General features: G+C 48.5%; 3 protein-coding genes across 5 annotated transcripts in view; 1 reads left to right on the forward strand and 2 right to left on the reverse strand.

The window, feature by feature from the left end:
• Positions 1 to 3,323, reverse strand: part of RRM2 (ribonucleotide reductase regulatory subunit M2) — a 5,311-nt gene extending 1,988 nt beyond the window's left edge. The window contains exons 1-6 of one of the 2 annotated variants that reach the window (XM_074922146.1): positions 3,213 to 3,323; positions 3,059 to 3,136; positions 2,638 to 2,781; positions 2,392 to 2,508; positions 1,786 to 1,919; positions 615 to 709 (exon numbers count right to left, since the gene is read on the reverse strand). In XM_074922146.1, coding sequence (XP_074778247.1) covers positions 615 to 709; positions 1,786 to 1,919; positions 2,392 to 2,508; positions 2,638 to 2,781; positions 3,059 to 3,136; positions 3,213 to 3,323 — 679 coding nt within the window. Of the gene's footprint in view, positions 1 to 614; positions 710 to 1,785; positions 1,920 to 2,391; positions 2,509 to 2,637; positions 2,782 to 3,028; positions 3,137 to 3,212 lie in introns of both variants that reach the window. The other variant, XM_074922134.1, reaches the window with a different exon arrangement.
• Positions 3,324 to 26,388: 23,065 nt separating this feature from the next.
• On the forward strand, positions 26,389 to 42,940 carry CYS1 (cystin 1). Its single transcript, XM_074933514.1, has 4 exons — positions 26,389 to 26,514; positions 28,813 to 28,932; positions 37,476 to 37,525; positions 42,808 to 42,940. Exons 1-4 carry the CDS (start codon positions 26,389 to 26,391, stop codon positions 42,911 to 42,913), a joined length of 402 nt encoding a protein of 133 aa, XP_074789615.1. The 3' UTR covers positions 42,914 to 42,940.
• Positions 42,941 to 44,240: 1,300 nt separating this feature from the next.
• KLF11 (KLF transcription factor 11) lies at positions 44,241 to 59,620 on the reverse strand. 2 transcript variants are annotated; one of them, XM_074895650.1, is made up of 4 exons: positions 59,545 to 59,620; positions 55,824 to 56,078; positions 53,547 to 54,540; positions 44,241 to 51,577 (listed from the first exon to the last, which is right to left on the reverse strand). In XM_074895650.1, exons 1-4 carry the CDS (start codon positions 59,617 to 59,619, stop codon positions 51,273 to 51,275), a joined length of 1,629 nt encoding a protein of 542 aa, XP_074751751.1. In that variant the 5' UTR covers position 59,620; the 3' UTR covers positions 44,241 to 51,272. The 2 variants fall into 2 exon arrangements, with proteins under 2 accessions (XP_074751751.1, XP_074751752.1); XM_074895651.1 differs by lacking the exon at positions 59,545 to 59,620 and adding an exon at positions 58,285 to 58,457 and having other exon boundaries at positions 44,245 to 51,577.
• Between the last annotated feature and the right edge of the window lie 1,328 nt (positions 59,621 to 60,948).

Below are 60,948 nucleotides of genomic sequence, written 5' to 3' on the forward strand. Positions count from 1 at the left end.
TTCTAGTCATCAAGCAAAGCTTTTAAACATGAGAGAAAGTAAAAACTAATTACAGTAGCTACACTAAGTAGCTGAAGCCAAGGCTCCTTCCCCCAGGTTAACCATCCTTTTTCAAAGATCACACACTGAAAGAGAGCAGTCATTTTAGCAGCAGATTTTAGGTCAGTGTCTGCTCATCTTTTGATTAAGTACAAAACTTCAGCCATGAAGAATGCTTTAATACTAGCAAAATAAATGGCCTGTACCATCTCATCTCACCTTTGAAGCAAGATACCAAGAACCAGTAAGGGAGAAGAGCTACAGCCTGCAACTGTACAACTCTGCTGGAGATCAACAGCCAGTACAGTTCCAGATACATGACAGCAATTTAATCATATAGCCAGGTGTACAAAGATTGACACATGAGCTACCATTATTCAAAATGCCAGCAGTTTTACAAAAATTCATGTCAGTAGCTCATTTGCAAGATGAAAGTCATTTTCTCCATCTCCAGAATACCGGTGTCTTATACTGGAGAGCATACACTCACTCTCCCCAGGATAATGTCTGGAGAAGTGGTGGTTCCTCCATCTTTAGGGAAAGAATTTCACTTTGCTTCCAGTAGATGTACTCACCATACGTTGCTTTCTTGTCCCCAATCCAGCGCATGGCCCAGTCAGCCTTCTTTTTAACACATGGTAACGTTTCAATAGCATTAAAAAGAAATTCCCTGAGAAGGATGGAACTCGTTAAGATCAGACATCAGCACAACTAGTACAATAAACATTCACTGCCACAGATGCTCTGCACCTTCGCTCTGACAATTAAGTCTCCTTCCCCCTCTTTTTTTGCACCAAATTAGCTCTATTCGTACCCATCAACTACCTTTTCATCACCTACCCATCACAACACCAGTTCACATGAATTCCCATGACAGGATCAAAAGGAGCACTGTTTCAAATGTTGTACTTGAACAAGGCTTTCAAAAAATACACATCAACCAGCCTCCGCTTTCCAGCAGCAAGGCACCAGAGCTCTCGTGTAAGTATTCTTCCTTAAACACTTGCTGGAATTAACCATCCCAGTAGATACAACATGGTCAGCTCTACAAAGTAGCAACAATTAAATTTATCTAGACTTCAAATAGCACTGTAGTGCCATGACATTTTCCTGAACAGGGTGGTCTGACAAGACACCAGAATGACTCAGTCCAGACTGCTCAAAGCCCTGCATTTAGTTTTAAGATACCATTTTTGAATGAATCCACCTTATCATGAAGATTTTACCTTAGTTTTATTTTTAATCAAGACCAAAAGCCACTTTTTGGCAAATGCAATATGCTCCCCCCCCCCCCCCAAAGAAAAACAAGTCAAGTGAGTAAGGGCAGCACATGCTATATAGAAGTGCTAGCTATTAGCTAAATGCACTAGGTTTTAGAGATACTTTAATAAGCAGTGTTAAAGAGAAACTTTCCTACATATCCTTCTACCAGGTGCAGGGGTCCTCCATATGAGCATGCATTTATGTATTTAATGTACTTCCCTTATTTGACTGCTCCATCTTTTTCAGTTTCATTCCTTTCAGTATTAAGTAGCTTCAGTTTTGCCCTTCATCTAAACAAATCCTTGCTCATACACTTCAGAGGAGAAATATTCTGAAGTAAAGCTACTCTTAAGCAGCAGCAGTATTTTATATAAATGTAGTTAAAATCCTAAAATTAGCCTTAAAGTCAGAGCAACAGATAAGCATCATTTAAACCTCAACACTTAAAGAGTTTTGAACTTTTCATCACCAAGCAATACAAACCTCTCTTTAGAATCTTTAATGTAGGTGTCAATAAGAAGACTGTACATTTCTGAATGTATATTTTCCATGGCAATCTGGAAGCCATAGAAACAGCGAGCTTCTGTGATTTGTACTTCTTGACTGAACCGCTCCACCTAGAGGAAGAAAAAGGCTTTTGCAAAAGGCATTTACAACAAACTTACAGGTTAGAAGCATTGATGCTGCCTATAACAGCTCTTGCTCAGCCAACAGAATCCTCTCCATATTAATTCCAGACACATGGATTATTAATAGAAATATGGACAACAGTATGCCCTCACAGCTCCAAGTTGTGAGTTATTCTTTGGTCCCAAGAGAAATGGGAAAACTTCTTAGACTGATCTATCCCCCATTTGGGAGAAGAGCACTGAGAGGGCTCTGGACCAGCCAAGTGTTACTGTAAGGCAATGCTCAGTGCTCCATGGGGAGTGGGCAAACTTGGTGATTACAAAAGCAACCACAATTTGTTAATTAGCATAAGACACTACACAATCTAGCAAGCAGGCTAGATTAGCCAGCAAGCATGTCAAATGTGTAGTTATCTGTTATCTTCACAAAGTGATGTTTCTCACGACTGTTTGTACACACCAAATTTTCATTGACGATGCCATCGCTGGCAGCAAAGAAGGCAAGGATGTGAGAAATGAAATACTTCTCCTCAGGCTTCAGGGACTCCCAGTGCTGGATGTCTTTGGAAAGGTCCACCTAAAACATTGCAAAAACAAGCGACGAAATGAATAGAGACAGGAGCTTCAGGAACACGGCCCGTACGGAGCGGGGGGGCTGCCGGCAGGGAGGGCATAGGGAACTAGGGTCCGCCCGCCCCCTCCTCACCTCCTCCGCCGTCCAGAAGGAGGCCTCGGCCTTCTTGTACATCTGCCAAATGTCGTGGTACTGGATCGGGAAGACGACGAAGCGGCGGGGGTTGTCCCGCAGCAGCGGCTCCACCTCCTCCTCCTCCTCCTCGCCCCGCGGCACCTGGAGCGGCGCAGAGCGGCTCAGGCCCGGCTCGCCTCAGCGGCCGGGCCGGGCTCTGGCGGGAAGCTGAGGGGCTGGGGGAGCCCCAGGAGGGAGAGCGGCACGGGGACAGCACCCGGCGGGGACGAGCGGGCAGAGGCGGGCCCCGCGCCCACGGCGGGGGGAGAAGGGACAGAGCAGCCGTGGGGGAGAGGGCAGCGGGGCAGGGGTTACGTGAGCCGTGGGGAAAGGGAGGGGGCAGCAGGGCAGGCGCCGTGCCCGGGCGTTCCGCACTCACCGGCTTCCTATCGTCCTCCTGGAAGATCTTGCGGGCCGCCTTGCTGGCCAGGACGCGGGCGCTGCTGAGCGCGGGGGGCTGCGGGGACAGAGGGACAGTGTGAGCGCGCTGCGGCGCTCCCGGGCGAGGAGCGGGCGGCGGGGAGGACACTCACCGTGTTCTCCTTGTCGCCCAGCGCCAGGCTCTTCATGGGTGACAGCTTCTTCGTGGGCGACAGGCGAGGCTGGTCATGGCGGGCAGCGAGCGGGGCGCGGACGGGCAGCATGGCGGCAGCGGCCAGACGAGCGGCACTGAGCGGCGGGAGCGCAGAGACCCCGCGCCGCCGCTTTATATCCCCTTCGAACTTGGCGCCAGAACGCCCGGCTGACCACTCACAGCCCGCGCCGCGCCCGCCACCGCCCCCCCCTCGCCCCCATTGGCTGGGGCGCCGGCCGGAGCCCCGCCCTCCATTGTGGCGGCGGCGGCGGGAGGGAAAGGCCCGCCCTGCGCTTTGGCGCGGAGCGGGGCAAAAGGCGGGAGAGCGCGGAGGTCCCGCGCCGTGCGGAGCGGCGCGGAACGGAACGGGCCGGGCCGCGGGTCAGAGCGGTGCTGCAGGGCCCGGCAGCCGCGCGGGTCAGGGGAGAAACACCAGCGCGGCCGTCACCGCCTGCAGCATGGCGCGGCCGCCGGTGGAGAGAGGCTCAGCGGTGGGTCCCACGCGTAAAGATTCGGTATGCAACAGGAAAGTAGAAAACTTGCTTTTAGATACGGGAACGGCCCTAAACCTGAGTTTAAGGGACCGATCTGGAAATGCCACGTTGCCCTCATCCCTGTCATGCTCTCCCCCTCTCTTTTCTGATCCATCCTATCTACCGATTCATTTTCACTTTCAACACTGTTTCCAGCAGTTGGGGACAGATTGCACTTTCCTCCATTTGGACACAGAAATTGACTTCCCAGAGAAACGTGATTCCATGTGTCACCTGGTTCTACCTGTTTTAAATAAATAGCACAATAAAGGCAGAACACAGGTATGAAGAAAAAGAGGTGGATATTAATGTTCTTTAAAAAGTATATTAATTAACTGGCCTTTACTTGAACAACATCATTTCCCTCATCCAACTCCGCAAAGGATCGGCTCCTATCAACCAAAATGTTTTCCCTGAAGCAGTTTTAATGACTTGGAGGCTCTTCTGCTCCTGATCTGTCCCAGGAAGGCCGGTCCCATGGGCAGAACTGACAGGCAGCTCCCTGAAGGCTCAGCAGCGCCCCACTATCTCCCACCATCTCTACAGATGCCGGGGGGGGGGGGGGGGGACGGACTGGGGGACGGGGATGGACAGAGAGCTCCACCCCCAGCCAAACTCATTTACCCTCCCACCCCAACAAGGACCCCAAAGCCACCAGCTCACACGCCCTGGGCTGCTGCCAAGGGCCATCATGATGCAACAGCTGTGCTATCGCTGCAGCCCAGCCACTCTTCTCAGAAGCCCACGGCAGGGGACCAAAGCCCTGCCCCTGGGGACGACGGTTCTGCAGGGAGAGAAGATGGTGGGGAGAGCACAGAGAGGGCCTGTGAGGAAGCACATTGCACCTCTGTGCTGCTGTAGCTGCAGCAAAATGGTACTTGGGAATGAGTGTCCACGCTGAATTTTCCTATTTACAGCAGTTTAACAGAATTAAGATTGTTCCTCGAGGCACATCCCCAAGGTTTAGACACCGTGCACAGTATTTAGCCATGTCCCTACTAGTGGTGTCATGGAAGAAAGCAAGCATGAGGAGCCCTCCCCCCTTCACATACATCCTCCTCCATGATGCATCTGAATTTTGGTACCAGCATTTCCAAGCCAGGTCCTTTGCCAGAGCTGGGTTCAAGGCAGCAGGCTGCTGCCCTGCTTTGAGGTGCCAGCGCTCAGCGTCACACCAGGATGTCAGCTGGCTTGTGCCCTCTCTTTGGGTGTGCGAAAGGATGCTCTGCTCTTCTGACTTCTGGCCCGGAGTGGAGTACTGTGTGTTTAAAAAAAAAAACAAACCAAAAAAAAACAACCCAAAACTTGAATTAGTTTCACATCTTCTTTGTTTACAGGAATTTAGACACTCAGAAAGGTGGAAGTAAGAGCAGCCTGGGGCAGTTGGGTGAGGCAGGTGTGAGCTGTTGTGTAACTAAGCTGTTTGCACAGGTTCCCCTCCAGACTGCCCACCCTGGGGTTCCAGCCAGGGCAATGACCCCAGCACCCACTTCCACCCAGGTCCTGGCATGTCTCATCAGCTGCAGGTGGAGCTCAGCAGCATTCTCTGCCCCAGGCATTGCTGCTGTGGTATCCTTAGTGCCAGCAAGACAAAGCTCATTCCCACCAGGCACAGCTCACCATCCCCAAACCTCAGGCCCCATCACGCCTCTGCTTCTTCATCGTCATGGCTACTGCCTTGGCTCTCAGCTGACCTACCTGGTGGCATTGGATAACACTCAGGATGGGCTATTTCTGTCTCAGAGAATTGGTTTTCTTCCATTTTCATGCAGATTGACTACAGGACAGATAGACAGTGACTCCAGGTTGTCGACTGCCTCCCACCACTGCAGCAACTGATGAAAGTTGGTGAGGATAACTCCATGGGAGACATGGGCTGACTCATCACTAGCTGAGGACACAGCATTTGCTGATGGTTTTCCCCTGATTTGAGGAAGGTGATTTGTTTGCATGGCTTCATCCAGCCATATTCAAACATGCCAAATCCTGAAATCCTCACCCATTGCTCAGTCTGTCAGAATTGATATTTGTATAGAGGATCATGCTGAAGGGTCCCTACTGAGGCCTGCAAATCCCAAAGCCTGAGTTCCACATTCAGCAAAAAGAAATCTAAATACTCTAAATAGAAGATGAGACAGGGTAGGTGAGCAGCAGGACGCCATCAGTCAATACTGTCAAGAATACAAGCAGTGGTCTCTGGCCACCACTTTCTCCAACAGGTTTGAAGGAAGCCCTCAGGATTATCCTCGCACACTTACCCAGCTGTGCCGAGGAGAAGGATGCTCCATATCTCCCCAGAACCAATCCAAGCCATAAGGACTTAGACCAAAACTTCAATGGGTTGAATGAAAAATTTGCCCATGTAACTTGCCTCCCTGTTTAGAGGTGGTTGCCCTCCACTCGCCGCAGGGTTTATAACTCGAGGAAGGACTCTGCCAAAACTGAACTGCAGGGCTCTGCCTGTTGAGCCAAGGCACTTTAACAGACTGTCTTACTGAGAAATCTAAAGAACAAAACAAATCTTTATTAACTTTATTCTAGCTGGACATCACCTTTGCTGATGCAGCCCATTAAGTTGCAGGTCTGAGAGTACCGTCCTTAGCCGCCTGATGACCAGCCTCTTTGGAGTAATGGACAGCTGTTGAAAAGTAAAGACCTTGCATGCTTAGCATCCCCACTGTCTTTAATTTTTTTAACTGCTGTTTCTTGCCTATTCAAGCTCCTTACCCACCATTTACAACTCTCAGGACAAATTCTGCAGGTAATATATGACCACATATGGGGTTATAATGGTGTAACTGGGCGTGTTGTTTCTTTACTGTTTGAAGCTGGGCACAGTGCTGCAGACTCAGTCCCACGAGTGCCGGATAGGAGAATGAACATTAAAAGACTTTCAAGAGCTGGAAAAATGAAGCTTTCCAATCAGCTGGTCATCAGCAGTGAGTAATATGCAAGAGCACCACTGATTTTGGTGGCTTCCTCAGGATCTGTGAACACATTGTGGAGCTGAAGTAGGGAGACCCAGCATTGCATTCATATGTGTGCTCAAGAAGGTGGTCACTCCTCCTTTCTGGTAGCACCACCTTCTTGTTTCCTTCAGCAGAAGGTGGCAATGGCACCAGCAGAAGACTTTTGACCTACCATTGACTTGCCTCAAGAGGTTTTGGTCTCAGCTCCTGTGCTCTGATCATGGAGGCTGTGGCTGATCTCTTGCCACACATGGAAAATTACAGGTCATTCCTGCTGTAGCAGCCTGTCAGTCACCATGGAAGAACAGTGAACTTTCCTCAGGGTTACATTCCTCAGCACTTACTCATTCAGAACTGCGTATGGGAGGAAGGCAGCCCCAGGTCCCTCATTTCTGGACAGGCTCATGTTGTTTATGTTGATCTGGGTTCTTGTGCAGCAGCATTTCTGATGCATCTCACTCACTGCTACTGCTTACACCAAGCAGTCTGAGCTACCCTTTTCCTCTTGTTCCAGAAAACAAGAGCAGCCAGGAGCCCCCCTGTACTTCTGAATGGTTTCAAAGAAAATTAACCTCAAACCATGTCAGGCAATAACTGTGGAGACAAAGGCAGGACTGCAAATCATTTTTCCTAACCAGGTCAGTGTCAGGCAGCTTGGTTATCACCAAAGCCTTACTCATCTGCAGGAAAGTCCTGTGTCCTAGGTACCCCTCATCCCTGATCTGTCTGCTCCCAATGACCTGTTCTTCCCCGGCAGAGATTTTTTTTCTTGGGAGATGCAGATTATATTCAACAAAGTGGACACCTCATACCACCAGATTTTTCTGGCATATGCTGGCATCCCTACCCCAAGAAATCACCTAGTCAAGATTGGCATGAGTGGACTGAGAAAGGATCTTGCCTCTTTGTCTTTGGGATAGTACATTTTGGACCTGTTCTGCTCCAGATGTCCATGACATCTGCACTCTTCCAGAAGGGCAGAGAAAACAGGGAGACTTAATGCACATTTTTCTGGTGTCATCTGCCAGACACTTCCCTGCAGAGCGTGAGAAGGCTGAGTATTTTTCAGAGTTCAACTGCAATTACGACAAAAAAGGGACTGGGAAAAGCAGGTTCCTTCCATGCCATGTTCTGTTGCTCTGCCAGGGCAAATTTATTTGTGGGGTCTAGCAGTGACCCCATGGTGACAGGACAAGGTGCAAAGACTGTTTAGCTAGTCAATCCCTGTGCACAAACAGGCAGCAGTAGGAAAGATCCCAGATACATTCAGATAAGTGAAAAATGAGATAGGCATACACCTACATATGAAGGCAGTAATTGACCCTAGGAATTCTAACTGGGGAAAAAAAAAAAGGTAAAATGGAAATTAGAGAGACAGATGCAAGTGCCAGCAGCACTCAGGGGACCATGAAAACACAGAAAAGTGGTTTTATATTGCACTTGCAATCAAAGGGATAACCACAGGTGGATAAATTGATGCAGGTATGACATTAAATGACATAGAGGCCTGTATGGGGATGTAGGAGACAAATAAAGATTGGCATCAATTATCCTTTCGGCAGTACGGTCACGCTGATCAAACAAAATCCCTTGCTCTATAAGGGTGCATTTCATTTACTGCTTTGTGACACTGAGAGGATTAAAACTAGTTAAGTGATAGTCATTGTAGAGGCGTATCTTTACCAGCTCAGTGTCCTGAGATTGTCTGCAAAGTTTTCATGTGGTAGATGTGGCGAATGGTGAATAATGAGTGTAAAAGCAGCCTGTCTCACTCTGTCCTTGGTGTTAATGAGCCTAAATGCAAGATCATGCACTAGGGAAGAAAACTGAAGATCACACTTATGAAATGCTGGACTGAACCTGCAGAGAGGGCCTCCTGGGTGATGATGTGCTCCACCAGCAGCCTCCCAGGCTAACCCATGGTCAGAGGGCAAACCAGGTCCTCGGCTCCATAGGCAGAGGAATCGAAGCTGGAGGCAGTACTGTTTCCCTCCTGCACTGCATGGGAGAGCACCCATGGGGCAGCCCTGCAGGGCGAGCTCAGTTCAGGATTCAGCCACCCAAAGGCAGGCGTCTACCCGTGGGTGGGGTGTGTAGACACTGAGGGTACCCAAGACATCCTAAAGCATGCTGCCTGCCCTCACTGATCCCTAAAGGTCCTTCATACCTCCCATGTCATCCCTGCCAGCCACACATCTCGGCCTCCCTGGAGCCTCTCAAATGGCACCGATGTCCGTATTTAGACAACTGAGTCAAGCCATCTGATATGAGAGATAGACCTGCATCCGGATATCTGAATGCATTGTCATTATCTCAAACTGAACCCACTCACTGTGACCTGTTGATAACGTAGGAGCAGTTCAGAAGACAGCTCCAGGGCAGACTGGAGTCTTAAAAGCCTGCCCTGGAGGAAGATGCTGGAGAAAGCTGCCCTATTCAGTGCTACTGAGAGAAAGCTGAGAAGCCATTGCATAACCACCCTGACCAAGTGTTGCTGTAATCAACTGATGACGAAAAAAAAGGCATAAAATCTTACAGTTTTGAACAGTAACCAGAACATGGGTTTCAGAAAGGAAGTATTTCTCATCAGTGGTAATTATGCACTGAACCAGCCTTCCTGGGGACACGGTAGATTCCTCAATTCCCAGTCATGATTTCAAGACTTCGTGTGACAGTTTTATTCAGTCACATTATGATTTGCTCAGCAGTTACTCGCAAGTTTCTCTGAGGGTAAAAGGATTAGGGTAGATTATTTTATTAGTCCTTTTGTCTGGCATCCATCAAGATGCTTTTTCATTGCACAGCAAGCTCAAGGGCACGCCAGGAGCTTACTTCCCCCCAGCTGTGCTTTGGCACACCCAGCTGAAGAAAGAGGGGAAAAACTCTTCAGGATAAAGTTTTAACAATGACAACATCAATAAATCAGTCACTGACATTTTGTTTCAGCAGAACAAGCTGATCTCATGTAACTTCAGCAGAAAAAAATATAAAACAGGAGACAACTCTTAGCCAACAGAGACCCACTGTACCTGCTCCACCACATATTGCCACATCTCCCATTTTGGGGTTCAGTGACCTCTAGCATTTTCAGTGAAGCTGAGACACAAATAATTCCTTTAAAGGTTACAGCGTTTCCCATACTCCCTTCCTTCCAAAACCCTTAAACTGATCCACTCTCTCCTCCTTTCCCACACCAGTCCTTGGGGAAGAAGAGGGATTATTTTGTTTTGTTAACAGATAGGTTTCTGAAGCTGAATTACTACTGGTGTTCCCTTCCTAGCAGGAGTTGGGAAAGCTTCCACTATGTAAGCACACTAGATCAATCACAGATGGATACAGCAAGGCATTATATCACCATTCTTTGCCTACACTGCATTAAAGAATTGCACCATTTCCTCTACAGTTTTCTACAATAGTTGCCTTCCCTGTGGCTGTCCCCATCTCTTCTCTACTTTTTTCCAGTGTTTTTCAGCGTTAGTTTTAAGTTCCCATCTATTTATTCCCTTTTCTCCAGTGCTGTGACATGAATTCCTCATGACAAGGCAATTTGCACCCTTTTTCCCCTAGGATCTTGCTCCCTCACCACCCTAGGGCTCAGGTCTGAGCTGGTCCCACTGAGCAAGGCTCCCTCAGCTGCTGCCAGCCTCATTTTCCATGACTGCCCCAAATCCAGAACCCTGTGCCTCAGCTCCCATCCCATCGCAGATCCCAGCTCAAAAGCAGCTTTGGAAAGCGGGATGTGCCCTATATGTGACGCATCCCTTCCCTGGCCATAGTCCTGACATCCCAGGTACGCATGCCTTATTATAAGACCTGGTGTCTCCGGCTCCATGCAGTGAGACACAGGTACATGACAGCCTGGGCTTGAAGTGGTTTCTTAATGTCACAGTCAAAAAAAGGGATGAGACTGCTCTGCAACTACTGACCTGTCTATCTTCTCTGCAGAGCTCAGATATGTTCAGCTGCAAATCTAATGAGCACAGGCACAAACCTCAGAGCAGCAAAGCTGCACAGGGGAGAGGAGAGAGGGTGCAGAGGATCTGCGCTGTTTGGATTTCATAATCCAGTCCAATAAGGCCATAATCCTTCTGGGCAATCTCTGGGCACTGCCTGGAGGGTTAACAAGATTTCAGATGGGTTAGCAGACCAGATGTGCAGGAGGTGGGGAGCAGGAGTAAGAAGAGACCAGGGCACAGGGATCAGACCCTTTGTTGGAGGGCAGCAAGGACAGGCAGCAAGCAATCACAGCCCCGGATCTCAGCTCAGGGCTCTGAGGAGTCCAGGGTAATGTCCCAGGAGATGCACGGATGAAGGAATTTTGGTCTTCCAGGTCCCAGACAGCATGTGCAGTAACTGCTCTTTTAACAAGCAAAACAACCCAGAGTTGTTTCTCCTAGTTCAGATCATCCGTTTTTAAACTCAGCCACCTGAATGCAGTATAAAAAAAACAGAAATGAAAAAGCAGTAATAAGACAGAGGGCTGGAACACCTCTCCTATGAGAAGAGACTGAGAGAGTTGAGGTCACTCAGTCTGGGGAAGAGAAGGCTCCAGGGAGACCTTACTGCAGCCTTTCAAAACTTAAAGGTGGCTATAGGAAAGATGGAGAGAGACTTTTTACCAGGGCCTGTGGTGACAGGACAAGGGGTAGTGGTTTTACACTGAAAGAGGGTAGATTTAGATTAGATATAAGGCAGATTCTCACTATGAGGGTGGTAAGACACTGGCACAGGTTGCCCAGAGAGTGGTAGATGCCCCCTCCCTGGCAGTGTTCCAGGCCAGGTTGGACGGGGCTTTGAGCAACCTGATCTAGTGGAAGGTGTCCCTGCCCATGTCAGGGGGGTTGAAACAGGATGATCTTTAAAGGTCCCTTCCAACCCAAACCATTCTGGGATTCTATGACAGAGACAAGTGTTCCCCAGGAGGCTTCCAGCGCTCCTGCAGGGACGTGCACGTGGGAAGAGCATTCCCCCAGTGCCTGTCCCCAGAACAGGGACTCACTAGGCAGAGATGGGAGTGGGATCTCACAGGCCTTCGGCTGCTTCTGCCACGAGGAAGGCACCCAAGGAGGCTGTCACCCCTCGCCTCTCCGCAGCACCCCTTGTGTCTGGGGCACAGCTGCCCATGCATGTCACACGTGCCCCGGGGAGGAGATGGATGAACACTCTGCACAGCCCCGTGTCGCCCAGGAGAGGATGCTGCAATCCCCACAGAGTCCCCGCAAACATCAGCAGTGCCAACATCAGCATCAGGCTTGAATATCTCTGCTGGAGCCTCTGTGCTGAGGACACAGAGTCTCAAGAACCAGAGACGGTATTTTTGCTTATCACTCCAGGCCCTTCTTAGGCAGCACTCGGCCCAGAAATCTCTCCAGAGCTCAGTGTCAGTGGCTTTGCAGGCTGCTTGCGACTGCCTTGGACCACTACTAATGGATGAACACATGTGTGCACACACGTAGACAGCTTCAGTGAAGATTTGCACAGCTCATGGCCGCGTTTTGTAAGGGCTGTGTCCAGTTACATAGCACAGAGAACAAGGAAAAGCAAATAATTAAAAATCCTTCATCCTCTGGACAAAAAAAAGCGCATTTTGCCCAAAGTTATAAAAGCTCCTCTCCTTTCTTCTGGTCTCCCAGAAATTCATGCACCCTGGTGCCTTTTTTTTTAGAAATAATATTGAAATGGCATAAGCTCCTGCCAGCAGCTGCACTGGCCCTAAGCAGAAAGCAGTCTACCCATCTCCTGCTGTCAATTATCAAAACACTTGGCAAAGGAAATACCTGAGATGGAGATAAGCACTGGAATAAATTCACATACCCTTGCACTCAGGTTTCCATTCTCCATATCACCTCCTCCCCTTTCCCCAGCTGATGGGCCAAAGGGGTGCAAGCTGCCTTGCTAGCCAAGCTCACCACAAGCAACACCAGCTGCAGACAGGCACTACATGGCTGCTCCTGTTGCAGCACTTCCCACCCCTCTGGAACATCAGAATACTAACATTTATTAAAACATGATGGTTTGTAGTGTCTCAGCTGGTTCTTTCACAGGTGACACCATTTGCAGCTACTGGGAAAGAAGGATATATTCCCTGTTATCACACTTATCGCTATGTGGGAGGTAATAAGACCAAGAAGGAAAACGAGAAACTGGTAATGTAGCTAAAATATCCTTGGAGCCAGAGCTCAGCCAGTTCTCTTGTGAGGTTGAACCACCAGGGAGAAGGGCCCTGCATCAGCGAGGCCAGAACAAATGTGGAGACGCACACCCTTCACAGCTACAGAGGTCAGACACAGGGCATGGAACTGCTGAGTGTGAGGGTCCCTCTATCCCACCCCTGCTCTGGGCCTGTCATGATGCTGTACCTCAGCACAAACGCCACCCACCCTGAGCCTGGTTATAAATATCTTGTATATTCAAAGTCATTCGTTTGACACATGTGGAGAACAAGGTGCTGGTCATGCCCTTGCGTCCCATCACACTGCTTCTACAAAACACCTTTCAATACTCTGTAAATAATCTAGAGCAATAACTCCAAAACCCAGAGAAAAATGTGCTATGGGAACAAGAAAGAGGCAATTAAGGCCATCACCAGTTTCCCAAGTCCCTGACATCACAAGGAATTAGTAAGCCATCAAACAAATGCATATACATACAGACAGTTTAAATGCCGAGAGGAATGATCCTTGACAGATGAGAGCAAAGAGCAGGCCCTTGTCTCCCACAGTAGTGCCAGTGATTAGGGAAAATATACATTAACTTCTGGCCAAGCCTTTCCCACTCCCACCACTGCTGGGAGGAAAACGTGCCTTTTCCTAATGTGCTCACACTGCCTTCATATATGGAAGCACTAATAAAAACACAATGTCAGTCCAGTATGTCCTTTATTGCAGTGCTAGAGGGGAATCAGCTTTTCTTGTCCAACTATTTGGCAATTTGGACATCTCCACTCTGTTCCTGGAAGCAGAGCTTGGGTTTGTGCTGGTGGCAGCAGCTCTCTGACGATCTACATCTGCACCACAGCATGCACCAGTGGGCTTTGGGAGGTGGCTCACAGCAGCTGGCAGGAGTCTGCTGCTGAGTCTCTTCTCAGCCTCTATTTGTCAATTGGCTCAACATTTAAAAAGACATCTTCAATTTGTATCACCCAAAAATGCATGAGGCCAGCATCTTCTCCAGTGCTGTACCTCCAGGGGAAGTCAGGGATTGTGTGGAACATAGTCCATAACTTCACAAGACCCACAACTGCTTCATTTTTCAAGTCAGTCCAACTGACTGCAGCCACAAATCATGCAAAGTTTTGTTAATCAGGAAGAAAGCTGTATTGAGCTTGCCTGGCAAGCACAGGAGGAACAACCAGAGCTCGGGAGGAGTTTGTTACCTCTCTAGTGGTGCTAAGCTGGCCCTGCTCCCATTTACTGCAGAGAGAGGTAAGCAGCTATCATCTGCTCTGATGAGGCAGGACAGAAATATAGCAAACCCAGACATATTTAGCAGCTGGGCATTTATATAAGTACCTGAGGATGTAAAGATTCACCACCATCCTACTGTCACCAAAAAAACCATCTGGCCTTGACCATGATCCAGGCCTTGAGGAGCACAGCGCAGCCACTGACACCTCCCTCCACCAGCTCTTACTCAGCCTCTGGAGTCAGCTGGGGCTTTTGATCCTAATTTCATGGGGTGAGCCCAGATTTCAGTGGATGACTTGCAGTCCCCCTGCAAGCTACAGCTCAGCAAGTCAAGGTGAGATCTGAGAACAAAGCATCGCTAACTTCCAGAGGCAATGAGGTGAATGTGGTCGTCTCTAGAAAATGCTGCAAAGCGTTTTCAGGGCTCTTTGAAAAGCCTCCCACAATAGCAGAACCTCAAGCCAACATGAAAAAAAACCAACCTTGGTACAGCACAATGTTGGACACTCTGGGCAGGAGAGCAAAGAAACTTCCCACATCAGGTATTCTTGAGATGGTTTTGACTCTCTGTCCTCGTCTCCATGAAGTGGCAGGAGTGCCATACACCAACTAAGGACTTAGCTGCCACCTTTGCTGCTTCATGGGGGTGTTATACCCAGCCCAGTGGGAGTCCGGAGAACCAACATCTAGCAAGTATCTCAGTCCCTTATTCCTCATTAGACCTCCTGCAGGCTCACCTATGTGCGTTCAGAGACATGAGGGACACCATGTCCCTGCAGAAGCCAGGCAGCGCCCATGCAAGCGCTTGGCCAAACGCTGGCCTCCCTCCTCTGATTTCACAGAGATGGCTTTATTTGAACAAGGACTGCAGGACTCAGCTAGAGCCTGCTCGCAACCCCGGGGAAAGCCTTTCACAGCTGTTGTGAGATGTGGGTACATCACCCCCCTGGCTATTAATTACTCTAAGCCAGCTAAATTTAGGGCAGGGGCTAAATCCAGGCCTGGCTGTTGCTGCTGAGGCAGGAGGAGGCATGTCCCTGCTGGGTCAGGTGTACAGCGATGCAATGCTTGCATGCAGCATGTGTGTGCACACAAAACCCACACTGGGAGCAGCCGGCAGGCTGCAAACCTCTGAACTACTTCTGAAGTCTCAGGCAATGGCATGTCCCACGAGCAGGGGATTTTGTACCCAGTGCAGAGGTGGTGGCTGTCCCCTCCAGGGCTCTGGCACAGCCCACCGGTTGGCAGGCTGGCGAGAGACCTTGCAAGCTGAAAGCCTGATCCTCCATCTCCTGCTGCTTCCCAGGCTGCAGCCACAGAGTCCTCGAGGGATTACAAGAAGCACGGCAGGGGGACAGCCTTCAAAACTCCATGGCCACAGCCAAACACCCAACAAAAGCAGTCAGCAGTGTGTTAACTCCCAGGGGACCAGGACCTGGCGGGAGGGCAGAGTTGTACGGAAGAAGGTGCCACTGACCTGGGCATCCCTCTCCATCCCTTCTTTTGAACTCCTGGGTCTGATCCAGGTTCTTTGTCAGGGATAGTGTGGACCAGTGGCCACCCTGAGAACCCCAGAGCATCGATGACATGTCCTGGTGATAAATACAGGGTTTCCCATACACACATCACTGTTACAGTCAGGTTTTCACTCTCCCTCAGTGCCTCCCGTTGGCTGAAGCAGTTGCCAATTTCCATGTACCTCTGTGTTTCAAACTGTGTAGTGTCAGAGATGCAAGCATTGATGGCTGCACCCCTGGGATCTACTCCTGAGTCCAAAAGGTAACACACTGCAGATGTTTGCTGTTTGAGAGGTGCTCATAAAAATCACCATATACTGAAGTGACAGAAAACAAAGACTTCTGTCACCAAACGGACAAATGTTTCCCTGTTCATTGTTATCTCCTTTTCACAGGCTTACAGTGGTGACATTTTATGAGTATATTTTTAGACAGCTTTTTCTCACTGTTTGCTCAAGCCAGTTCAATCTGTTATAACATTGTACAACTGGTTATGGTTGATTTATATTTAGCATTGTAAAAAAAAAGGACTTTGAAAGTTTGGGTTTAGACAGAGAAAAAACATAGTGAAGTTGGGGGTTTTTTGTTGGGGTTTTTTTGGACCTAAAGCCAAATTAGCCTCTAGGCAGTAAGCTAGAAAAAACAAGTTTCTAATCCAGAAAAGCTCACTGATCTCTACTAAGCATTAAATAGATTAAATCACCAGGGGAAGGGCGGAGGGTCCTCTACTCACAATCCTTTCAAGATTATTATTTTTCTACTTAAAATGCCTTCAAAAAGTCTGCTTTTGAGTCTCATGTGTTAAACAAGAGCTGGGAGAAAGCTTTGACTGGTGAGCTAACAGAAGCCTTGTTTCAAACTTAAATAACCTCTTTATGGGAAGTTCTGGAATCAGTGTAAGAACAAACTTTAAAAAAAAAAACAAACAGGAAGAGAAGAAGAAATCATATCCTACTTCTTCCCAAAGCAGACCCATGCTGCCACGGTTACCCTCCATGTTGTGAAGAGTAGTCCTTTGTATTCCCCCTTGCTTGGAACATGTGCAAATCCCAAACCTATTTATTAGCAGACTCAGGTCTGTAAGGGTTAAAAGACTCATTTAGTATAACATGAAAATTAAGTAATTTAGACTCAAAGAGAGCAAGAACTTTCTTACAGATGCCCTTACCCAATAATCATAACTAAAAGGAATAAACCATCATACAACTGTTTTAAAAGGTCAGACTTTTCCTTTTGTTTTCCCGTTTTTTAAATAAAGCTGGATGAAAAGCAATAGAAATCTTCAGTAAGATGCCTGACAACACCAGCCTGTCTTTGTAGCACAATGTTCCTATGGCATTGTTTCAGCATGATTGAAAATGTTCAAAATAAGGACTACTAAATAGCTGTGTCTGAAATTCATATAGACATAAGAATATTACAAAAAAGCTAAAGAAAGCAATGTAGTTAAGTAACAAATGAAAGCGATGAGAAGTTCTCGTGTCTCTCCAGATGATATACATTTCTTTCTCCTTTATAGGAAGTTACTGAATCTAAAGAGGTCTTTGTTCCCCTGATGTCTTAAAATGACAGTTTAAGGATACACCTGCAACAGCAGCACACTCTGAAAGTCATTGCAGCATTCTTATGGCTAATAAAATCAAGGTAACTTTGATACAATATTAAAGAACTCAGTGTTAATGGATTACAGGATTTGTAAGCAATCCTGCTGCAGAGGCATCCAAAGCACTGCAGAAATGTGGTGGTGTTCCCCAGCATGGACCTGCAGTCTTGGTCTAAGACTTCTCCATCTCAGGAGGTGGTAGGTCATTCAGATTACAGCTTCATTTGGTTTGCTCTTGCAGTGGAGAGCTAGAAACACTGCAAAAAGCAGGCAGAGACGGTGACTGAGACTGGAAGCATATCTCATAGCCCAGACATCCAGCTGCCGTGCTGGGACAGGGCAGTCCATGCCGGTCACACCACAGAGTAACCTGGGAATGAGAAAGTTACTGTCCGATGGGTGGAGGAGGTATCACCACTCAGACATGTAGAGATGGACACGCACAGCAGGGCCCAGTGCTTGCCATATTCTGCCTGTACTTTGGGCAGTGTGGTTGAGCACGTGTGAGTCCTCCAGGCACCAACATCAGGGTGTGGACATTTCTCGGGTCACTGCATGACCAAGAGCTGCATGGCTCAAACCACATCTTCAGTGGGCACAGCAGGACCCACTCTGCCAGGTGCTGTACATGGAGCACGTACCTGAAAGAAAGAAAGATAAATTGAGTCACAGAGCAGGTCAACAGCAGAATGAAGAATAAAACCCAGTCCGCTCACCCCAAGGCCAGAGACCCACCACCAGGGTTGTCACTGCCTGTTTTCTGGAGACCTCAAGAGTCTTTGGACTATTTCAATAGGTCTTCAAAAGTTAACTAAACCTACTGCCACAACAGGCTGAGGCCCACACCTCTAAGATAAACATTTTTTGGGGACCCTTCAGATCAAAAGGGAGCATGAAGATGTGCTGCATCCAACCAAACAGCTTCTGAAATGCTGCCAACTGTTGAGCAAAGGCTTTTGCCAGTGCTGTGGACTGACTCAGCTAAAAGCAGCATGGCATTAGGCTGCCTTATGGGAAATGTGCCTCCATCAGCACAAAGTGAGTCCATGCACAAGGTTTTATAGCACACAATTTATTATTTCCATCCTTATTACACTGAGGTGTCAAACAAGATCCTGAAGATGAAACAGCAACAGTTAGCATGCTAATAGCTTACTCATTTTCAGCCCCGCACCCTACTCCACCGCATACAAACCACTCAGACTTGGAAAAAAATAGCAGCCTGCCTCAGCGTTAGCACTTTGCAATTAAATCCTCACCTTCTCATCTCTTGCTCGGAGCACAGTGTTGCTAGAAATAGTGCAGCCCTGCCCTGGCTGACCACTTTTCTCACATTTTCACTCTTCCAGGAGACGGAGACCACTTGGTTTGTGAGGGCCAGTGGTTAATAAATCCTCTCCTTGCTCTGCTGGAAGCCATATCATGATAGCACAAACCCCACATTGACACTGCTCTATACACACAGGCTTTGAAAGCTTTGCAGTTAAATCCATTAACCATGAGCATTTAGAGGAGACGCAATTACTCTGCCTGTAACTACACCAAAGTGAGATCCTGCAGAAATGCTGTGGATATTCACTAACAACCAGTGGTCTAGACCTCTGCAAAGTGAAAACTTGCTGTCTAGGTGTTAAGTTGTACAGAACATTACCAGCTAAGAGCAGTGAAGGCAGCGTGTTCTACTTCTCTTTGTAACTGTGGTTTTAAAGGAAAAAAACACAAAAACTTTTAATTAAATAAGTCTATGCTTACTTCGAAACCAAAGCCTACACACATTATCAGGAGATTTAGCATTAAGTTCTTCTGGGGATGTGGGAAGCGTTTATACCAACCAACAAACCATCTCTGTGCTCTCTGTTTTGCCCTTTGCAGAGCAGAGGTGACCACATCCACCCCAACAGGGGCAGGGAAGCCTAATTAACTGACAGTTACTCAATGCTTTCTCAGGGAAACCACGTGTTTACAACTTCATTTTGTAATAATTGGTGTCATATACTACAGCACTGTCTCCAGGACTTTAATACCCCATCAGTGTAAGGGGTATTTCACAAAGCTCATTAAAAAAAATCCTTGTTATTAAGCAAGCTATTATTCCCATATAAGTATGCTCTCCTCTTATAGATGCCCTAACATGTCCCAGAAGAAGCAAGTAGTAGGCAAAAGTTTGACTTGCTGATGACTCAGTGACATTAAATCAACTTGCTTTAACTGTCTCTGATGCAGTGAGCACTATTTACCCCACTATTAAGTACAAAAAAAAAAAAAAAAAATGTTCTACCTTAATTGGAAACAAGCCTGTTTCAGATGGCTATCTGAACATAGGAGCGGAAGAACGACAAATGATTTGGTGCCTTCTGGGCTAAAACCAATACATTTTTCAGGACTGGTCAACAGAGATGTGCAAAGCTGTGTTCATGTGAGACCTAAGTTGTAACTGCAATTCTCTTTCATTGCAATGCTTCACTGACCCCAGGTCTGGGCATTGGTCTCTGGCAACTGATCAAAAGAGCAGATGTGACAACGAGCTTCCATACGGTCTGCCGATGAAGATCACTAAAGGCCTTCAGCAGCTGTATCTCTTTATATCTCCTGGACAAAACTATGTTTCCTTTTGATTACTGTCAGATGTCATTTGAGTACTAATCCCTAGAAATACCTGAGGCACTTGACCTTCTTCTTCTGGGAACCTCTTCCCATGTTTTGGAAACACAGGCTTGACTGCAAGCACTACTGAAGTGTTGCTGACATTTCATACCATCCTGGATCTTGCTAAACAGGGACAAGAGCCCTAGAGGAAGAGAAAGAATGATTTTTGCAGAGATAATGTCCAGGTGGTATCATACACAGATTTTTAAAATTAAGGGTGAAGAGGGTTATTTAAGGTCATCTAAATGTTTCTATGTTCCCATGTGGGGATTCAGTTGAGCCGTAGTTTGCTGGAGTCTCTGCTCCTCTGTAAGCTGGAAAAGCAAAAATCTTCCTGCCAGCAGTACCGATTTGCCCATCTCTGTGCCCAGTCAAGCTACTCTGTGTTTCCAGATGTGCCTCTCAGAGAAGATGCAGTCACAATGTTTATGAGAGCCAAACCCTTGGATCTGTGACCCATATTTCTGGAGAGATCAAGGGAGCAATCCTGGCTCTCCTCCTTCCCTTTTGTAACTTTCCAGCTGCACAGAGGCAACATCCATCCCCATGCTTCCAAACCTCAGACCTGCCTTCTGGAATAGCACAGCTTGACATCGTTAACTACACGCTGAAAGCTATGAAAGGTATAATGTACTTTAGCTACATGCTGTAGGGGTTGACCTTTTTATAAAGGAAATGGTTTTAAAAACTTCTCTGCCATTAGTTTCTTCAAATGTGAAATACCAAAAACCGTACAAGTCTTTTCAACTAGAAGAATGCAAAGGCTTCCCCTCGAGGAAAAAGCACATGATTTTGCACATTAAAGCCGAGGTAGATGAAAGGAAGGTCTTTTCACAACTGTTACTGCCAGCACAAGCGATCTGATCCAGTTCACACCACCCTTACAGATAAAGCCCTGGAAAGTCCTGCCCTGCCTCTCCCTCAGGCCACCCAGCTGGTGGTCCCCCTCCACCCCACCCTGGAAGTGGATATGCTCTATCACAGGACAGCGTCAGAGATCTTTGTTATAAACGTGCCTCATCTCTGGGGCTCATCAGGAGACACAGATTTGCTAGCACCAGAATAGATCATGCATGCCATAGGCAGGATCCCGTTACAGCCACTCAGCAAGTTATTCCATGGCCTGAGCCATAAAACCCGACATCACCCAAGTGTTTGTTTTTAATCTGGCTCATCTGTGAATTTAGCTCAAGTCTGAAGTGGGCTAAAGGCACAGAAGGACAGCTAGCACAGCCCTGCTGCCAGGGGACAACCCTCTGTCAGCTCCCATAACTCAGATATGTGTCTGAATACCAGTTTTATTGCTTGCTATAGCCTTAGCTATTTTATTCCTCTGTGCAAGTCGAACCAGTTCAATTGCATCTCTCTTTGGGGTTCTCTCTCTCTCTCAGGCTTCCCTGCACAAATAGGGCTTGGCCCTGGCTCCGCAGAGCTGAATAGCAAAATATTTATTTAATAACATGAGTCCCAGTTCGGTGGAGATAAAAGCCACAAGGCTGGAGGCCAACAAACCTAACAGTGTCTCAAGTCACAGTAGTTTACGTTTGGCCTTGATCCCTCCACCCCCCATGTGCAGGGCTCCAGGCTATCAGGTTGGACAGAAAGCAGAGGTGGAGGTGTAAGGGGAGAGATGTGCCTGGTCAGAGACCTTTGCAATAGCTCAGCTTGGTGAAGGCAACCAACAGCAATCCCTGATGTCACAGCTGCCTTTTGCTCTCTGGACAAAGCATCACCAGGCTGCAGCATGTCTGTGCTGAGCAGACAGCCAGGGAAGTGCTCCAGTAGCCCATTGCGTTCTTCCAGGCTGGGACAGGGCAAAAGTCGCAAGAGAATTGGGTGCTGCCCAGGCTGCAAAGCAGCTTCTGCCACAGGAAGCCAGGCCTGGTGTCACCTGCCTGCTCACCTACACCCTGCCTGGTGTCACCCCAGGTTTGTGCAAGTCTGCTGAGGTCCAAGCCCAGCAACCCTACAGCACATTTGACTCTGCTGAAGTCTGGGATAGCATCTTGCTTAGCTCAAATCCCATAGCCTGCTGGACACTGGGGATGTTGGGCTTTCTGAGGTCAGCCAGTCTTCACAGACTTCAACATTGTCCACACTGAGGATGAGAAACATTTGCACAAAACTGGAACAAGAACAAAGTTTCTGCTGGGAAGGGGATGCTCATCTCTTGCCAATTAGCTTCATACACCCACAAGAACTCTGCAGAGCTGTTCTGCTTCCGTGTGTACCCAACAGAATTAGAAGCAATCATCTCTAAAGGCCACCACAAAGTCCTACCTCGAGTACCAGGACAAAGAGACAAGAAGGACACAGCTGGGGAGCCACAGCAGGAAGCCCAGCAGGGCTCTGCAGAAGGGCATCTGGCCCGGGATGGGGCAGGGGTGCGAGGTCCACAGGGCATTCCTGTTCAGAGAGACAGGAGGGTCCGGAGTCATGGTGGGAAGGACCAGGGGAAGCCAGGCTTGAAACAAGGCAGCTGGGCCAAACTTGGAGCCAAGTGGGGCCAGGGATGGCATTTATGCTACTGATGAGGCGTGAATGCCACGCAGACAGCTTGACTCATCTCCCCACCTTGATAACTACATCCATACTCTGTTCACTGACTTGAAGCTATAGTTTGAGTTGTAAGTCATACTGGGAATGCAGCACTACCAGGGGGACGCCAACTCACCTGCATGGTGCTGTGCCTCACCTGTGGGATGCCTGAGAGCATCCCTCCCCTACTGCAGGCGACAGTGGGATTTTGGCCTTTTTCGTTGTCTGGCCGTAGTTTGAGCCTCACACGGGGACTTGACAGAGAGGGTTTGTCTTGTCAGCGTGCAAGCTGCTCGTACGGGACATACCATCATGTTCCAGCTGTGTCACAGCTGCCTCTCCAGCACGCAGCAATGCTCAGGCAAGAGCTGGCTGCAGCTGCCGCTGGTGGAAGCACTCCCACTGCACAAGCCCTCTGCACTCCCAGAGGAAAGGCCACAGAAAGAGAGTGTGGTGAGACACACAAAATGTAACTCTTCGCTGGGCTGGGTCTTTGTTCTCATGTTTTTGAACAAAACAGAGACCTTCCCTTAAAATGTGGGAAGAAAGGAGAAAAAAAGTGTTTACTGACAATGCTTAGCGTGCAGTAAAATCCAAGATGTCTTGAAAGGACACTCCTAAAAAAGATGCTTTTATATTTAAACATCTGTTCTCAGCAGTTTTTTTGCAAATTAGATGAGTCAAACTCCAGCCCTGGGCCAAAGCACAGCTCTGCTAATTACACACGGACAACCTCTAACCCTCCTCTAGCTGTGGTTTCCCCGCTGCCCTGTTCTGCTGTAGGATGGCTCTTCTGCAAGGGAACTGGTCTCCCCTGCTGTGAAGCACCCACCAGTCCAGCTCATCTCAGCCAGTGAAAGGGATGTTCAGCACACAGCAGCACCCTGAGCAGCAGCAGAGATGGAGCAGGCTTAGGAACATGAGGCTCCTAACCATCACCTTCCAGCTCAGCCTCTCGGACCTTTCCCCTCTGTGTCTCACTGGCGTCTCTCTTGCAGTTATTTTTCTCAGGACAGCTTGTGATAGCAAAGCCAATTCCTTCCTCCCACTCCACCTTTGGGTCCCCAGACAAGGTTCTCAAGCCCAGCTTTTTCCATTCGCTGTATTTCACAGCACATCAGGTCAGAACATGGCTCAGACTCACAGAACATGAGGTCTCTGCATCAAAAGCAAAGGCTTGAAGAACTGTCAAAATTAGAAACAAATTTCACAGGAGGTTTTGGGTCAGAACTGTAGAAAAACTCAAGTGAAGATGATATGTGGGTAAATGTTTGGAAAGCCAGGTGATAGAGGCTGGCTCTGCTTTGAGCAATGTACACATTGCCTTTGCTACACACAAGTTAATGCTAGAAAGACAGATTAATAAATAAACCTGTTCACTGAAGGGTAACACCAGTCCAGCGGTTTGCAGTGGGAAAGATGAAGGTTTTCCTGCTTGCTCCATGAAGATCAAATCTTACTGTTTTATTAGAGCATGGCAAAAGCTGCCTAAGCTAGTTTGAAATATAAACAAACTTCTAATGGACATTCACTAGGCTGCTTCTAAAAACTCCACAGTAAAAATCAGTACCAAGATCTCCAGGGTCGCTCCAAACTTGCCAGAATGTCCTCATGGTACAAGACAGAGTGTCCAGGTCCTGGTCAGCCAGCATCCGTGTCCCCATGGGGGACAGCCGGGAAGACCCAGCATCTCTTCATGCCACAACCCAGGGAAGCAGGTACCTTGCGGGGGGACCTTGGGATGCCTGGACACCGCAGGAGAAACCACCCTTTTAGTCAGTGAGCAAGAAGGAGAGATTCATTCTGACATGATGTATTTTAACTTTGAATGTTCATCCTTTTTGTGATTAATATAGATGACCACAAAAAACCCCTGTAGCTTTCCAGAGCTCTTATGCCAAGGGACTGTATCTATCTCTATTGAAGACTTGCTGAAAATACAAGTATTAGGAAAGAAGACAAAACCTAAACACATGTGGTGTGATATTTATTGTTACAAGATCAGCTCCTCCAATGAACTAACTTCAAATAGCCTGGAAAATTTCTGGTGGGAACAAAAACATGGAAAAACAGAGCTCTGCAGGTTCTGTTTTGGTTATTATATTGGAGGGGGCCTGTTATTTTACCCAGCAAGTATGTTTGCTCTCTGGTGCTCCCATAATAACTACTGGTAGTGCCGCAGCTGCCCATCAATGCTTCACCAGGGTGAACAGCAATAAAGCCCAGCCGCAGCACTCCCTCCCAAATGCTGGTGCTGGGACCCTCTCAGGGTGTTGCTCCTGTCAGGGGAACCTGTCTGTGGGGCAAAGGCTGTGCCAGTATCTGTCTTCCATTCTTCCCATCCGCTCCTCACGCTAATGCTGCTGACTGGAGGGATGGGCTGTGCTGGTCCTTGTACCAGCTAAAGCAATGTAGATCTGTCCTGTAGCCAGGAGGTTGCTTCAGGGTTTGGAACCAGAGAGCAAAAGGCTCAAGCTGTGGATCGCAGAGGAACAACAAGCCCTTGGCTTCAGTAGAGAGAAAACCTGGGACTATGGAAGTCTCACTTTGAGGTTGGGATAAGGTATGTGAGACCACCCCACAGCAACCAGGGAAGAAGCAACTTGGATGGAGCTGGCTGCAATTTTTCATGTGCCCTGTCCCTTCACAGATGAAATACTGTCAGAAGAGAGAAAAGTGACAGTCCTCCTACCTGTAGTGTGGGGATAGGATGAGACATGGGATGAGACAGAGTCATTCTGGTTTATTCTCATACTTGGGGAACGAGCAGTCTGAAAATAAGATCTGAAAGTCACATTTTGTCCAGGCAATTGTATGGCTTGACCCCACTTTGGCTTTTGCTCTTGGAAGTCTAGCAGTACTAATGAGTGCTAGTGCCTTCAATGGACAACAGCAATCTTAAAATAATCTGATGTTCCTAAAATTAATGTGATGATTTGGACAAGACCTGGGTGTTAATATGTATGAATATAGATGTGTGTGTATATGCATGCATATATATATATACATATATCTGTCTCCATAATTCTTTCATTAGAAAAAATGATTGCCAGGTTTGAAAAGTGCTGTCTAACAGAGGTAAGCAACCTTTCACATACAGCATTCCTCTTCTTTCGCAGAGCAGAGGCTGAGGGTGCCAGCACAGCAGGAGTCAAAAGAGGCCACTTGCCATGTAACTCCAGCAGCATCCTCCAGAAGAGCTCCTGGGCTCCCGCAGGACTCGGGAGAAGCCGGAACCTGGTGCCGTTGGCTCTCTCAGTGATGTGCTTTGGATGCAGAGGGTCCTGGCTCCTTGCCGGTCTGGCTGGGCGCCACCCAAAATTGATCCACATGTCGCACTTGGCACTTGCACTGCGCACGTCCAACCCTTGCTCTTGAAGATAGCCAAGATATTATCTACTGGCCTTGCTGGGAAATGGTGTTAAAAGCCACCAGTTCATCGTAAAAAGGAATTTGATCGCAAATTTTCATTGATTTTCCCGAGATGTCATGTACTTATCAGGTTGTTTGCTTTTGCAAAAATCTTCTCTTTAATTCTCAGCAGTTCTAAAGTCTTTGCAGAAGTGAAATATCACTGAACGGCCTCAGAGTCCTTCAATGACACTGCTAAACCACAGCAGCATTTGGGGTCATCGCTGCTCAAACACTTTCCTGGCTCCAGTAGTGAGCTGCTTCAAAACACAAGGCGTTTGGCTCATTCCAACAGCTGGTTTATGGAGCCAGCATAGCTTCCAAGTGAATCTGAGGGACTGCCCTGGAATGAACTGTTTCCATGGGGGCAGCCAGGAAACTTTCCAGGAGGCTCCAGTCCTTCAGAGACAGCCTGCATGGATGGAGGAGGAGGAATTTACTCACTTCTTGTTGAGGACGCTTTTTGTCCCTGATGCCTACAGTCTTTTCCCTTGGGGAGGGATGTGCCACACATGGTGAACCTCAGCCCACAGCCCCCAGGAGCCCAAGCACCGCTCACGCTGGGGAGAGCTCAGGAATGCCACCTCTCACAGACCAAGAAAAGGGGCCAGGAAAAGGCAGCAGATCCCCGTGTCCTGGTGAGCCCTGAGGAACGGCCCCGCCACACCCCACGGGGGCTGACGACACCTCTGCTCCCCCCCAGCCTAAAGCCCCAGCTGCCTCCTGTGCTTTCAGAGATGCTTACATCTTATTCAAAACCCAATATGACTACAGGAACATCCTTTCCTGGAATGAAATGATGTAGGTTGGGTTAATTCAAGGAAACAGCCTGAGTAAAAGCTTGGGACTGAACTCCCTCGGTGTAATTAGCAGGGCCAAAAGTCCTCTCCTGTCCCTCCCCTCTTCTCCAGCTGGAACAGCCCATCGCACTGATGCATATGAGATGTGCCAGTGCCTGGACCCACATGGTGCATGGGGAAAGATGGGGCTGCCTTTAACTGCTTAGTAAATATGACCACTTGGTCTCCCTGCCAAGAGGAAGGTCTTCATACAGCATGTGCTGGCAGGTCAGAGCAGAATGATGGCAGTTCCTCGTCTTGCATCCTTCATCCATTTCATATGCTGAACATTTTATTAGGGGCCATTTAATTCCACATTCTGGTCCACCATTTCCTCCTCAACAACCTTCACTTTTCCTTTCTCCAAGACCTGCCTCAGATCCAAAGCATCTTCTCTGCCACCTCCCCGGTCCCAGAGCCAGGCCCTGCAGGTGCCACCACACCCCTGGACTCCCAGCTGATCTCCTCTTCCCACAGAACATCCTTCATAGAATCATAAAATAGTTTGGGTTGGGAGGGACTTTTAAAGGTCATCTAATCCAACCCCCCTGCCATGGGCAAGGACATCTTCAACTAGATCAGGTTGCTTAGAGCCTCATACAACATGACCTTGAATGTTTCCAGGGACTAAGCATCTAAAACCTCTCTGGGCAACCTGTGCCAGTGTTTCACCACCCTCACTGTAAAAATGTTCTTCCTTATATCTAGTCTGAATCTACCTTCTTTTAGTTTAAAACCCCTCGTCCTACTGCTATAGACCCTACTAGTAAGTCTGTCCCCATCTTTCTTATAAGCCCCCACTCTTATAAGCCCATCCTTCAGGCAATGATCTGACCACTCATTGCCTTCCCTCCTCTAGCCCCTCTGTTACAAACTCTTTGACCTTAGCTTGGTGGTTTAGGAAGAACCGGCAGAATGAATGTCTGGTAGATGCAGTCATTGCAATCGATCATGAGAGCAGCAAGAGGAGTAACACCTCTGCCTCTCCTGCTTTTATTGACCTCTGGTCTGGGAGGAGGGGAGCAGCAGCCCTGCAGGCCCTGCTCTCCCTCCCGCTCACCCGTGTGCTGCAGATAGGGTCTGGAAACCAAAGACCCACCTTTCCCCCCCTGCTCTCCTCCCCAGGGGGGAGACGACAGCTTTGCCTTTAACAGGTACTTTCTAATTTGAGCGATACCTCCTAAAGTGTCAAACAGTTGTGCAAATATTTTATCGTCGGAAGCAAAGACAGAACGAAGCTGTTGAAGATGGTTAGGGGATGTGCTCCGCAGGCTTGACAGCCTGCTGGGAAGCAGAGAGCGACTCCATCCATGGGGATGGGCTGAGGAGGTCCCCAGCTGTCCTGTCCTTTGCACGGGGTTTTCCCCAAAACTCCACTCCTTTCACTGGTTAGTCCAAGGGCAGAAAACTGCCCTGGCCCGGGAACACTGCCAGAACTGCCACTCAGTGCCCAAAACCTGCCCCAGATGACATCCTCCAGGCTGCGTGATTCTCCGAAGCTCTGCAAGACCACCTGAGTGAGGTGTGCTGGGTGCCTGAATTGAGCCCAGGATCGCTCTTCCGCTGCACGGTCGCTGAAGATGACAATGTTCCCCCCTCCCAGAGGGGAGATGTATGTAAGGAATGGGAAGCTTGGGAGGCCTGAGATAACAGGCTGGCTTTGAAAACTTTGGAGATAACGGACTGTTTCGGAAGGCTTTAGAGCAGAGCGAGGCAGCCTGCCCACGCTCTGGGCTACAGAAGGTGGTTAGATACGACCGGCACCCCTCCCCGGCATCACCGGCTCCTTCCCTCGGGCACGGTTCCGTCTCCCGCCCTTCCGCGGGCGCTGCTGGGCGAGATTTCCACCCCCCGAAAAGCTGTTGGGAGACCCAGGGCCCGGGGAGCGCCGGCGAGCCGCGCCCGCGTCCGCCCCGCCGGGAGAGGCGGCGGGGCCCGGGAGCGCGCACCGCCGCCCCCCGCCGGCACAGCCCCTCGGCTCCGGGCCCGGCGGCCATGGGCAGCGGGAGCAGCCGGCGGCGGGGCGCGGCGGCGGCGGCGCCCGCGGGCACGGCGGCGGCGGACACCCGGGAGCTGCTGGAGACGGTGCTGGCCGAGTGCGAGGAGGCGGCGGCGCTGCCCGCCCCCGGCCGCCGAGCCCCGGCCGGCGGGCGCTGCGGGGAGCTGGCGGCGGGAGGCGGCGGCGGCGGCGGGGGAGGGCCCCCGCCCGAGCAGGCGGTAAGTGCCCGGCCCCGGCAGGGCCCCCGCGGCCGGCCGGACCCTCCTGGCTGCGGCCCCGGGAGCCCCCATCCCCAGGGGCGTCCCCGCGGGACTGGGGAGCCCCGCCACGGCAGACGCTGATGCTGCAGCCATGGCTTCCCCAAAATATAAATGACATTAAATTCTCTGCATCTTCGCTGGCAAACCAGGCTCGATCCCATCTGCTGCTGCTCTTGCGTTTGTCTCTCTGGTGCAAGGGAAGCCCCGTCCCGAAAAGGGCCGTCCCGCTCTCCCTCTGCTACTGAAAGTTTCTTTTCCTGCCTCATGGAAATATCTCGACTTTGTAAAGTACGGCTCGTGCTTTTCCCTGAGTCGGGCTTATACACAGAAGTTTAAAAAGGTGGACATAAAGCTGCCGTTTAGTGTTTGCCAATCCACTGCAGTCGCAGTCTGGCTTTTCCTATAAAGAAGCATTTCAGTCTCTTTCTGTTTAACAAATAATGGATTTGCCTCTAAGGGAACTGAGATTGTTTTATTTTGCTTTTTCCTATCCAAAAATAACAGCAGCATCTATGTAATCTGGTGATGAGGCCAGAAATCACCAGCTTCTTTATCTTAGATTGGCTTTGAAAGTTGTGTGTTGTTAGTTAGATAAGCACTGCTCTCCACAGATGCACAAAAGTTGTCAGACTAGAGTAATAAATTTAAAAATAGAAATGAATATTTAGGACGCAGGAAGTTTCTGCCTTGCATGTCTCAGTTTTGCGCTTTAGAAGTGTATCGTTTCCATTGCCAAACTGCTTGTCTATGGGGTAGGGATAACTTTAACAGAAAATAATTTTGCCATTAGGAAACTTGGCAGGGTTCACTATGAGAACTCTTTTTTTTTTAGACAAGTTTTAAAGAGAAGCCTCAAAGAAAGTAAAATTTGGAAATGGGGAAAAAAAAAAAAAAAAGAGGAAGAGATCTTGTATTGTCATATTTTTTCCTTGCTCTTTTAACTCCAAACCCTCTGGCTGTGTGAACGGGAGCTCAGTCCCACACCAGTTTCTCCTCAGAGGGACTCTCATTTATGAGCAGTCCTCCCGACTTCTCCCATTTATCTTTACTTATGGGAATAGAGGCTGTTGGTGTCCATTTTCTCTCTGTTCCCACATGTGAATATTGTGGCTGGATCTTTAAAAATAATAGTTATATCTGTTGTGAATTTTCCTGTGCATAAAGTGGTATTTTAGCTCTATGCTGAAGTGATGTATATTCTGGGTAGTTATGTATCAGAAAGGCAACAGCGCTGCCCCCATCTCTCTTTTCAAAAATCAGTAGAGAGAGCATATACCATGGCAGTAGATATTAGTGAACTAATGACAAGGAGCAAACCAGAAAGGCTGAAGAATTTAAGACATTGCTCGGGGGGTGGGGGGGGTGGGGGGTGGGGGGGTCACCATGCCCTGCTGCAGACCTCCTCCTGTGGCAGAAATGATATTGCGGAACCTGCAGCCTCACCTCAGCCACCCTGGGTTGTGGTCACACCCCGTGTAAACCCAGGGTGGGAACACCGTCAGGCCTCGCAGCACAGAGGTGTCTGTGAGGGCCCTCAAAGTCCAGCACAGAGGTGTCTGTGAGGGCCCTCAAAGTCCAGCCTGAAGTGGGTGTGTGGCCAAGTGGGTGCAGCACACAGCTATGCCACCCGTGAGGCAATGGTGTCTCCTCGTCCAGCTGCTGCTGCTGCCTCTTGTTTGGGAAGGAAGTTCACATCTCTGGTTACACCCAGACAGGTTGTTTGAAAACCAGCAAGGAATTACCAGTGTCTTTCAAAGGTGTTAAGAGACATACAAGAGAAGTCTTAGATGTTTTCAGGGCAAACTTAAAGCTCTTCTTGGTAGCACCTCCTTTACCTGAACCTGAGGTGGCCATGGTACAGGCAGCAGTCATGCGTTTACCGTTCTGACTCCTCGAGGCCTAAAAAGTCACTAGCCTGAGAGAAGGAGGGAGGAAACTGTTTGCAGCACCAAGTTTTGTTTGTTTACTGGATGCAATTCAGTCTTTCAGGTCATTGTGCAAACTGCAGTCCCACCCTTCCCATGAGGCTGATGGAGGAGGTTTCTGGAAAGGGATACCGGCTTCATTGCATCACTAGTTCCTTGCTAGAAATTTTGAGGACAATTTCTTTCAGTCTTGCCAGCTTCTCAACCAGTCATTGTGGTGGGAACTTGCTTGCTTTGCCCTGTTCAGCAGTACAAACTGGAGGACGAACAAAGAAAGGATGAGTTGGTTCAAGAGAGCTAATGTGGAAAACACGAAGGAGGAGGAAAGGCAGCAAGGAGATATTACAGTAGAAAAGTCTGATGAGAAATAGCCCATGGAGGAGCAGATTCTGGCCAGTGGGAGGAGAGGAGAGCTTTGCACGGGCCAGAAGACAGCAGTTGCCTGTAAGCAGGACTCAGCTCTGCTGTCACAGCTGGGTTTCTCCTGGGTGTGATGTCCATGAATGTTGTGCTTCACAACTGAACCCCGATGCACTTTGTCATTCAGCAGCAAGCTGTCAGCACCAATGGGTGGTCAGGCCAGGTGGCAAGGGCTGGTGGAGAGGGATGTGGCTGTGTTTAAAGGCTTGAGCCTCCTCTATTGCATTCAAATAGTGCTTGGGAGTGAGAAGAGTGAAAAAACATCACAGCAGTGGGCTGGGTACCAAACCCTGATGGGGAACCTGACCCCAACTTCAGAGCAGACCTCAACACCTCCTTATCAGCATCAAACGTCCATTTTCAGGTTTTGCCCTTGATTCCAGATGGTCATACATGCTTTTTCCTTGTTTCTTTGTTCAAGACTGAAAAAGTATTTGTGGCTTTGCAGTACAGACCAGGGTGGCAGCTCTTGGTGGAAACCAGGGGGGAGGCTGTGGCCTCAAGCATTTCCCCGCTGGTTTCCTGAAATGGAAGAATCACACAGACATGTTAGAGTCTTGCTTTTAACAGCTTTTTCCGTGGCGCCATCACTCCTCCTGACTGGAGATGGGATGTGATTACAGTAAGCTGATCACCCCAGCCTCAGTGCAGGAATAACACAGGTAGAGGGTGTATTAACTGACTTCTAGAGGGACTATCATACACTTTCAAAACACCCAGGTTTTCAAAGCTTTGCCTGATTTGCCAGATAAATGCTCTTACTGCTGATTGATGTGGCACAGCGTCATCTCGTGGCTGGCTGGTCCCAGCTGCAAACACGTGGGGGTCCTGTGGGGACATTTAATGTCATGCCCCATTAGTTTCTTACAGGAACTCAGGTTTATTTTTCTGCTCTTGTTAAAACTTGCTTCCCCCAAAGAGAAATTTGATCCTTCTAATTCAGTGCTGTTAGCAATTTATTTCAGCATTTTCTTCCTGGTTGTATTAATGGTCAAAAATTCCCTCAATTCAAGATGTTCTCCTGCGGTTGTGTAGGAAACTGTGGTCCACTGGCCAAGGTGCTTCAGAAAAGGTCTTTTCCAGCTGAATATCTGGGACTCCTTGAACTCCAAACTAGGGAAGCAGCTAAGCAAAAAGTACAAATTCAGATTATTTCAGATTCTGCAGTTAATGTCCAGGTGTGGATCTGGTGGTTGCTGAGCAAAAGGTCTCCCTCTCTCTCACGTTATGTTCCTTGTCTGTTTAAAAGCACCTGAAACTTCACCAGAGTTCACCAAGCAGCAAACTGTGCTGCCTCCTCAGCTGTGTTGCAGCTGGACTGGGAAAACCGCTGAGTAGGTATTTTTTCCCCTCACATCAGTTGGCAGAGCATGGGTTACTTTTGCCCTGAAATCATTCTTGAGCTAAAAACTAAGCACAGGGCATGCGCAGAGTAGCTGAGAGCTGGTGTTTTAGTTGGCAGGAGAATAGAAGTGTGGGAAGTCCCTGCATCCCTGACCACTTCCCCTCCACCGCCTGCTCTTAATTCCTTCACTGGCCAGAGGATGTTGCTGCAGACCGGAGCAAGGCTGGGAGTGCTCTGCCTGGGATGCAGATGGGGCTATGCATCCCATTCGGTACTTACTGACATGTTAGGTAAACTAGATTTTTTTTGCCAGCAATAACTCTGGCTGTGGGTTTGCGACAGGCTGTTTTTGGCAGTGATGACCGGCTTGGCCACCCACATCATTTGTTGGCATCGCTGGAGGGTGCTGCCCTTCTGCTGTACCCGCTCAGCCATCTGCAGCTGAGATGTGCTCCAGCTGAGATCGCCTCCCTCCCCTCCAAGGGAGGGGATTTTCATTTCAGCTCAGACTGGTCCCCTGATCCAGTTCATAGGATGTTTGTGAAAAGGAATTTGGGAGGAGCAGAGGCAGGGAAGGAAGCACTGGTTTACATCCTCCAGAAAAGCTGCACTATGAAACCACATCCTGGCAGACCAGTACTGACAGGGGACCACACTGCTCCCCTGTAGATGTTTCAGGTGGCTCAGCCACTCTCTAGGCTCCCCTGTACATGATGGGACCACTCAGGGTCTGTATTTCTACTCTGTTATATCTCAGGGCTACATCTGTACTGGTAAACTATACCACAGCAGCTGTCTAGCATTGGACCATGATGGCCTGCCCCTCTGAGCTGGCACAGTTTTGGTCAGGACCAACTTGCAGCTTCCCAAATAACACGTAGGCACGGTTCAGGAGCCAGCACAGGGTCTGTCCCTAAGAGGCAGCTTGAATTTGGCCACCCAGTTTTGGAGATAATGTCATTTTAATAGTCAAGACTGTAGCTGACTGGTTTCGACACAGCACAGGGGCAGCTCAGAGCCCCCAAAAGTGAACGGCTCCAGATTGCCCCACAGGTCCCAGGGGAGGGTGAGAACACCCAGCTCACCTGCAGCTGCTAGAGCTGGCAGGGGGAGGAGGGAGAAGCAGGAGGCTAAGGGCTGGCAAGACCATGAGCAACACCAGCCATAGCTTCCACCAGCTTGGGGGAGCTGGAAGCTGCACCCCGGGAGTGCTGGTTCATGCACACAGTAGAAAAATAGCTCTTGCTCCCAGGAGCTCCTGCCCTAACATAAAGGACAACTGAACTGTGTGTGCAATGGCTGTCAAACCACTCCACCTCACATCTCACTGCATTAAATTAAACCTGAGTACATGCTGGGTGAGCTTAATATCCAAGCCTTTAAACTTGGAGGAGGTGGTGATGTGGGGCTCCGTAGCACAACAGACCCCAGCATGAGATGCCTACGCTGGGAACAGGGTGAAAAACAAGGAGACACGCTGCAGTCTGGATGAGTAATAAAAAGATGACTGCAAGCTGCAGAAAGGAGAAGCTGACTTCATTTATCTTTTAACAGGGCATAGGCCAACCAGGCCAGCAATTACTTATTTAGCTGTAGGATAGGAACCCATAATATTAAAGTGTCACGATGTGCGCATCATCTTAACCCACATAAAGGGCTAATACTAATTATCTGCTGAACTTGCAACATACACATTACAGCAATCCTGAGCGGGCTGGGTGGGGTCAGTTTTTATTATGTCTCACTGCCTGCGCCAGCCGGCGCTCCGCATCCTGCCTGCTGCCCGGCGCATGGTGTCACTCCGGCATCGTGGAGCCACATGTCCTTCACCCAGCTGAATTAGGAGCAGGTCCCAAAGCACAGAGGCTCTGACAGCAATGGAAAGGCAGAGGCTGGCAGTGCCTTTTGTTTTTATTTGCCACTTTTTTCCTCATGCACGGGATTAAATGTCAGTAGAGATCTACCTGCACCAATGCCGAATTCTCTTGGGAAATATGTGCTGTTGCTGACAGATCCCTTGGAGAAGGTAGGAGCTGGTTCTGCACAGAGAAGCAGATTTTGCTAACCAGAGCTGCTCCGTCCTGATGACTAATTAATTCTGTCTTCCACCCACACAACACGTACAGCTCGTAATATGGAGGAGTCAGCCACAAGGGAAGGAAAAAAGACAACCTACTGTACAATTCAAACCCCTCCCTAAAATGATCCAAGCCCATCCGTTGCGCAGAAGTGTTGGAAGCTGGGTTCTCGCAGTGGGAAAAGCAGCATCAAAACACTCCTGAAGAACTGTATTCCCTTGGTGCTGAGGATGAATGGTGTTCTTCGGTGGTGGAAGGAAACTGAGGCAGCAGCAGCAGTCCAGTGGGTGATGGTGATGGCAAGGATGAGGGGCTGTGTTGTCAGCCCTTGGAGCTCAGCACGGAGTCATCCTGGCACTGCCACTTGGTCTTGTCACTTGTGGGAGATTGCCAAGAAACGATGCTAAATAACCAGGCAGGAACTCTTTTCCCTCATCATCAGCTTTCTCACATAGCCTCATCTCCGCTTGGACCCAGGAGCTATGTCTGGAACAGTTCAAGCTCTTCCAGAGAAAACAAAGTGTTTGCCAAAGAGCGAGGGCTCTTCTGAAAGAAAGTGGTGTGCCTTTTGACAGGTATCAAATAATGTTACAAGTCTTTTGTAGAGATTTAGTTTGTCATTTCAAGCAAGCAGCTAGGACATGAAAGACCATGGATAGCAGACACCTTTCCCAGCTCCAGAAATGGAAGATACTTAGGATTTACCTGGAAGAGGTGTTGACCCAGTGCCATGAGAGGTGTCTTTGCTGCAGCCTCCCTCACCTGCTCAAGCATGGGAGCCCAAGGTGACCATGGCAGCAATGAGCCCACCCAAGAAGCAGGGAAGAGGTGAACAGCTGCCAAGCACCTACCTGCCTACTAGTGTCTGAGACCACTATGTTTAAACCTCAACTCCTGTCCATCTGCATGTGAAGCAGCTGAGGAAAGAGTGCAGTGGAAACGTCTCTTTAATTCAAATCAGGTGCCATGCAGTAACAGCAGTTAGACACCCAGGTGGACATTTCTATCCAGCAGACAACACATAAGCCTGGCCGATACCAACTGACTTAAATGAGCTCAAAACTGCATAAAGCCATCATTCCTGTACTGGCACTGCCTATAGAGAGGTATCCTTACACTTACCAGAACCTATTCTGTGCACTGCTGGACCTCAAAGAAATGCAGGTTTGAGCTCTTTCAAGAGCAGATACATGATCTTACTTAGGAATTGCTTGATCCCATCCAGTCCTGCAGAAACACCACACAGCAGATGAGTAGGCAATAGCTCTGAGCTGCAAACTTTTCCACACTGCTCCCTGGGTTCCTTTCTTTCCCTTTTTTATTGTACAAAAAATTATTTTCCTCTTTTCCATGCTGATGGAAGAACTTTTCATTTCTGTCTTCTGAAAGCGAAGTCCCTCACCTTGGTTCTGTGTGCTACCTGATTAATATCTGTTAGTGTCATCGTGAGACTCAGGATAACTTGTATCAAGGAGGCCCACCGGCTTTAAGACTGCAGCTCAGAAAAAATAATGGCAAGCCAGAGTGGTTCTAGCTTTGTGCAAAGCCACAGCCCTTGTCCCTGTCCCCCTCCCTTTCCTCATGAGAGTACAGTGAAGAAGTAGAAAAAGATGAAAGTTAGATTCTCAGTACCATCTGGCTGCAGGGGGCTCATTTTATTACTGGGCCAACTAGGGGCTCAGACAGACACAGGGTCCCATCTTCCTCCCATTTTAAATGCTATTATTTTTTACTTTGGTTGCCCTCCGCTGGTGTCCTGTTGGAAACCTGAGGGCTTCCAGCATAGGGAAGGTGGATGTTTCCCTCCAGATGGATCATTTCAGGGAAGCAGCTTTGTCAGGTGAAAAGAGTTAGGTCTGTGTTGTCATAACTTACTTCCTTAGAAGTATTTTCATACTGCTACCTGTCAGCTAGTGGGACAGTGTGTATTTATGGGAAAACTGTGAGGTTTCATGAGTAAATGTTTGGTGATTTCAGTTCCATAGCCTGCGGCCACCCAGCTGCCCTGAATGCTGAAACAGAGCTAGCAGAAGGGTGGTTAGCAAAGGGAACTCTCTTGCACCTGTATTGTCTCCACAGGGGTTGTTTGGGGGTGTAAACTAGGGCAGACATGTCCCAGAGATAGCTGTCATAGAAACATGGAATCACAGAATGATTTGGGTTGGAAGGGACCTTCAAAGATCATTCAGTCCAACCCCCCTGCCATGGGCAGGGACACCTTCCACTAGCCCAGGTTGCTCAAAGCCCCGTCCAACCTGGCCTTGAACACTGCCAGGGAGGGGGCAGCCACAGCTGCTCTGGACAACCTGTGCCAGTGCCTTGCAACCTTCATCGTAAAGAGTTTCCCCATTTTGTCAAGTCTAATCCTACTCTTGGTTTAAGACCATTACCCCTTGTCCTGTCACTACAGGCTGTGGTAAAATGTCTCTCTCCATCTCTCTTATAAACCCCCTTTAAGTACTGGAAGGCCGCTACAAGGTCTCCCTGAAGCCTTCTCTTCTCCAGGCTGAACAACACCAACTCTCTCAGCCTGTCCTCATAACGGGGGTGCTCCAGCCCCCTGATCATCTTTGTGGCCTCCTCTGGACCTGCTCAAACAGGTCTGTGTACTACTTATACTGGGGACCCCAGAGCTGAACACAGTACTGCACGAGAGCAGAGTAGAGGGGGAGAATCACCTCCCTCAACTTTAAAGTGTTATAACTGAAATATGCTTCTTTTGTTCTTCCCCAGGCCGTGTCATCCATAAACCTGTCAGGCCCAGAGAACAACGCTGACCATCAGTGAGTACCCCCATGCTTTTGTTATATCTTCAGAGGGGAGAAGCAGCTGGAAGGAAGGAAGCGTAAAGGAGAAAGCTATTCCTGCATGCCTCCTGCTGTGCAAATGATTGGTGGGAATGGTGTCAAATTGTTTATAGCCCTAAATAGTCTGTTCTCTACCTATTTGCCAATTAAAAAAAAATCCAGGAATTGCACTACCTGAAAAGATCCAGGCTCCAGGTCAAGTACAGTATGGAGATTCAATGCAGAATTTAGGATGTCCACATGTCACACAGGCATCTTGAAGGAGCTTGTGAAAAGCTGGGGAGGAGTGTTCCAATGAGTACCTCGGGCCCTGGCTCACCCATAGGTCATCTGTGGGCTCTGCAGTATGTAGAAAAGGAGGATAACATCTCTTTGCGCCCGAGAAACCATAAGGAAAAATTCATAAGACACCACTGTGCTAGACCAGATGGAGACGTGAGCATCCCTCAGGAACAGGGGAATAGTGGGGACCTACTGGACTCTGTATGAAACAAAAGAAACCTGAAATCTTCCTTCCACAAGCAAAAGCTACCAAGCAGGCTGTGCCTGCACCAAGAGCAATGGGAACTGTTCGGCACACATGTTAGTTAAAGAAACTCAGATGAAACAAAAAGGCTTGAAAAACCATCTTGAAATACCATCTCCTTGTGCTAAAGAGTGACTCTTTTCAACGTTAAGCACTCTCTGTCTTTGCTGCTGAAAAGCAGACTAATCTGCGGATCCTGGCCGTTGGGCTGTGTGACCTACTAACGCCGAGCAGCACTGGTAGATGTGACACGAGAGCCCAGGCACCAGCCACCATCCTCCCCTCCCTCCCAGCTGGCAGGGAGCTCGCCTGTGGAGGCTGCTGGTTTCAGGAGTGCTCAGAAAACATGGGTGCCCTCGGCTTTCCTGGCAGCAAGGCTTGTGCAGGGACTCTCATGGGGACTGTACCCTCTCTTGGGCTCTCCAGCATCCTTGATGGGCCTTGGGCCCCAATGACAACTGAGCAGTCTCCTCTGGGTGTGCACCCCCAGCCCTGACACAGTCCCCCACCAAGCTCTTCAGCCCCAGGCTCTCACTGGCTCCCCTTGTTCCCTATCAGGGCTTCCCTTCTCCCTCCCTCTTCGAAACACAAAGGGAAGACTTGAGACAGCAGAAACCGGTTTCTGATCTGGGATAACAGAGCAGGAGCTTATTTTCATTTAGATAACATTTAATGTACACCCACTGCAGAGCCCCATAGTGCAGCTCACGTGTGAAGTGCCCGTACTGCCTGTGATAAACAGGGCTGCAATTTCTGCTGGCAAGAACTGCAGGCAAATATTTTCTTGGAAATTGTCCAGCACCCAGCAAAATTGCATTCTGAAGAAGTCAAATCAAATCAAGCCTCAGAAACAGTGGCTAATGTGCATAGGTGTCTCATCCTTCAAATTTCTGTGGCTAGAATTGTTCTAGATAAACACTCCACGTTACAAGCAGCAAAAATCAGCCTTGTCTTGAAGAGTTACTGACTTAAGGAATTCCCATAAAGCAAATTAAAGAAGAAATAAATGTCACGGAAGGAGAAAAAAAAACTAGATAGGAGATCTAATACTATCGGCCAAGAGAGCAGTCATGCGAGATAGATGCTGTAGGTGTGCACCTCCTGTACTGCAAACATGCCTGTGTGACACCACATAAGCATCTAAACCAGGCCCTAATAAATACCTTCGATGCACATGGTAAACACAGCTGGATGTATTCCTGATCATGCTGCATTACCTCTCCCCCTGCAATTCTTTTGGGAACCCCTCTCTAGCATCTGGTGGTGCACGGGTGGGTTAACACAGCCCAGGAACACAGTAATGATCTTATATTTTCTGCCAAGGCTCGTGTCACCGGCAGAGTTACCGGGGTGGTTTTTTGACCCATTTTTCAGCTGCAAGGTCTTGGAGAAGGCATTTTAATGATTAACCCTGGACTTTCCCATCCTCAGCAAAATAGTAAAAACCACTGGCCTAGATTCACCCCAGTCTAATTTTAAGCCATTTAACTCAAGTTTCTACCTTGGAGCTTGTCACCCTAGCCACCCATCAGGAACATTGTCACCAGAGCCCACAGGCAGCTCTCTCCTACACCAGGCAGCTGCTTGACGTAGATGTGGCACTGCCAGCCATCCCCACCACCGGGATCTTGCTCAAGGTGGTTTTGCTCACTTTTGGTCCAATTTTGCCCTTTGCATTTCCTTCTCATTGCATGGTTCCATTAAAAAATAAAATTCTTCCTTCCCTTGAAAATCTTTAAACACAGAGAGGCCTTCAACTGAAATGGAGCATGTTTCTTGCTTTCCTCTTTCCTAAACTGCTTCACTCTAGCCTCTTAAATCACTTTTACTGCTGCTTTCTAAACTCCCTCCAAGCTGTTAATAACTTTTCAGTAATGAGATACCCAGAAGTCTGCACAGTAATCTTGGTGGAGCTGCATTGCCCTTTTTATTCTTTGCTGTCCTACCATGCTGCAAATTCCCCTCTTGCATGCTTTTCAGCTAGCTCTTTCTCAGCTTTGCACCTTTCTGGGTTTCTTTCTTCTCCCAGAACTCTGGGGTTTGAAATTTTTTTCCCCTCAATGTACTGACCTGTTATTTTCCAAACCAGAAAATCTAACAGCCCTCAGCTGGATTCAACGTGATTGCAAGCTCTGGCTGCATGTTGGTGAGGGCAGCAAGGGGCCTCCTCTCCTGCTGGAGCAGCTGGAGAAGCAGAGGAGCAGGCTTGTGGTCCACCAACTCCTGTCCTGCCCACATCCTGTGCTCAGGATTTCCCTGTCACAGCCTCTCACTTAATTCCATGACCAGTAGAAACAGCTGCACCAATGTCCTCCTGTCCGTTTGAGAACAAGGTTCAGGCTGGGAGGGCCTCAGGAGGTCTCCAGTCCAATCTCGCGCTCCAGGCTGGATCAGCTGTGAGGTCAAAGCAGAACACACCAGGCTTTGTCCCATCAGGTCTTGAAAGTCTTCAAGGACAGAGCCTGTGCAACCATAGCCTGTTCCTCTGCTTGCTGCCCTCAGGGTACAGAAGTTTCTCCTTTTATCCAGATTGAACCTCTCTTTTTAAAATTTATTTCAGTTTTTCCATATTAAATGATACAGAAGTTTGACACAAAAATAGAAAGAACCACTTGCTTTTCCTTTACTCTTGAAATAAACACAGCCCTCTATTCCTCTCAATTCTGGGATGTGCATGGTAAGTGGGGTTTGCTTTTGTCTTTCTAAAAGCACATCTATGTTTCAAGGAGTTCAAATTTTACCTGGAGATTTTCCCCTGTGCTTGGAGGTCACTATGCACAAAGCCAAAGAAAGCATCAAGGATAATTAACAGTGGGAAATTATGTAACTGCTAAGAGAAACAATGACTCTTCTGTGGGCCTGCAAGCAAGCTGCCAAGAACTCTGCCTCTCATTCATCACATAATATAAAATTAGTTTAAGGATTGTCACAGTGCAGAGTTTAAATCAATAAATCACGTGTTTAAGTCAGATTTCTGCATTTCCTTTTCCTAATTCTTGCTTTGTAGCTGCTGATGTATGGTTCTAGCTCTTGGGCTTTTAGCTTTCTTCCCAGTTCATTTACTGTGGTGGAAACCAGATTGCCTGCAGCCCATCAGAAGAAGGAAAATGAATAAAAGGAAGAAGCAGAAGAGTCTACTTGCTAAATCCTACCTGCTGCCATCTTGCTACCAGTAGAAGTTGCCATCAGGGGCATGGAGCAGCATAAATAAGTGTAGGACACCCACGTGATCCAGCTGCCACGCCAGCTGCTCATCAGGTGGCTCCAGGAAAAACACCCAACTATTTCTGACATGCAGAGAGCACAGCTAGGTCACAGCTAGGTCAGAGCAGCCAGACTCAGCAGAAGCCTTTCTGACCTGGACAGATAAGAACAGAGGAGAGGCTGCACTGCTGTGGTTGCTCCCCCGCAACAGCACACTGGCTGCTGCCTGTCTGAAGGACGTTGCAGATGCTTCCTCGCCCAAGGAGGGCAGTTCCTGGCTGTCAAAGACAGCTGAGGGTTTATGAAAGAGCCTCCTCTATATGACAGTTTCCATAAAAAAGCATTTCAGGGCTCTTTTCTTCGATTCTGATTCTACATTTGCTTACCTGTTTGGGGGCAGCTCCTCTGATTTCATCTAAATAACAGGTCTTCAGTTTTTTCACTAAAGGACCGAATTCATCCCAGCTGCAAGACCAAGGATGAGAGAAATCTCATCCTTAGAGAAATGGTAAGTCAACAGATGCTACATAACAAGTTTGGGACAGAATTAGAGCCATTCAATTGGATATGAAAATCTCTCCTCTTTGGCAACCAACGAACCACCACACAAAACAAAAATTTCTTACTCAGTTGTTCTCCACCAGTGGATGGCCACAAAGTAAGCCCACTGATCTCAGTTGTCATGGCATCACAGAACACCTTACAGTTTGGATTTACCAACTTAAGCCTCCACTTCACTCTGCACCTCACTGTTACTTCCATTTCATGGAACCACATGCCCCGACTTCCAGAAACCGGCCTGATGGCCCAGCTTGCTCACCTCTCAGTTCTCTACAAGGTCAAGGAGGAGCACCCACTTGTCAGCTGCTGTCTCCTCTCTTGAGTCCTGGAGGACAAGATCAAGTAGACCTATTTTAGTGCAACTACAGTGGTCAAATCTTACAGAAGACTTTTCACTGTCCTCCCTCAGGCAGGTAGGGACAGATTTCTCTTGTATCCAATATAAACCACCTCCGATAAAAAACATGCCAGTTCCCTTTAGACTGTAGATCAGTTCCCACTCATGGGACAGTTGTGCTGATGTGAAAATAAATAAAAACCGTAACAGCAGTCTAAGGTAGCCAAGTTTACATTTTGGTTGCAATTCAAGCCCCTTTACAGATACAAACAAAAAAAATCCCTTTTTGCATAAAACTTTAAAACTAGGAGCTAGAGTAAAGGTTAGGCAGTGCTCTAACTGGGCCTTGAACCTACACTCACCAAAAGGTTCTGGAATTTTGATCTGGAGCATTGTAAGGACTGTACTGTAGTGAACTCACAGACTAAAACAGATGCTAAGTGATAGCAAATGTCAGCAAGCGATGTGCCTGTGGGGTATGGGAACTAGACGTGAGAGAGTATCTGTGTCTCAGCAAGCCACGTGCAGTCTGATCTTTCCATTCACAAAAAAATGATGTAAGGATCGTCTTGTGTCTTCAGAGCTTGATTCCCTCTCATAACACAAATAACTCATTCCCTTCCCTGGCAGGTGCCCACAGAGGAACAGCAAGAAGCCAGCAGGAAAGTCCACAATATCATACGATTACTCGGAGGAAGAGCTCATGGCAAGCATTGAGCGGGAATACTGCCGCTGAACCCAACCCCATACCACGAGAATTTCAAACACCTTCCTGGAGGCCCATCTGGAGCAGAACTGCTGCTGACATAATAACCCCTTGCACAGCGAGACAGCACAGGAGAGGTGGGCTGCAGAGGAATGTGAAATGTGAGGGACAGTTGTGGCTGCTTGGGAAGCACGGAGGAGAAAGCTCTCCTGACCAGCTCTGAGTGAGAGCATGAAGATCCTCACCAACTGCTGATTTCTCATCAGTGCTGCTGGAAGAGGGACCAATTCATCCTGTGAATCATTACTTTAGAAGCTCATTTCTAAATGGTATTTACAAATTAAGACATACTAGAATTGAAGTGTCTTACAAGAATTGTTGAGACATGGAGCTTTGAAGAAAGATTCTGTTTTGTCTGAGCAGGGAAAGAAAAACACAGTAAAATAATTTGATTCAGATCTCATTTAAGGGGATGTTACATGAAATTCATGTTCCTGGCACTTAAAACGGATCAAATTCCCTCCTTGCGCTGTGCAGGCTTCTGGTTCAGATCTGAATTTGTCACTGTCTCTTCATACATGGTCCTCTCGCCAGCATGGGATGTAAAATGAAAAGGAGAGTGAGCCCACATACACAGCATCATCCCAGAGTTGAAATTCCACCACTTAGGCAAACGAGGCTCCTGGGAGCTATCAGGGGGGACAGGATTCATACAATCCCTTTGGGGTGGAATCCCAGCGTTGGTGTCCTACCTGGGGCTACTTGGCATGGATCTTCCAGCAAAAGCAGGAGGCATGTCCCTGGTACTGCCTCGCTGCAGCCAGCAATCATCCATCTGGAGAGGGAATTGCACGCTATTGCAGAGCAGCTGTTTGCGATCAGTTTTCAGAATCATCAGTCCTGGCCTTCCCATTTATTTCTTGTAGGTAACCTAGAAGAAAAGTCACTACATTTTACCATTAGCTGACTGCACAGTAAAACAGAAAGTTGGCTCTCCAAGGAAAATCTCATATTTTCAGCGCTCCCTGACAAGGAAGCCTGATATTTTAGGGTTTTTGCCTTTATTTTACCTGCATCTTAATATATTATGACTAGCTGCTTATTATCAGAAATAATAAGCTTAAAAGCTTATTCCTGTCTTCAGCTGAAGGATAGAAGACATCAGGTGAAGTTATATCGTAAATGCAAGAGGAAACAGCAGGATACATCTTAGATGCTGCCTTTTAACTTCTTAGTAATTCCTGATATCTATGAAACAGAAATAATGCATCTGTACTCTATGTAACCCTCAGTAAAAGCATCAAATGTTGTTTTGAAAAAGGCTCTCCAGCTTGCATCATTTTAGAAACTATGCTCCAGACTGGTACATGAAGCATAAGACAGGGTAGCTGAGCACAGGCTTTGAGCTGATACTATTAATCCCCATTAATAAAACAGCAATAGGCTATGCATATTAACCAAATTACTACATTATTAACCTAAAAGACAAATGCTACACACCATGTTTTGCACCGGTCCAAAGGGAGTCAGAGAGCCTTGCTGGCCAGCTGCCCATCTATACATACCTCCTATTACTATTCTTTAAGTGAAGCAAAACCACAATTGCTGAGAGGACTGAGGAAGGTCATTTTTTTAGCTAATCATGAAAAATTACTCTTTAGTGCATGAACAGATATTACCACTTCTGAACTTACTTTCATGAAGTGACTTTCATGAGTTCTGGAGGTTTCTTACCTGGCTGCCTGTCATGGTTTAATCCCAGCCAGCATCTAAGCACCACACAGCTGCTCACTCACTCCCCTTGCAGTGGGATGGGGAGGAGAATTGGAAAAAACAAAAAAGTAAAATGTTGAGATAACAACAGTTTAATAATTGAAATAAAATAAAATATAGTAGTAAAAATAATAATAATAGTAATGAAGACAGCAGAGGGAGAGGAAGAAAACCAAAGAAAAGCAAGTGATGCACAATGCGGTTTCTCACCACCTGCTGACCAGTGACCAGCCAGTCCCCAAGCAGTGATCCCTGCTCTTGGCAAACTCCTCCCAGCTTATATACTGGGCATGACGGCCTGTGGTACAGAATATCTCTTTGGCTAGTTGAGGTCATCTGTCCTGGCTGTGCTCCCTCCCAGCTTCTTGTGCACCTCCTCGCTGACAGAGCATGGAAACTGAAAAAATCCTTGACTTAGGATAAGCACTACTTAGCAACAACTAAAACATCAGTATGTTATCAACATTATTCTCATACTAAATCTAGAACACAGCACTGTACCAGCTGCTAGGAAGAAATTAACTCTATCCCAGCTGAAACCAGGACACTGGGCAACGGGAATTCCAGCTAAAAGGTTCTCATAGTGAATTACTTAAGCATAGATCTTAAAAACCAAAACCAATGAACCTGAAACTACAGAATCAATTTTCACACTTACTCAGACCCTGGGTTTCACTCAAATCTGGGTTTTTCATGGGCAAACAAATGCTTTGAATCCTTTTTTCCCCTTTCTTTGTAGATGTCTTTTCTTTCTGGCAGCACTGCAATGGATGCAGAGCTCTGTCTTTTCAGTAGCCCAGAAAGTGAACTTTTCCCCAAAGAGCAGCTAAAAAAAAAAGATCAGTGCCAGAGCAGTTTTAGGAAGCAAGCTGTCTTTTACCTGGCATGTAGTTGTCCGGTGAAATCTCCTACAAACTTCAAGAATTCAGTCGGAGCTGTAGGTAAACTTGAGCAGGGAAAACAAAGCTGTGACTTGATCCATGCTTGGGTGAGATGGCTGGAAGGAATGATGAACAACAGCTAGTCACCATAACCATAGCTCCTTGGGACAGATCTTCATAGTCCATTTCTGGCCCTGGGACCCTGAATGCCAGTCCTTTTGCCTAGTATATGTGAGGACAGCCCCCATACGTATCTGCCAGCATCCCCTTGCCAAGACCTCAGAGAGCAGAGCAACTAATAGTTCCCTGATGCATCGCGTCAAGTGCCCTGCTGAAATCTGCTCACCTTCGCAATATCAGAGGAGAAAGGAGGGTGGCAACCTCACCACCCCAGGGATGCCCTTCCCCAGCCTCCTTCCCCCTGAGAATCAAACCCCCGCAAGCTTTCAGCCAAACTATTCACACACACACCCTAGGAGCTGAAACGGAGCCACTGCGCCGGACGAGGTGCAGCTTTGCAGTTGCGCCACATGAGCGTGGTGGAGCTCCCCACCGCACTTGGCAGGGGTGGTGGAGCACCAGCTGCCTGGCACAGACTTCATCCACAACAGGCTTTTTTTTCCCCCACTCACTCTGGACACAGGACATGGCAATTACTTGCACAGGGTGGAGCGAGTTTATCAGGACAGCAATGAACAAGAGAAATCTCTCTGAACTCGAGAGACTACAAGGGAGGAAATTATTCTTCCAGTCTTAAGAAAAACTCTCCCAGAAAAGGGTATGCTCTGGCTTCCTCAGGTTTTCTGCAAGTGCAAGATGTGGCCACGGCCTTTGGCACACACTGGGATGTAAATATCACCCAATTTACTACTCCTATACTGAAGAACTGAAGCAGAAATTGAGGAAGGCTGCATTTGACAGAGGACAAAACTAGCCTGGAAAAAAAATGTGTCAGTGCTAACGTGCTTGCTGCAGGGGAGATAATCCCATGGACCGTGTGGACGGAGAGCAGAGGTGGCTGAGGCTTTGCAGCATCCTCCTGAACTGTCTCGTCACTCCCTTAGCCTGTAGGCTGCAGGTTTTGAGTCGTGACTTACTCTTTCTGCATCAAAGAAGTTTGCCTTTGCATGGCCATAGCCTGCCTGCCTGCCTCTATCTGCCTTGCCAGGTACGAATGGAAGGTAAACAGGCAGATGGGTCACAGATTAAACTTCAAAACCAGTTGGAAAATTTATCCCAGCAGATGAATTCAAGCTAGATGCAACCCTGAGGCAGGATCCAGCTCACAAGAGATGACAGATGAAGTGCCACCTTCATCCTTCACAGGATGCTGAGCACAGCTTTCACAGCTGGATTTGGAGAGTTAGCCAGAGCTGTAGCCTAAGCCAGAGGAGCACACCAAGCGTGCAGCCAGCTGGCAGCACAGGCCACCTCTGCCCAGCCAGCACTACAGCTTCAGAACAGATTCACGCTTCCAGTATCCTAATGGCAAGTGACTGGTGCTCAGCGGTTTGCGATGAGGCAAGCTGCTGCTTAGCTGAATGTTTGGCTGTATAACCACACGCAGGAAAGCAATGCTGGTCTAACTGCAAAATAGAGCATTAAACCAACGGACACATTTGAGACCCCATACAATTTCTTTAGGAAATTATTAGTTTTCATGGATTTAGAATGGCTACAAGATAGACAGACTTTCACCCACCAATACTTATGTTAGCACGGGGGTAGCTGGCAAGGCTTCCTCACATGTGAGCTGTTTTCTCTCACAGTATGAAGCTGTTCCAGACTCCAGCCCCATCAGGATGTGTACCAGTCACACCTCCCGGCTGCACCTAACAGCTCAGACCACAGCTTGGGTCCAAGGAAAAGCAGAAAGATGAGGACAGAACTGTGAAGTCCACAATCATGTTTCACATAAGCAAAGCAAAGGAGACAATATAAAAATCAGGGAGGAAGTTACAGGTATTGTTTAGGATATGACTTGATGCTCAGAATCGTTCGTGAAAGACAGTAGTAAGGACAGGAAGACACCTTCGCCTGGAAGACTACAGCATTACAGTGACCTGCAGTCCAGGGGCTGAAGGGTTTGTGCTACTCTGCCAGAGCACTGATCCTGCAGTAAAGCCTTCCCCTCCAGCTGCTCTCCCGAGGGGGAAGCAGGATCATCCACGGGATCTTCTCTTTTCATCTCCCACACTCTTGCAGGAAGAATGTGCTCTCTGCAGACAATGCATCGAGTCACCGCTCCCAGTCTGCTGTCCAAAGGCTCTGACTGCAGAGACTGAGTCACCTCACAGTGAAAGGCTGTGATGACACCCTCTCCCTCCCTTCTCTTCCACTGAAACGTGACTCTGCTAGAAATAAACACTGCTGCCATTTGGAAACTGGTCAGAGGGAAAGAAACAGCAGAGATGCTTAAAAATTTAAAGCAGTTGCTGCTGCTGTCACCACTGCTGGACACCTCTTTCCCTGCTGAGAGCTGGAGGTGACACCTAGCCTGCCAGAGCCACTTCCCCGTCAGAGCGCAGGTACACGGGAACGGGAAGAACCAGGGCTAATTCAGCCAACTTTTGAGTCAAATTCTCATCTCTTCTTTATTTCCAGCATTCATGCCATGCACAGCTTGCAACACTAACAGAGCAGCACTCAGACCATCACCTTTTGTGGACAGCTTCTGGAGGCCATGCTAGAAGAACAGTTATGAACCCCAAGACTCTTATTTTCAGACAACATGCAAAAACCTTAAACCCTGGCGGTGGTGTACGTGTTCTAGCAAATACACAAGAAGCGTTGTGTAAAATTATAAATGGACAAGCACTGGTCAATTTACAACAGGACCCAAAAAATCCTGCCTTTGCAGGTAAGTAAACTAGCGAGCCCCGAAGCCTTCCGTTGGCCTAGATATATAACCTAATCCAGATGGATGTACATAGTTCTGGAATGGACACATATGAAACCTGAAAATTCACAATTTTTTTATGATTTAAAACCAGTCACATTACATACTTTTTATTTAATAAAAGTTAAAAACAGGTACAAAAATGTGATTCCATTTCTGTAAAATATAGGCTCAAAATAAAAAGACTGAACAAGAGTTCAGGCAGTAAAGTGCAAAGAGAGCAGTTATCCCAGTCATGCCTAATCCATAAATAACCCTTACACAGCAGGAAGGAACAGAAAGAGCAAACAGAGCAGACGCAGCCACTCTGCGACTCAGCTATTCATGCACATCCACGGGAGAAAGAGCACGCCCCGCACGCGGGTGGCAGGAGGTAGCACGCACCTCGCAGGAGCGGCTGCGAGGCATCGCAGGCCAGGTGAACCTAACAAAGAGGGAGCTGACGCTTTTCTGCGCCGTGACGCACATACACAATACACACGTTTTGAAATTTCACATTCTCCACTCCACCATTTCCCCCCCACCAATGCAACAAGCTAACATGCCAATATTAAATTATGACACAAGTTTCCAAACTGCTTTGCTCAGGTGAACACCATAAATGGTTAATCTGTAAAAAAAATTAAGTACTAAACTGGCTACTGGACTGAGACAGGATGCTCTTCCCCCAGTAATAAGCATGCTAAAATGACATCCAAAAGTCAAACTTCTTGTTCTAAGGGACTTCTGAGAAAAAGTTTTTTTTTAAAAAAAAAGCAGCAATGTCTCTTTCTTCACCACACAAATTTAGAAAACTGGGTATTGAAAGAGAACAGCAACACTACGAGCACCCACTGTACCAGGAGAGGGGTTTCAACCGAGCCCTTTGGAGAGCACAAAGCGAGGTTTGCATCCGCGCACACACTCACCAGCACGTACGCTGCGGGCGGTGGGATTAGTGTGTGTCAAGTGAACAGGGCGTGGACATTTTAAAGGTCAGGCACAAAAACTTTAGTACACTTAGCACAATACTCCAATTTAGTGCAGTTTGAAAACTTACTACTGTTAATTATAACTATAGACTGAAGTGTAAAAAATAATGACATATTCTGCTTTCAACTGAAACAGGTCTCAGCTGATTTCAGGGGAGTGCTAGCTGAGATCAGCAAGTCTGCACTCGCACAGATGAGAATCGTGCTTTGCCCACACCATGAAGAGCAAGACCAGAATTTCAGAACAACAAAGCAGTGCAAGAAATAGTGCTTTCCTAGTTATCCACGTTTTACACATCCAGAGAAAAAAAGAAGTCCTCCTCAGTGCTCAACTAAGCTTCAGTGCATGAGTGGCTGAAGGGAAAAGAGTCCAGAAGGAATAAACACTACAGAAAAGTTTAATTCAGCAGGTGAGCTGTCTCCCAGCAAAACACCACCTGGTGCTTCACAGCACAACAGCTCTACCATCAGCTCTGCTACAATACGTATGCACATCCTCCTGCACCACAGAAACGGAGCAGGCCGACTGCGTCACGGGCATTTTGTTTTATTACTCATACCATGCCATTACAACACAGCACTCCTGCAGCCAGTGATGCCACTTCTTAGCCATATTTACACTTGGTGTAAAATAAAATCCATTCAACAGGGAGAGTATCTCGTTTAATAGAAACGGGTGATTTTATACAAAGTACTGTGGAGAAGTATAAGGCCACATGAAGAGCATCATCAAGTTGACATGGTGGCTATTTCTTAAGTCAAGACACAATTAGAGCTTCCTCTGGTGCTTTGATACAGGTAAATGAAAGCCTTGAACAATTTCCTTTAAGGTGCACAAGCATCCATGATACATAAACCCCTTTAATTTTCTATTTCTCCTGTACTGAAAAAAAAAATAATAAAAAGACCCAGCTAATTATTCATGGGTTATCTTGCCATTTTTGCATTTTTCAGTAGATTTCGATATGCTGGTTTAGTAGGACTGGAAGTAAAGCATAATTTTTAGTGTCAAAAGGTTCTAAGCAGTGTTTGTGCTTCTACCTCCACCAGAGCAGTCTGGCTCCTCCAAACTTTGTTCCAGTGGAGTGTGGACTCGGGAATGCCCAGTATGTCAAACTTCTACCAAAAATCACAACAGCTTCCACTTGCAAAGGGTATGAATTTGTAAAATGTTGAGAATTTCAACACTTGTTTTCTGAAAGAAAGTCATTCTGGTTTGGTTTGTTTTAAAAATGACGACACACTTCGATCTCAAACCTCCAATGCCACCTGCGTAAGGAGGGTGTAACAGCACCAGCCCATTGTGGGATCAGGATCTGCAAGTGTGAAAATCCCAACCACTAGGAGTTATCAAATACTATGTGTTTGCAAAATGCTCTGAATGCAATTCTTTAGGTTTACTGAAAAGTAGTTTCCAAAACTCTGGGTCTCATCCTGCACACCCTTAATAATGCAGGTCAAGTAATTTGCCTGCATATCAAGACCAAAAAGAATAAATACAAAATATATTTGGTATAGAAAATACTAGTATAAAAATTAAAAATCACCCTGTTTTACTGTCCATCAAAATATTAACAGCAAGCATTACAAGTGACTTTTTTAACCTATTGCCAAAATCATTTCCAAAGAGTTCTGCTTTCCTGAAGTGCTGGTGATTGCATTTGCCCAAGTATTGAAAAAAACCAAATAGGGAAGGGATGAGGAAAGATATAATAGATTTCTCACACAGCATTATTAACAGAGGACCTAAACTGAAGGAAACTATGGTATGCACAAACACAGGGGAAAAAAAGCCACTGTCAGTTCTGTTGTAGCAGAGCTCTTCCTGATCATCAGAAAGTTTGTAGAGAAGGAGCTTTCTCTCACTAGCCCTGACAGACGGACGATGGCACGGGGATGAGCATACTCAGAGCACTGCTGCTTTTCGGCTTCTCGGCTGTGGCAATTCTGTTGAGTTTGCCAACCTCTGTCTGCCAGCTGGGGATCTTCTTTGTGGTCATATGGCGGCGGGTGTGCTTTGTCAAGTGATCGCTGCGCATGAAGCGACGCTCACACACAGGACAAGCAAACTTCTTCTCTCCTGTGTGGGTTCTACGGTGACGTGAGAGTTCATCCGAGCGGGCAAACTTCTTGTCACAGCCTTCCCAGTTGCAGCTGAAAGGCTTTTCTCCTGCAGGACATTTAAAAAAAAAAAAAAAAAAAGGATAACTTACTTTTGAGAAGCAGTGTTATGGTTTTATCAAAGAACTACCTTAAATCCTGCCTTGCAAAAACTGATGAATTCCATGGAACTGCTCATGTGTGCAGTCAATATTAGCTTAAGTGCAAGTTGTGGTCCAGAGAAAAATCATAGGTATGGTTTCTACTTATTCCCTCATCTCTCTAAACGTTCTTTGAGTCTATTTTTTCAGTTTTCCAAACCTCCAATTATCCAAGGTTCTTCATCTTTTTCTTTAAACTGGGTTTAAAGCTACCTTAAACGCTGACTCAACTAGAAGCAGGCCCCTGCCCCCGTCCCTGTGTGACCACAGCTCTACAGCTGCTGCCTGTCATCAGCAAATACTGTGGGCAAACAGGAAGCCTGGAACTGAGCCTCAGAGTCCTGCTGCTCACTGATCCAGTCCTACACACACCATCCCAGCGACTACTACTGAGGGATGGCCCGGCCAACACACCACTAAGGTTGTTCTGCTTGCCTAGGCTGTCGTCAACTTCTGCTCATCCTGCACAACTGCTTAACATCAGACCTATCCTACACAATGTCATCTACCGCCTTGCAATCCCCACAAAGCTCAAGATAAACATCTACCACATGACCCAAATTTATGGTAACACTTTGGAAAACAAGTGTCCAGCAGAAAGGCAGCCCCACAGAAGCGCTGTTTTTATTTCAGCTATTGAGAGTAAAGGTCTATGCTTGGGGTACATGATATCACCTGACTACTCAGTGTTCAGGGAAAAGGTGAGAAACAAAAGCTGAAGTACTCTGCCCCCCGGTCCTGTAACGCGGACTGGCTAGTGAGGGGTCAGCGTGCGTCACCTCCCATAGATGCTCTTTTCACCATACAGGGGGACACACAGCTTCCCTACGGATCAGCAGCGGCACATGCTCAAAGACAGACACTTGTTGCTAGTCTACATTTATCCTTGTCGTGCCAGGTTAATTCAGCAGCCTGCAGCACTTACTCTCAAGCCAGAAGTAGAAGCATCATTCTATCTCTGAGCTCCGGTTTACAAGGATTATCAGCTTCATATGGTGTTTAAGCTCTTTCCCCAAAGGCACTGTAAAGCTAGCAAACTAATGCAAATCCTGCCACAGAAGCTGACATCCAATAAACCATGGTGTCCGTGGGGCAAAAAAGCAAAGGAAAAAATTAGGCAGATTTTTGAATGAGCTGTTCTATATCAATCTCCCACTATGCCTGTCCCTCAACATCAGAAACAGTCCCTGGAAACTCAGTTAGTTTTAACTGAAAAGAACCTTGCAGCCAGAAAAAGGATAAATGAAACACATGCAAACTGTCTCCACACTGACTAGATTTTATGGAGAAAATCAGCTCATATTAGTTACAACTCATTTTCATTTACCTTTAAAATTCCCCTTCTCTAACTAAATCAACTGCCATATTCCTGTAGCAGCTCTACTTCCTAACACAGTAGCCCACAATCTCAAAGCACTCCCACTTAGCCTAAACAAAGCTCTGGGAAAATGTGTGGTTTCTGACTTTCTCTCTTTTCTTTTACTTGTGTTACAATTAAGACCAACTACCTGTACTACGGTTTGCTTACACCAGATCTCTCCATGCCCCAGAAAAAGGGACTTGCACAATTCATTTCGATCTAGTCCAGATGGCAGGATTCCACTCAAATCTAAACACACACAGACGGCAAAGCTTCGCTCCAACTAAAGCATGTGAAATGCAGCTAACACTATGGGGTCAGCTGAGGTCTCTGCACAAAGTCTGTCTTGTTTTGCTTGCCCACAGAGAACGAACATTCCTCCCTTCCCCAAGATAAGCAGAAGTTTCCTGATCACCTGCCTCTTCCATTTCCCACTCCCTCCCCACAAAAAGGTGCATTTCAGCACCCCAACACAAGCCAGTGCCAGAGCAACAAAGGATGCGTGCTGTTCTACACACCAGTGTGGGTGCGAAGGTGGGCTTTCAGGTGGGAACTTTTGAAATAAGTTTTCTTGCACCCAGGAAAGTTGCAAACATAATTTCTCCGTCTAGAAAAGTCCAACTGGGGAGTGCAGCTTTGACCAGAAGCGATGAACACAGGAGCAGGGGCAAGGGGCAGTAACTTGGTGTTGCCCACAGTCATCACTGTTTGCGGGCACTGCGGAGTCTGTGTGACAGCAGTCTGTGGAAGAACCAACATGACAGTCCCCTGAGGCACAGAAGGTCCCATCAGAACAGGCTGAGAGAGCGGGGCTGTCTGCGGTAAAATAGGTTTCATGGGAGTTGAGACCGTTGGGGTTGAAGGCTTGACATAGGCATTGATCATACTGCTTTGTCCATTTAAAGGGATCATTTGACAAAGAACCTGGGGGCTTGAAACGGGGGCAGGTGTCACTGGGGTAGCTCTTTTTTGCAAGTCACTTTCACAGTTCTTTGGTAAGTGGGTCTGCGGCGAAACGGGCCTGACTGGCAGCTGTCCTTTGTTGGTCACAATATCACTGGAGTCACGTGCATAAGGTTGATGTACTGGAGAGGTTTTGTTAACTAAACCATCCGCAGCACACGGGTCCTGCGGCAGTTTGGAATGTCTTCGGTCATCCACTCCACACCAGTCTCTGGAAGGGCTGTAGCCTGAAGTCACCTCTGTTTTCTCTTGCACAGCAGGAACGTGATGGTAAGCAGAACTATCACCTGTGTGGCGTATGACGCTTGTTGCCATGGCCCTGCAAGGCTGAGGGGCAAAGGATTCAGATATCACTGACTTCTGACTGCATTGTTGCTCCATATTGATAACAGATGGCTGGGTGATGGGAGAGGCACCAGTCGCTGACGTGACTGAGCAGGCAGCTGTACTTGCCATGACAGTCCTTGGTTTGGAATAAGTGACTTGTGAGGAGAGGAGCATAGCAGCTGATATCTCAACAAAGTCAGGGCTGTGCGGAGGGGTCATGCACTGCAAAAAAGAAAAACACCGTTACACAGCACTGCAATTTCATAGCACAACTTTTCACTATCTTTACAGTGAAAAATAAAACCACACCCCCTCCCCTAATGACAGAACCTGCCTGTTGAAAGCATACATTGCCTCATCTGATGGCCATTCTGAATATGCTCAAAAACATATTCATGAAAGGAAGGCAATGAGGCAGCTGTAAACCAGCATAAAACATTGCATGTCTACTCGCTGCACTACAGAAGACTCCCTCATTCCTTTCTCCAAGCTGTAAGAGGCTATGGGTGCTCTGCTGTTCACAGAAAACAGACTAGCAACAGATAGTGACACCGTACCCTTTCAGTTTCAAGCTTCCAGCAAGCCCTGGATCTTTTATCAATGATTACCCCATCAGCTGGTGGCTACTTGTGAGATAAAGACAAATGGAACTGCTCTCTCCTTTCTTACTTATACATTTCTCTCTATGCCCTCTTGCTGTCACCACCTCTCCTTCCTCATTTCCCACTGAAAACTCATGCCTAGCTCCTGTGCTGCTCGAGAGACAGCGCCAACACTGAGCGGCAGGAGCGTGAGAGAAGTCCGCCAAGCAGCTGCCATACAATCTCAACCTCTTTCCTTTTTCACTGACATAACAGCCAGAAGCCTACTGTTTGAAAGAGGCCTTAACCGTCTGAATCCTGAATGGCACCAAGCTCTTTTTTAATACCTACTTTCGTTGCAACAAATTAAAAAAAAAATTGTGATTCAACTGACATTAGTCAGTCAGGGTAGACCAATGTTCTGAAAAAACAGCAGACTACATGTACAAACACATAGCACAGAAACTAATTAAATTGTCTATTTCATAATGGTAACTTGTATGTTCTCTTATAATGACCAGAGTGAAGCCAAATGTCATCAAGAGCCTTTTTCACACAGTGCTTGCACGTAAGTCAGTGCCGAATCACTGAGGCTCACTCTGCTGTTCTCACTCAAAGAGCTCCAAGAAACCAGCAACAGCACCCTCAGCGCTGTCAAATTAAATAACATCTCAGCAAGGGCTTTCACATCCAGATTTAACAAAGGATCAAACCCCTACATCCGCCATTCCAGAGACAGCAGAAAATCCCAGACTCAACATGCCCAGCTCACTATTCTGTGTACAGACACAGAGCACTGGCTATGCTGTGGCTGTTCTGCACAGGGACACATGAGCAAGCACTCTTCTCCACCAAGTTAAAACACTGCAGACACGTAACATCCAGATGTGAGGCACATTTATTTTGCATTCATGTTTTTCTTACCAGTGTAGATAGATAATCCTTTGGTAATTCAGACGTAGCCTCAGCATGCATTGTGAAATCACCGGAATCCGAGAAGGGTGTAAGGGGCCTTATCTTTAATATGTCACCTTTCTGCGATCTTTGACCCCAGGAGCTCATACAAACAAGGGCTTCAACGGCTTCAATATCGTTCTGCTCCAAGGTGCTGCAGGTGGACCTCTCACTGTCATGACGCTGCCTTTCACGGATAGACTCATAGATGTCCACAATGTCAACCTAAATGTAATCGGATTACTGGCTATTAGGACAAGTCAGAATACAAAGCCAACACCACCCACTGCTGTCTGCTCACTACGAAGGTCATCTGAAACAGATCCCATGTCTGCAGCAAGACTTTTACCAACCAGCTCAACTCTTACCCTCCCCCCACCAGCTCATCTCCCCACCCCTCTTACTCTTAGAAGAAAAAAGAAAGAAGTGTGATTTGCAAGAAAGGAACAGACATGTGTGTAGCTTACGTTTCCAGAGTTATTCTCTTGGATTACACTGCTCTGAATAAACACATCCCATGCTTGCATACAAGCAAAAAGAAGAAAAAAAAAAAATCCTGATTTCCAACTTTGTTTAGACAAGGCTGTTTCCTGGACCCAAAAGGCAACTGCTATTCAGCACTAATCTCATTCTGGTAACTTTTATAAGATAAATTTCAGCTGACAGCAAGATGCTTTAAGGTATGATCACTGACTCAGAGTTCCACACCTTGCAAAAGCATTTTAATCTTATTTTTACCAATAGGGAAGCCAAGGTGGGGGGAAGGACGGAAGGACGGAAAAGCCTTCCAAGTGCAGTGGGAATTGTTTGCATTGTACTTTAGAAAGGTATGATACTACATAGGTGCTAGGTATCTCAAAATGTGCTACGAGTAACATGAAGATAAATGTAATCATTTAATTTGTTTCCAGTTGCAAGCATCACAGAATATTTGTGTGTGTGCATATGCATGTGCATATGCAAAACACTGGACTTCTCTGCAAAAGGATAGCCAACCTTCATAAAGCTCTTGCAGTGCCTGGCAGTGACTCCAAACACTATGTTGCGCTGCTGGTTTATCACTCGTGCCAGCTCAGCCTCAACTAGGCGACCAAACTTTTCCAGTCTTTAGGCACACCAACTAGCCATGACGGCTGGGATTCAGAAGCGTGGACCAAGATTCTTGAGCCTACTGCTGTTATATAGAGTGCTTACATACAGCATCAAAAGGGTTTTAACTAAAAAAGCACCACCGCACCGTTAGTACAGCCTAACGCCCTGGAGGGAACTATATTTTTTGTGTGACATCACTTACACACCTAAGTCAACAAGTCTTGTACCGCGTTAAGTAACATGGAATGGATCCTGGCTCAAAAATGTCACAAAGATGTACAGCTGTGTGACGCTGGCTCCACTACCCAGACGTGCACAGCAAAAACATCATGGTTCCAAAATGCCAGCACTGAGGACTTCTGCCTAAAACATGAGGTATCAGGCACGGAGATGTCAAGATGGTGGGGGGCGGGGGGGGGCGCCCCAGGAAGGGGTTAAAGCACTCTAAAGCGATTAACTGATCTGAAAGAGACTTCTAGGGATTTCCACTGAAAACGATGAAAACAAGCACGAGGACTCGCCGGTAAACTCGGACCTAGACCGCCTGTCAAACAGGAGCCACGCCAGGCCAGGCTCTGCACCGAGCAGCCGGAACGCCCGGAGTGTTCCCCCCCCCCCAAGCTAGATTTATTTTTTTCCAACCCTACGTTTCAGGAGAGCGGTCTTCCCTACAGAAACATGAATAAATATACCCCGCTTCAAGAAAAACCCACCCTAAAAAAGCCTTTTCTCCAAGCGCCTGCCGCAGCCCAGGCTCTCCGGCTGCCAGGGAAATGGCTAACCGCGCCGGGCCGCCTGTCCTCACCTCACCCCGCCGGCTGCCGGCGTCGTACGTGCGCGGGCAGCGCGGACAGCGGGCGGGCAGGGACGGTGCGGGCAGCGCCTCTTCCCGCCCGCTCCCCGCCTCACGGCGGGTGCCCCCGGCCGGGCGGCGCCGCGGAGGGGCGGATGGCGGGAACGGAAGGAGGAGGAGGAGGAGGAGGAGGAGGGCGGCAGCTCCCGCCCTGCCGCCACCCCCACTCGGGCGCCGCGGGAGGCCGCCCCCCCACCTCGCGCAGGTGACCGAGGCAACACCCGCCCCTGCGTGCTCGGCACGGCCGACACCCCCCACCCCCGGCGGCAGCCGCACCGCCCGCCCGCCCCCGCGGCGGTAACGGTCCCAACCGACCGCCGCCCCCCCTCGCCGTGAGTAACGGTCCCGACCGACCACCCCTGTCTCCACCCGCCCCGCGGGGCGCGTAACGGTCCCCGCGCCCCTGCCCGCCGCAGAGCACGTGCCCGAGCCGAGCCGGCACCGGCTGCCCCCGGCTCGGGGGGCGCGCGCCCGCCCGCCGCTTACCGCGGACGCATCTCCCATCTCCGAGCGAGGCGAGCCGTGCATGGCGCGGCTCCGGCGGGCGGCGGCGAGACCGGGAAGACGCAGCAACGGCGGCGGAGGCGGGAGCGGCGCGCACACACAGAGGCGCGCACAGAGGAGGAGCCGCCGCCGCCCCCCGCCCGCCGGGACGGAGAAGCCCGCGCGCCGGGGGACGCGCTCCCTGCGCCAGGCAGCGCGAGCGGGGCGGAGCGGCGGGGGCGGCTCCTCGCCAATCAGCGCCCGCCGCGGCCCGCGCCCGGCCAATGACCGGCGGCGTCCGGCGTGACGGCGGCGTGCCGCGGGGCTGCCGGCGGGGAGGGCGGCGCGTGGGCGCGGCCGGCGGCGGCGGCGGGCGGGAAGGCGGGAGGGGGCGGGGCCGGGGGCGGGGGGGGAGCGCTCGCTGGAAACTGGGGGAAAGGTCGGGCGGGGGCGGGGCGGCGGCCGGGAATGCCCGTGCGCGCGGGGGCGTGGCGGGCGCGGCGCGGGGGTGCGGCTCCCCGCCCCCTTCCCCCGCTGCGTGCGGCGCGGCACGCAGGCACCCCCACCCCGCCCGCACCGCTCCCCGCCCGCACCGCCGCTCTCGGCGCCGGGGGCCACGTCCCCCTTCCCCGCAGATTCCCACCACACGCCTTCAGCTTTTCCGACATGTCCGGCGAGGTCCCGCCGGCGGCGTGTGGTGGGGAAGGGGCCGGGCGCCCGCCGGCCGGATCGACCGGGGGATCCGGCATGAAAAATAACCCGACCGCTCCAAAAAGACAGATATGAAGGGTCGGTCCTGTGGGGTTTTTTGATCCGCGGGTCCCTGGCCCTTGCTCAGCCGTGAGCCCGCGGGGGCTGTACGCGGCCAGGGAAGGCCTCCCCTGCGCCAGCCTGGTGGGCGCCTCTTAAAACCGCTTCAAATCACAACATATTGTTTATAAACAAGTGTACGTCGTTTTCCACCTTCCAGTCCCCCAGTTTTCTCTTTTTAATGGAAGCTGAACGGTCTCGGCCACGCGGTTCCCAGCAAGGTTTGTGGTTTCACCGGACGACGCCGAACCCCGGCGCTGGCGGCAGCGCCCCGGTTCCTCCTGTCCCGCGGAGGCAGCCGGGCCCCGCAGAGCCGCCAAGGGACCGACCTGGCACCCCTCAGCCTCAGCCATTTGCCCTGCGAGCGCCTTCCCAGCCCGGCCCCCGCTGGGGCCTTGCTGCCGGCTGAAACAAAGTGCAGACAGTAACACGCATTTTTTCCTGCTGGATTACCTCTACTTGTTCCTTCCTCGGTTTCTCAAGACGTGACATCCTCCTTGTCGATGCCGAGGACATGGAAGGGATCATCCCGAATCTTTCATCTCCTTTTGCTGTTAGCTTCGCTTGACCACTGCGGTTCATTTTTTTCCACTACAGCTCGTCTGAATCCTGGTCCTTCCCCACTGTCCAGAGTTTCTAAGGCTTCACCATACAGTGCTCGTCTCCGCCCTCCATTTACTGCCCATTTCACATGCCTTGGCTTCCCCAGAACTACTACTTCACAGCCCATCAAAAACCCAGTTAAAATGATCTCCCTGACCCATCCACCCGGGCATTCCCCTCACCTCTTTGTATCTCAACCCAGAGCCTCCCAGTTTTAACCTAATCCCTTTTTTTTCTCCCGTTACCAGACCTCCCACCACGGTCTCCCCCGCAGGGGGTCCCACCAGGACTGCAGCAGCGGGTGCAGGTACAAGCCCTTCACCCAGAAGGTCCCACCGGCTTTCCTGCACACCGTTGTTCCTGCCTGCAGCTTGCAACCTCCAGACTCCTGTCTGCCCAGCATCTCCTGCTGTACTGAGGTTGCAAGCAGCCTTCAGTTTGTATTTGCGTGGTACCTACCATGCTGGAGCCCTAGCCTGTGTGGCAGGGCCCTGTGCCTTACGGTAGTGAGAAAAATGCTTATAATTCAAACTGCAAATCCAGCTCTAATATTGAAGAGTTACATTTGCAAAAGGAAATCAGTTGTGTGACAGGGAATGAAACAAATTCGGGGAAAATAATGTCAGTGACTAGAAAGCACGGTGGGGGGGTGGCACAGTGGGGGTACAAGAGTATTTGCCTCCTATATAAATCTAGCCATTCCTTGTAAGATGAGAGTCACTTGCACGCTCCCATTTCAAGGGAAACCTTTAGGGAATAGTAAAACTAGGAAAATACTGTGCCATTCTATTTTGTCTTTTCTCCATTTCCGCTGTGGCTGAGAAGCAGTTGTATTTGTCTTTTTGCTGCTTGTTGAAACACATGCAGTTTCTGCTTAAAGCACTTAGACACACAGCCTTAGTCATTTACAGCGCAGATTTTTAATTGAGTAATAGCATCTGAAGGCAGCACAGCAACCTCGCCAGGGAAGAAGTGGTCTCAGGGAAGCAGAGTGGATCACTGCTCCTGACTTCCAGCGGGATCTTTTCCCATGTCACATACCACAGACGGTGCCTACATGTTCTGAATCCCCAGGTGGAAATTGCTAGACTGGGGGTCCTCGCTACAGCACACAGATGCAAGACCAGTTAAAAGAAGTGACGTTAAATGTCTGTACTCCAACTTGTGCCACAGGGAAAATGTGTTTGATTGTGTTCCCTTTGCTGAGCTAAAAATGGCAACCAAGGTTTTTAGTATAAATCCTCAGACCTCTTA

The sequence above is a fragment of the Athene noctua genome, chromosome 1 (assembly GCF_965140245.1).
Source record: "Athene noctua chromosome 1, bAthNoc1.hap1.1, whole genome shotgun sequence".
In the NCBI taxonomy this organism is placed as follows: domain Eukaryota; kingdom Metazoa; phylum Chordata; class Aves; order Strigiformes; family Strigidae; genus Athene; species Athene noctua.

What these genes read in the sequence shown, in the direction of transcription:
- CYS1 (XM_074933514.1), top strand. Translation starts at nt 26,389, where the DNA reads ATGGTGAACCTCAGCCCACAGCCCCCAGGAGCCCAAGCACCGCTCACG. An exon ending in GGCCCCCGCCCGAGCAGGCG is followed by an intron (nt 28,933 to 37,475) that starts GTAAGTGCCCGG and finishes GTTCTTCCCCAG; the next exon opens with GCCGTGTCATCCATAAACCT. An exon ending in GAGAACAACGCTGACCATCA is followed by an intron (nt 37,526 to 42,807) that starts GTGAGTACCCCC and finishes CTTCCCTGGCAG; the next exon opens with GTGCCCACAGAGGAACAGCA.
- KLF11 (XM_074895650.1), bottom strand. Translation starts at nt 59,619, where the DNA reads ATGATCCCTTCCATGTCCTCGGCATCGACAAGGAGGATGTCACGTCTT. An exon ending in CGAGGAAGGAACAAGTAGAG is followed by an intron (nt 56,079 to 59,544) that starts GTAATCCAGCAG and finishes GATTACATTTAG; the next exon opens with GTTGACATTGTGGACATCTA. An exon ending in CCACCTTCGCACCCACACTG is followed by an intron (nt 51,578 to 53,546) that starts GTGTGTAGAACA and finishes AATGTCCTGCAG; the next exon opens with GAGAAAAGCCTTTCAGCTGC.